The sequence below is a fragment of the Rhinolophus hipposideros genome, assembly GCF_964194185.1.
Source record: "Rhinolophus hipposideros genome assembly, contig: HAP1_SCAFFOLD_53, whole genome shotgun sequence".
Lineage (NCBI taxonomy): Eukaryota > Metazoa > Chordata > Mammalia > Chiroptera > Rhinolophidae > Rhinolophus > Rhinolophus hipposideros.
In genome coordinates this window covers 141560-213648 of record NW_027669057.1, presented here as the reverse complement: position 1 = coordinate 213648, position 72089 = coordinate 141560, and the positions used below count along the sequence as shown (strand labels likewise).

Sequence of the window (72089 nt, the reverse complement as noted above, 5' to 3'; positions counted from 1 at the left end):
TAGGGCAATTTCAGAACAAAGCCAATCACCAAGCACAACAGCAACAACAAAGTCAAAACCAAATACACTCACGTGTGAAAACAACCAGTAACCCACACTCAACACAGGCAAAAATATCAAAGATACAAAAACAAAACAAAACAAAAAACGCAGCGCCAGTCTTGGCTTAAGCCCACCAAGTAATCTCCAGGCCGTCCTCTGCTGTACCAGAGAGTCCTCTGTGTATTGTTCAGGCAGAGCCGGTCACCTGGTGCCCAGAGTGACCCTGGGACGGCAGATGTAGATGAGTGGGGCTATCGGGTCTGGATGGTAGTTTCTACAAAGTCAGTGCAGTTTCTGCTCTTGCCTGCACATATGCACACTGAGAGTAACACAACCAGCCCTGTGCCCAGGTCTCCTGAGTCTTAGGTCACTTCTTCCGTGTGTGTGTGCGTGCGTGCATGTGTACGTGTGTGGTGGGAGATTTCTGAGCTGCTGAAAGCCCAGAGCTGCGACTGCTGCCTACTGCTAACCCCTGGGCATGTCTCCACAGTTGTAATTGCCCTGCCCAGGGCAGGTCAGAGAAGGTGGGGACTGGGGATGGAGGAGTCTTCTCTCTCTCAGCCCAGCAGTGTCACACACTTCCCAGCTTCTTCCCTGGGTCGCAGTAGCTACAAACCGGGTCCTCCCAGATCCTGAGCACTATGGGTCCTCTGTAATCTGACACTACTCCTCAGATCAGGGATCAGCGTGAGTCTCTGGAAGGGTGGGGGTAGGATTGGGAGAGTCGGGTGAGGGGCCCAGGTATGGTGTTTATTTCCTTTGTCCCACCTAGGGCCCAGCTGGGGGTCTCAGCTGAGGTGACTGCCTCAAACTCTGCATATGCTGCTCTCTGGGCAGGGAGATGAGCTGTGGGACGCAGGGAAAGAGCCCACCTCCTGGCTCTTGTGGTCTCTGTTCTGTCCTGGGACCACCTGCACCTCCGCAGCCATGGATGCGGGCCACGTCTCCCTTCCCACTTCCCCTGCTCGCCCAGTTTGCCCACCTTCAAGTCATCCTCCTACAAGTCTCTTAGCTGTTCTGTGTGATGAGCAGAGAGCATGACTGCTGTTTTGAAATCTCGGTCACAGAGATCACAATCTTCCGTAACTTTGACTTGGTTTCTGGAGAAGTGTCATCTTCTCTCAGTGTTAACCATGTCACCTTGCTTCTTCATGCTGCTGAGTGGCTTGTTCCTCTACAGGCACATTTGAAGTAGTGAATACTTTCTTATGTAGGTACATTTCGATTTGAACAATTAAACAGATATATAATCAGAGGTCTTTCTTTTGTTTTCAGTAGATGGTACAAGAGTGTAGTTTCTGTTTTCTCCCACAGGTGCTCCTTGAGTATGGGGGGTCCAGGGGCGGGGGCTTAGCTGTGGGTGTGGGAGTCCAAGCCTGGGTGACCAGGGAGATGGGTGTTGCAACTGTATCCAGATCTCCAGGGTCTCTGGTCACCACCACCACACAGGTGGGGGAAGTGGGTGGTTGAGGGGGCCTGTTCTTGAGCCCGCTGAGCTGATACCTGGTTCCCTATGTCTACTGGTAGCACTGTGTGTGGTCGTGAGACTGGAGAATTGTTTCTGCTGCTGCTACTGGTCCCTGGTGGTGCCAGCACTGCTGCATCTGGAGAGGGGTGGGGGGATGCTGCTGCTGCCCCGCTTAGCCTCCCCTGGGCAGTGATGTGGGAGCTGCACCCCGTCCCCTCCACCGCCACTGCCTTTGCTGGGGCTTCAGGCTCAGCCTTGTCCCCCTGGAACTGCAGCTGTGGGCTGTCCCTGTGCTTTCCTCCATCCTGCCTCCCTTTCACATCCAGTGCACCCTCCTTCCCTTTTACAGATGCGTGGTCTTTTAAGGAATCGTAGTGTGTTGAGCAGAAGATCCTTTCTTGGGCTGTAGATGCCCGATGAGTTGTAGATATCGTGGAGATAGAAAGGGGTTGTCTCTCTTGACATGATGTTTACATCATTCCAAAGAATATCCATTTTGATCAATGCAGGGTGGTTTGTGGTTTTGATGGTGTTTTGTGGCCTCCTTTTTTTTTTTTAGTTTTATTTTATTTTTACATCCCTCACAACGTGAACCCCCCTTCCCCCATCCACCACCACCCCGACCTCACACCGAGCCATCACATTATACACATAAAATTATAGTTGGCATTCATTAATGTCCAGTCTCTGGTGTACAATGCCATGACCAAGCATCCACCGCATCCCTGAGGTGGTCTCCCAAACAGGACACATGTCCATTGGACACCCAACAAAATCCCCAAACACTATTGAGTAAGTTCCCCAAAGTAATTCTCAAAAGACCCTGAGGCCATCCTGTGGTCACCAACCGCCCCCCAATCCCTTCAAACTTCCCCCCATCTCCAACCCCCTCCCCCCCGCCCATCTAACAACTGTGGCCTTCTTAATGCAGAGAAACATAGCACAGGCCTGTGCTAAATGGGGCTCCAACCTTGTGTTTTCATTTAGCTTCCCCTTAATAAATCATAGGAGAACAAAGCCAAGGATTTTCGGACAGCCCTTCGGCTAAATGGAGTCCAAGTCCTTCAAAGAGGTGAACCTGGAGGAAGGACTGGGTACAAAAAGAAAGTGAATGGCCAACGCTTCTGTAAATTCTTAAGCATGATGCACAATTAAAATGTTCTCAGTGGTTTCACCACAGAAATCAGAAGATGAAAGAGTGTAAAGGCAGGAGCAATGAGAGAGAATATGCTTGTGGACATTTTTCCTTTAATTATTTTTTGGTAGGAAAGAGGTGTTTAGTTTTCAGTATTTCCTCATAAATTTTAAAATTGTTTATGTTAAAGTCAATGCCCTCATTCCAAGGCCAACGTTGTTCCCTTGTGAGGCGTTGTGTTACCCAATCATGCAAGGCTGAATAAGAGATGGAAAAGCCCCACTCTGTCAAGATCCAGAGATAAGTGTCCCAAATCACTAGGGAACACTGGAAAGACTGATGATGCAGTTGTGATGATGTGAGGTTGGACATAAGTGCACTAGATGGTAAAGAGAAATCTGTTTTGTGTTTCCCATTTCGCTATACTTAACCCCCACCATGAATATTACCTGTGTTGGTTTATATTGGTCAGCCAAATTTGATTCTGAGGAAAAGACAAGTCATTTTAAGGAAGAATTTCCTCAACTTGAGTTTGCTTTCTTTAACTCATGATTTTCTCCTTCAAGTTCCCTTTTCTGTGTTTAGAAATGTTTATGCTTTATAAATTGAGTGTGTTTGACTTCTGTTAATAGGACTTGTGATATTAATCTGTCTTTATTTTTATTAATGACTTTAAAGCTAATACTTGAGTTAGAAAGCTACTATTTTGTTTCTCATGCTTTAACATTATTGAGCTACATGACAAAGTTTTACATATTCATTTTCTTTGAGTTGTACTCAGAAATGGATGGAATTTTCCGGAATATGAGGTAGTAGCTGGCATAGCACGCTAGCCTCAATAGGGAGACTTATCCCATTCCTGGCCCGCAGCTCCTTGGTTTGGTGACCTCAGGTGACCTATATAATCTCTGTGAGTCTTGGTTGCCTCTTATGCAAAATTAGGGACTTTCACTAAATCAGTGACTTTCAGACCTGAAAAATATTCTTTTTATCAAAGAATAGTACCGTTCTTTGAGAAAATTTTTTTTGTTTAATGACTCTGTTTTCCCAAAAATAAGACCTAGCCGGACAATCAGCTCTAATGTGTCTTTTGGAACAAAAATCAATGTAAGATCCGGTCACATCACGTCACATCATATCATATATCATACGCGGTCTTATATCATAGTAAAATAAGACCGGGTCTTAATTAATTTTTGTTCCAAAATGCATTAGAGATGATTGTCTAGCTAGGTCTTATTTTCGGGGAAACTCGGTATATAAAAACAGAGACCAAGGGTGGCCAGTTGCCTCAGTTGGTTAGAGTCCAAGTTCTTAACAACAAGGTTGTGGGTTCGATTCCCACATGAGCCAGTGAACTGCGCCCTCCACCGCTAGATTGAAAACAATTGCTTGAACTTGGAGATGAACCATGGTGGGCAGCCGGTTGGCCCAGTGGTTGGAGCACTGTGCTCATAACACCAAGGTTGACAGTTCGATTCTCACATAGACCCGTGAGAAGCAATGGGTTGAGCTTGGAATTGGGCTGCTGGTGGGGAGCCTGTTGGCTCAGTGGTTGGAGTGAGGTGCCCATAACACCAAGGTAACCGGTTCAAGTCCCACATTGGCCAGTGAGATGTACAATCCACAACTAGATTGAAAAAAAGAACAATTTGACATCCGGGAAAAGCAAACTGTTCCTCAGTAGTCCCCAATTAACACAAAACAAACCAAAGCAGAGACGTGTAGAGCTACCTAGCTAAAGGAGGGATGCAGACTCCTAAGCTGTGCTATCCCGTGGGTGTCCCCAGTGGAACCTGAGCTTTCTCCGAGACGTAGTCTAGTGAGAACTGCCAGTAATGAGAAAATCCTTCTAGTTGAAATCCTTTGAATTAAAGTTTGCTGATACATTTTTTGTGTATAATTTTCTCACCTTTCTATATATTTGATAAATGGAAAGTATAAATAAGACTGCAGAAATGTTGTCCCTATTAATGTTGGACTTCAAGCTACTTCCACCATCTGAACACACTCCTCACCTAGAAATAAACATACTGTGTTTCCCCAAAAATAAGACATAGCTGGACCATCATCTCTAATGTGTCTTTTGGAGCAAAAATTAGTATAAGACCTGGTCTGATATTATTTTATATTACATAAGACCCGTTCTTATATTATGTTAAAATAAGACCGGGTCTTATATTAATTTTTGCTCCAAAGGTCGCATTAGAGCTGATGGTCCAGCTACATCTTATTTTCGGGGAAACACGATAGAAAGTGCTGAAGTAAATATTTAAGAAAAGAGCTGTTTTGGGGGAAAATAATAATAATGCTACGTTGGTAGTTCCTCAATTCAAGTCGTGTAAAAATGTGATTTACATTTTATATTGTTGATTAACAATAACTTAAAACTGTTTCATGAAAGTCCTCTCCCTTTCTATGGTATTTAGTTATTGATTTTACACGGCCTGTCTGGTGATGTTGTTGTCACATTATTCACGTTATAAGCCCTTTCTATCAGGCCATTCACAAAAAAAAGTGTTATGCAAATATTGGAAAACAAATTTGTCTTCCCCTGTCGGTGCCTGCAGACGAGACGAACAGTCCCTGAAGTGGGGAGTGAGGATTGAGAAAAAATAGAAGAGAGACAAAGATGGGATCGGGAGGGCAGGCAATTCTAAGTAGACTGCCGCAGTTCTAAGTAGACTGCTTCAGATCTAAGTAGAATGCCTCAGCCCAAGTTTATTTTTGCAGCTTATATACTCTGGGCATCAAAAAGTAACAGAACTCTCTGCAATCTAGTAGTTACAATAAAGGTAATACACAAGGGCCTGTTTTTTGGCCAGCTCCGCACTTCCTGACCTTGTCTAGTTCTGTGTTCTCAAAGTAGCAAGTTTTGCCTTGCTGGGAGCACAAACCACTCAAGGAAGTCAAAGGCTCAACATTTCACAAAACAACACCTGCTAGCACTTCAGCACGGTTTCCCACAGGTCCCCCTTTTTTATATAAAATTAACACAAGGGTCGTGCCTGGCGTAGGTGGTTGGTACAGATATGTCCATTTACCCATCATAGGAGACCATCCCTCTAGCGAACGGTTCCTGTCTTAGGTTATGTACATTCTTACCAAATCCTTACCCGTCTTTGGCTGCCGACCCATTGTAGGGGCTTTATACACGGGTGTCAGCGACACGGTGGACCTGGGCAGATAATCTCAACTCATGAACATTTGTTTGGAGATTGATGAAGCCCTTGAGTATTATCTTTCTGAGCAACGGAGTAAAACACATGAATAGAAGAACACCAACAAAGATTATTACAAAAGGCAGTAGCAAATGGAACAGAGCTAGAAAGGAGGGGAATTCTCCTCTGAGGTCCGAGTACCAAGGACCTGAAATGTTAACAGGTAGCATAATGAAAGATGATCGGTGGAGAACTATAGCTCTACTTTTGTCATTTGACCAATTGATGCTATTACTTAGGTTACACTGTATACAAGATACATTAAACTGGACCCTGTCAATAGGGGTGATGTTAGAATTACCAATCATAAGCACATACGGAGCCTTGACACAAGCAGTGGTATTGCCTTCTACCTTGCCTTGTCCCTCGTCCATACTCATAGTCACTGTATCCACTGCTCCCACTAGTTTCCAAATATGTCTTGGGGGCCGGGAGGTATACTGTCTCCAAAGGATGGATCTGTTGTTTTTTCTGTTCTCCTCACCGCAAGGACCATGGGCTTGTTGTGGAGGTGGGTTTTTATCCCTGATGTTTTTCCATCCTGCTGGCTGATGGAATGTGACACTCTGTCCTTGGTTGTCTCCGTGACTTGTCTGGTTGCCCACACGGAAACATCCGGTAACATTGACAGTCTTTGTGAAGCATATGAGGAGTCCTAAGCCCAAGCCGCTATGATTGAATCCAACAGCTTGTAGGATGGCAGGAGCGAATGGATGTCCTAATAGCCTAGTGTCATTTGTCCCACCAATGACTTCAGGCCCGTTCCACACAGTGGGGTGTAGCATGGGAGGGTCAGGAACATATGCCCAGTATGTCTCACCCTGAGGGATCTGTGCAACCAGCAGGATCTTGAAGACGCTCATCAGCAAGCCGCACCAACCTCTCAGGCAGCCACCGCGCACCTCCATTGTCCTGTGAATAAACACAAACATGCCCTCGTCCCCAAATTAGGACTGGGTCTGGCCCATGCCACTGGTTAATAACTGGATCCTGCCATCTCACTTGGGCATAATCTTGTTGAGTGTTAGGATGCCAGAAGCGATCTGCGGCAGATCTGCCACGCGCATCCAGGTTTAAAAAATTTAGAACAAAGAGTGTGATTAAGGATTGTATGTGGGGAGACGGGGTAGACTCTAACGCTGCTGGCACACATTCTTGACATAGAGTAGGGCTATTAGCCATACCTTGAGGCAGCACCAGCCATTGATATCTCTTCATAGGTTCTTGTAAGTTAGTTGAAGCAAACCTTTTACAGTCCTTGGGGCACAATGGTATGGTATAAAAACAATCCTTTAAAGCCAGGATTATCTTATATGTGTTTTGGGGTATAGCAGAAGGATTAGGCAATCCTGGTTGTAAAGCCCCCATGAGCTCCATAGTCTCATTTATTTTTCTCAAATCTTGTAACAACCTCCATTTACCTGATTTTTTCTTAATTACAAATATGGGAGAGTTCCATGGAGAGTTAGAAAGTGCTGTATGTCCCTTATCGAGTTGCTCCTGTTCCAGCAACCTTGCAGCCTGTATCTTTTCTGATGATAGGGGCCACTGTTCTACCCAAACAGGTGTGTCGCTTTTCCAAGTGATAGCATCTGCATGGGGTACAGGAGGAGTAGTGACCCCCGTTAAAAATATCCCAAGCCAGCTCTTTGTGGTAAGGGCGAGGGAAAGATAGGCTCTTTTCTCCCTTGTCCAGAGGGACCTGAGCCATCTCTAGGCAGAAGTCCCTGATTGAACATCATCATAGTGACCTGTTGATTAGGGCTGTACAGGTAACCTCCCATCTGACTCATGACATCTCTGCCCCATAGATTGACAGGCAATCCTGCCACTATGTATGGTTGAAAGGATCCTTCATGTCCCTCTTGATCTTTCCACAACAATATATCACTGCTCTGTTGTGGTGACTGAGATTGTCCTATGCCTTGTAACTGGGTTAGTGTTTGCTGCTTTGGCCAGTGGCTAGGCCACTGATCTGCAGTTAAAACAGAGACATCGGCCCCCGTGTCTAAAAGGCCCATGAAGGAACGGCCGTTAATGGATAGTGGTAATTCTGGCCTGGTGGTGAATGGCCTGGACCCAATAAGCATCTGATGAACCAAGGCCCGCGTCGCCTCGGGATTTACGGCCTGCTGTTTTACCCGGTTTGACATGTGGAATTAACAATGATTGTGCTATGCGTGGGCCCTTAGGGATCACTGAAGTGCCTCCAGGCGAATGTGTCGTAATCTTGATCTCTCCTGTATAATCCATATCCACAACTCCCGGAGCAACCAATATCCCTTTCATGGTAATACTACTCCTTCCTAGGATGAGTCCCACAGTCTGTGGAGGCAGAGGCCCAAAGACCCCTGTAGGAATAGCTCGCATTCCCATCTCAGGTGTTAGTACTGTGTAGGCGGCGCTACTGAGGTCCAATCCTGCGCTGCCTGGGGTTGCTGGGAAGAGTTCCTGAATGGATTTCCCTGGTGGGGGACCAACTGCGGCAGCGCCCCATAGCATTGTTGCGGGGCCTGGGGCTGGCCCCTCTTCCTGTTTCCTGGAAGAAGAGGATTACCGGAGGCATCCCTCTTAGATTTACATGCATTGGCCCAGTGTTTACCTCTCTTACATTTTGGGCATAATCCAGGTTGTTTTGGGCCCTCCTTCCTTTGAGGCTGACCTTGTTTATTAGGGAAGTTTTTGATCATATGGCCCGGCTGTCCACACCCAAAACAGTTGCCCTGTCCCTTTATTTTCTTTTGTTGTTGTTGTTGGAATAACATTTCTCTAACAGTCTTTCCTTGCAAAGCAGCGGCCATTGCAAGACCCTGTGTATAAGAAGGTCCTATTTTTGAGCACAACCAGACATAATCTGACAAGTCACTCTTATTTTTGTAAGGTCATAATGCAGCCTGGCATGCAGAATTAGCATTCTCAAAAGCGAGCTATTTAACTAACAGCATGCTGGCATCTGAGTCTCCCAGAATTCTTCCAGCCGCCTGCATTAATCGCGAAAGGAAGTCTTGGAAAGTCTCATCAGGCCCCTGGATAATTTTAGAGAGGTCCTCAGAACGTTTTCCAGGCATAGGAAAATTTTTGCATGCACGCCTGGCGGCAGCACTTGTTTGTGCATAAGCAGCCGGGTCAAAATTTAATTGTGTTTGCAAGTCTCTATAAGGTCCTTCACCTGCCAACATATCAAAGGAGATAGGAATGTTTTGTGTCTGATTTATCTCTGCAGTACTCTGACAGAATTCTGCAAAGTCAGACTGCCATAAGATATAGTCCCCTCCTGATAAGCAAGCCCTAGCAAGTTGCTTCCAATCACTAGGCGGCAGGGCTTCTGTAGCTAGTGATTCTAGCAGGGCCTGGGTGAACGGGGCATTAGGACCATATTGAGAACATGCCATTTTTAATTCTTTTAAACTTTTGAATGCAAAAGGCACATGGTCTCGGACAGGATTTCCTTGTGCGTCCTGTCTTTCTATCACTGGAAATGCCAACCCAGAATCTCCAGTATCTTCCCCTAACTTGCAGGCGGTTTGCAAAACCTTACGCAGAGGAGAATCACGAGGGCAAGTCTGTTCTGCCTGCCTCGATTGTACCATCTGCACCTGCACAGAGAGGGAGGCAATTGCTGACTGCAATCCATCAATCTCTGCCTGGAGAGGATTCAGATGTCCTGTCTTAGCACCTGTTTCTGTCTGAACCACCCCATTATAATCTTCAGGGTCATGATATCGAGGACCGGCTTCCTCTAGGCCTTCCTCATCTAGGCCCTCCTCATCTTGGGGGTCCAGTCCGTTTAGCACACTTTTTAACATTTGAGTAAAAGACATTCTGCTTTTACCCTGTCCCATGATTTTTTACTCCCGACTGTGGTATCTCACCGCACCCCTTACCTTATGTGACGCGTCTCAGCTCCTTGCGATGTCCTTCACTTTATCCCCAGTATTCAGGTCCCTGTTCGGGCGCCACTTGTCGGTGCCTGCCGACGAGACTAACAGTCCCTGAAGTAGGGAGTGAGGATTGAGAAAAAAGAAGAGAGACAAAGATGGGATGCGGGGGGAGGGGGGGAGGGGGGACAGGCAATTCTAAGTAGACTGATGCAGTTCTAAGTAGAATGCCTCAGTTCTAAGTAGAATGACTCACCCCAAGTTTATTTTTGCAGCTTATATACTCTGGGCCTCAAAAAAGTAACAGAACTGTCTGCAATCTAATAGTTACAATGTTGGAATACACAAGGGCTTGTTTTTTGGCCAGCTCCACACTTCCTGACCTTGTCTGGTTCTGTGTTCTCAGAGTAGCAAGTTTTGCCTTGCTGGGAGCACAAACCACTCAAGGAAGTCAAACGTTCAACATTTCACAAAATAACATCTGCTAGCAATTCAGCACGGTTTCCCACATTAGTGTATTCAAAGCTTTATGCAGTCATCATCACAATCAGTTTTACAACATTTTCATCACCCTGGAAAGTATCTGTGTGCTGTTAGCCTTCACTGTGTGCCCGTCTGCCCTTCCCACTCTTCCTAGCCCTAGGGAACCACTAGTGAACTCTCTGCTCCATATTGTGGTTTTGATGTATTTTCTGATGACTAATGATGCTGAGCTATCTTTTCACATGCTTATTGTCCATTTGTATAACTTCTTTGAAGAACTGATTATTCAATTCCATTGCCCATTAAAATTGGTTTGTCTTTGTCTTGTTGAATTGTAAGAATTCTTTACATATCCTAGATACAAATCGCTTATCAGATATAGGATTTTCAAATATTTCTCCCTTTCATTAGCTTGCCTTTTTAGTTTTTCAATGGTGTCCTTTAAAGCATAGAGTATTTTTTTTTATTTTAATGAAGTCCAGTTATCTACTTTTGTTTGGTACTGTCATATCTAAGACACAATTGCCAACTCCAGTCATGGAGACATGAAGCTTCTTCAAAGCTTTTATAGTTTTAGCTTTTACCTTTTGAAATAATTTTATATATGGTATGATGTAGAGGTTTAATTTTTCTTTTGCATGTGGATATCCAGTAGACCCAGTATCGTTAGTTCAAAAGACTGTTCATGCCCAACTGGATTTTTCGGCACCCTTGTCAAAATTCACTTGACTATATATATGAGGGTTAATTTTTGGATCATCTTTTCCAATTTATTGGTCTATAGATCTGTCCTTACGCCATTACCAAATCAAATGTTATGAGAACGCTTCCCCAGTCATCTTGCATATTACCAGATGCCTTATGGAATAATAAAATGTCAATGTAGGGGAATATCTTTAATTCCACTTCTGTGGAGATGTTTTGCTTCTGGATGGAGCCTGTGGCCCGCAGACCTTGGTGACCTTATGACATGATGGGATATTAGGCTTACAAAGTCGACTCATTCCTTTTGTTTTCTTCATTCAAACATTAATCTTTAACCCAGTGCCTCCCTTTCACTCCCATTTCCATCAAATGTCGGTAATAGGATCTGATACTTGGTGGACAACTTTCTTCATTTTGTCTATCTCCTAATCCATAGCCTCTTCCATAGATTTCACTGTCTAGGAAGGAGAAGATGAAACCTGGACCATCTGCTTTCCTCTTTAGAAATCTCTCTAATCCATCATCTTGCAATTGAAAAGTAGATTCTGTTTGACCTGGTTCTTTTCTGAAACACTGGTGCCAATCTTGTTCTTGGCATAGATCCTACATTCTCAGAAACACATTGAGATGCATAGTTGTACCTTTAGCTTCATATATAATTAATGGAATAAATATTTTATCCCATCCAAAGAAAACATTTCAAGAGTACAGTTGTTAAAATTCAGGAAGTAATTAATCAATCAGAAACAAGTAAAAGATTTGTTTGGGGCAGACAGCAGGAAGACCTACACCTGAACACCCGGCTCGCATTGTGGCCCGAGCCTCCCCACAACACGGGGCTGGATTCCAAGGTTCAGATCCTCAGAGACATAACCAACAGTTGTGTTGCCCTTTGTGAAGGAGTCTTGGAATTCACACGAAATGTCTTTCAACATATTCTGTTCATTAGGAGCCAGTCACTAATGTTGACCCATATTCTAGTGGTTTTATGCAATGAATATTTCAAAATTTACGGACACATTTAAAAACCACCTTGATCTGTCCACTGGCCACAATTCTTTACATTCCCCCCACATGGAAAATACACTCATCCCTACACAATACTCGCCACAAGTCTCAATTTAATGGCATCAGGCTCAGGTTCGAATCTAAGATTTTACCATCTTAGTCTGGTGCAAATGGGGATGAAAGGCCTGGGTTTTGGTTTCTAGGATAAAGCCCCTTGAGGACAATTCCTTTCAATATGAAAACATGAGAAAGGAAGAGACAAGTTATCTACCACCCACACACCCAACATTCTGCTCGACTGCTGAAGTTTCCCCTGCAGAAATAGAAAGTGGAAGGCACGTTAGTCCATAGCAATTCTGAAATACAGCCTGATGTGTGCTGTCCGTTCTTTGATTAGGACTTAGTCCTAATCATGCCAATGCTTCTCCATGGCCCTTTGCTGTCCCCTGTGAGCTCTTTGTTCTGTCCTTTTCATAAGAAATGACCTGTGCTTGCAGCTCTTCCCTCAGCGTCATTCCTCCACCCAAATGTCTAAGACCCACAGGCCTCCTCTATTTTTCACTCTCTTGGTTTTTATTAGTCCAAGGTAACAAGGTGGTTTTTTGCTACTTGATTATCCTAAAAACTTGGAGTTGCGTGAGAGTTTATTGGGGTTCGTGCCATTAGAAAAGCCACCGTCATACATCGTTTTGAGATAAGCTCTTGGGCTTCCTGTAGCTGTTGTAGGACCATGCCTTTAAAATTCTTTTCCTCTGAAAAGCCTTCCAGGAATTTAAGGCCCCACCTTAACTCTTTCGAAGTCTTGAGGAAGGCTTTACAGTCTTTTCCTCATCCGTAGATCATGTCTTCCTGGGAGCACAGCGAATTTGATCTTCACTCAGAAGCCATTTCTTCATTTTAGCATGATTTGACAACAGGGCATGTGGGAGACGCTGTAAATGGGAAACACATTTGAACACAATAAGTCCTGGTTCCTTTACAGTTCACAGTCTTTCGTTAGCTCATGTATCTCATGGATTTTACTTGGTTACTTCACAGCAAGGGTCCCCTTTTATCCGGATTTCAGACTCATTTTCTTCACTAGCTGAGAAGTCTTTGTGGCCAGCCTCTTTAGGGGCCCGCAAGCCCCCAATAACCGTCTCTTGGAGGCTCTTGTGGGTGTCGTTCTCATTCTTCTCCACATCCTTTCGGGTTCCACCTACCTCCTGGTGGAAAGGCACTCCTACAGGTTTTAGATTGCTTTTCTTTGTGGCCTCACACCATTTTGAATATCAGTATCAATGCAGTTGTTCATTGCTGCTCAAGAAACCAACTCAAAAGCTAGTGGCTCAAAACAGCATCTGTTTTGTTCACCAGTAATGCAGTTGAGTGAAGCTCAGTGAGACTAGCTCATTTCTGTTCCACTTGGCATCAGCTGCGTTGCCATGAAGCTGCGAATGAGAATCATCTAAAGGCTGTTACACACACGTGTAGCAGTTGAAGCGGGGTTTTGGCCGGGACGCCCACTGGGGCCGTCTCAGCGCGAACATCTGTAGGAGGCCTCGCTGTGTGTCCTGGGCTTCTTCATCTGCACAACATGCTGGCTGGGTTCTCAGGGCGAGCTTCCCGAGAGAAAGTCAGATGGAAGCTGTATCACATTTTCTGCCGCAGGCATAGCATTCTCACAGCAGTTCTGCCCTATTCCATGCACTAGAATCCAGTTACATCCTAAGGCCAGCACATATTAAAAGGGAGGGAATTTCATGGAGAAATGTCAAGAATTTGTAGCCATGTTTTAAAAACACTACATCCATCCACTCACCTCATCTTACCAAATAAGCATTGTATCTACAGGAAAGTAGTTCTACCCAACTCAGTATCACTGAAATTCCAGCAGATTTGTTGTTATTATTGCTGTTTAGGATGTTCTTGTATATTGTGGAAAGAGAGGATTACAAGATAGCATTATCGAATTAAGACACTTTTTTGTTGTTGAAAAAATGTAGCGATCATCTCACTAAACATTCACAGTGTGAGATGTGATTTCTCCTTAACCTTGGGAATCATTTCTTCTTGAAAGCAATTCAAATTACCATGAAACATTTGTAGCTGACGGAGGCCTAACTATCTCAAGATGAGTTACTCGTAACTCCCTACAACTTCGTAAGAAATTACGGAGAGTTAAAATGGGGAACAGGTGAGAGACTATCAACTCAGAGGTGACTTACAGTCATTTTATAGAAGAAAAACATGAACCAATCATTCAGGAAATCGTAGTAAATCAAGTACAGATGTTGTGTGGCAAAGTCGATGACAATAAAGGATACTTTTTTGAGTCTCCTGGTGCTTTTCTCTTTGTTCTTCATTCTGAGTAATTCAAGTTTCCACATTCTAAGACTCTACTACAGTATGGATGACATTTTATGGCAACTGAGTTTATTTCACAAGTTGATACTGGTTTGGGGTTAGACTATTCTCAGTCAACTTCCTTCGTAACCAAATCATACTATCTTACTCATTCAGAATGATGCTCTCAAAGCAAAACTGGAAACTGCATCTTCAGAATGTCTCCATCTGTGGGGTGGCCAGTTGGCTCCATGGTTAGAGCATCGTGCTGGTTCCAATCCTTGGTAACCAAGGTCGCTGGTTCGATTCCCACATGGACCAGTTAGCTACACCCTCCACAACTAGGTTGAAAACAATGGCTGGAGCTTGGAGCTGAGCCCCCAGTGGGCGGCCGGCCAGTTGGTTCAGTGGTTAGAGCGCAGTGCTCATAACACCAATGTTGCCGGTTCGATTCCCGCATGGGTCAGTGAGCTGTACCCTCCATAACTAGTAGATTGAAGAGAACAATTTGACTTGGAGCTGAGCTGCGCATCCCACAACTAGATTGGAAACTGTTACTTGACAGGGAGCTGATGGGTCCTGGAAAAAACACTGTTCCTTAATTATAAAAAAAAAATTTGTTTTAAAAAGTTTTTTTTTAAAAAAAATATCTATACCTTGTTGAAGAAAATCAATCTTAAACAGGAGTTATTATCTATGAAAGGAGTACAAATGTCATGTGAAAAAGTAGAGAATAAAAAGAGTGGAGATAAAAATTATTAAACCTCAAAATTCATTTAGTCACGAATGTGGTAAAAAAGAGTGAAGCAGAACACAGTAAATTCTGGGATATTGAAGACTGAGCAAGACAGGATGTAGTAGAAAAAGTTTTTAAATCTATTTTTACAGGTTAATTCATTGATTTTTAACACGCCTTAATTCATTTTGCTGCAAATTACGTTTTCGATATGCATAGTGTATGTGATTCTTCTACTCCCCTTAACGGCAGTTGTTTTTATTTTATTTTTTTTAGATTTCTGGAACTAAGGTGGTATTTGCTTCTCCTTCTTATTATTTCAGTTCCCATCATTATTGTCACTCAGTTGATCTTTGAGATTTGTTCTTTCTGAAAAATCATTTGATTTTTAAGACCAATTGATATAAAACGAGACTATTAGGAAATAAAGAAAATAAAATGCACCATATTCTTAGATTATTAAGTCATATTGTTCAATTTTTAAAATTGATTCTCTTATTGGAATAGTTAGATGAGATGATTCAAAATATTTTCATGATTCAGATCTATTTCATTCCGTATTGATGGTAAATATTTTAAACTTCAGCTTTTTTTTTCATTTAAATTGCCCTCCAAATCATTGACTTAAAACTAAAGAATACAAATAGACTGTAATTATTCAGTTTATATTTAATTTTAAAACGTATCCTTTCTGTTGGCTTTAGGAACAAGCAGCATCTCAAAAAAACGTACACCCGTTAAATGACCATGATGGCGCTTCCGTAAGTGACATGGACATACTCAGAATTAAGTATCTGGTATCTGAACTCTCCAAAGTGAAAACTTCTCATGAAATAGAATTGGAAGAATATGAACACCTCTACCTAGAGGCATTAAAACTTATCACATCATTGGAAAACAAACTAAACAAGTAAGTCCAAACAAAGTCAGAGAAAATCAATCGAGCTCATTAATTTGCCTCTGAAGTATAATTTTTATCCAGGCAGATTCCCGAGATTGATAGTAAATGAAAGCTTACTAAATAGTATAATTTTGGAAAATGATGTTAGTGAATAAATTACTTTTAAAATGTTAGTTAGTTCAGGACATTTGCATCTCTCCCCAGTTTTGGTTTTACATGATTGTATTTTTCCTTCTCGCGGTTTTCATAGAGTTAATCTGATCTACCAGTCTTTAAGCAAAGTGTTTTTGAAGCTTTATGATTTAGACAACGCTATTTTTTATAAAATTTCTTGTCAGAATTCCCCTAAATAGTTTTTAATGAGGTAACTATTTATTATAAGATAACAACTTAAACCCAAAGGGTTAAGTACTCTGCATATTCTGGCACTTGGTACATGTACTGTCTCCATTGTGCTCTGTGTTATTATCTCTAGAGGTCGCTTTCAGACAAGCTCTTCTTTCTAGTCTTTCTGATGTCCACAAAGGCATATATGTGAAATATAGCAGAGGGTTAACAACGTAGGGGTGAGGGTAGTATAACCCAAGAAGTGGCTAAAAAGATAAGGTGGTGAGCCTGAGGGGGTGTGTGGAAGACAGAAAGCGCAGAGCCCACGCCCAGCGCCTTGGTCACAGTGTTATATTATAAGCTACATGCCTGCGGAGCGGTTTCATTCAGTAGGATCACCAACCAGGCTCCCTCCTTCTCCCCCAGAGGCTGTTGTTCTACATGACACCTCAGTCCCAAATGGTTAATTTCCTCAGGGTAATGAGGGCGTTACCCAAGGGCGGTGACAGCAAAGGCTTGAAAATATCTTGGTGGGATTTTTAAAAAATTCTAAACTCGTTTGCTATGTATGTCTCATGGCAATCCTCAAGAATCTTATTGGTTCAGCCATTGCAGAAGGCAGCAAGTATTATCTGTGAAGCCGTGGATGTCACTGATAGCCCGTTTCCTCCCCTCCCTACTTTGAATTTCTTCTTAGTCTGGCATCCCCATAGAAACATATGTGCTTGTTTAGGATAATTTGAAACCTATCCTTGTGCATGGTAGGTCTGCCCTGACGCATTTTCAATGTTAAAATGCTGTTTAATGGGAAATTTCTTTTACTATTTATTATGGCAACTTGAAAAAAATGCAAGTCATTCAGGAAAAATAACATTCAAAGCTTTGTGTCTTACAATCTTCACAGTGCTAATGAAAGACTGGCAGAGGCTAGAACCCATCTTCGCGCAAAGGAACAGCCGAAGGAGTTTCTCAGCACTGCTCTTAGGAGGGGAGTCCTTGAGCCACCATGTGTTGGAAGTTTGAATACTGAGTTACTCCTCAGTGGAAATCCTGCTCCAAGAGAAAATTTGGTGATTCCTAAGTCAACCGCACGGGCTTCAAATGACATCATGGGGTATTACTGTCCCAAGGTTAGTTATATTAGCTTCTTTCCCTTGCATTTCAGATTTCTTTATTTTTTATTTCTTTGATATAATATTGTTTTGTTTTGTCTTATATATTCATTGGGGTGATATTGGTTAGTGAAATCATATGGGTTTCAAGTGTATATTTCCATAATACATCATGTATATATTTCACTGTGTGTTCACCATCCCGAGTCAGTTCTCCTTCCATCGCCATGTATTTGACCCCCTTTTCCCTCTTCTACCTCTCTCTCTCCCCCCTCACCCTCTAAGTGTTGTCTGTGTCTATGAGTTTTTGTTTCTTTGTTTGTCGTTGATGAAATTTTGAGTTGTTTCATTGACTAATGCACACGAAGTAAAAGGCATAATATGTGTGCTAATATGCATAGAAAGGAGATAGAAATTTTACAATCTTTTTTTAAGTCCCTAGAGCTCTCATGTGTTAAGAGTTATTTATTATTATTTGATAAATGTAACTAAAGTGATACATTTAAAATGCTTGAAAATTTGCCTTTAAATTTTATTACAGATGTTAAATATCATTGCCTAATAACCAATGGTATGCTTTGAGATGCTTTGGCTTCTTAATTGGTTTTAGTTGGAGATGATTCATAAAAATTTTAAAGTTTTGTGCATCCCAGTTTTTCTTCCCCTAAGTGTAAGTGAATGATGGCCGGCCAAACACCTAACCACAAATGGATGTTTATTATTAAATGAAACAGATATAATCCTTTTTATTAATTCGGCAAACTTATAATACTGCAGAAAGATTAGTCTCTGTTTTTATGGTTAATGTTATCTTCTAACAAGAGAGTATATCCTTAATTTTTATTTTATTCATAGCACTATCTATTTCAGTGTTTTAAAATGAGTTGCTTCACAGTTGTACATATTCTAAATAGGGACATTAAGCAAATAATTGAATTTTTAAAATGAAGTTCACTTATGTCTATATGTCTTGACAACATTTGGGTAATTGATGAGTAAGGTGGCAGTGCTAGGGAGTCTTTAAATCACAACTCGTTTTCTTCGTGTGACGTGGTTGTTAAAAATACTCATTCTTGAGTTCTTGACCAGCAGGAGTTCTGTTCGGTTCTGTTTCATAGTTTCCATCTCTTTGATAAAGTTCTCCTCCGGGTCATTAATTTTACTCCTGAACTCACTGAACTGCCTGTGAGTGTTGTTGTATCTCAGTGACATCCTTCATGCTGTTACTTTGTTTTGTTTTACCCTCCAAAATGTTTATTACATTTAAGCAAAGTGGAGCATACAGGAAGGAAAGCACAAATCATCTGCTCGGAACAATTGGTCTAATTTATATGCAGCATACAATATAGAAAATTAGTTTAAAACGGTTAGTGGAGGTCAAATTGAGGAGGGCTTTAAGTGAGTTTGATTTTTTTTTCTCTAGGCAGCAGTAGGCATAAAAAGGATATTGAAATAATAATTCTTTCATGGGGGAGTTTATAATATGTGGCAGAGAGTCTGTTATCTCCTTTGTATTTGAAAAATTAAGTGAAGTATAATGTATGTCGTTAGTTTCAGGTGAACAAGCTTTTCCTGGTTCGTGCTACTCTTTGGTCCTAGAAGTAAATACTGTATGTCTTTTGACTATTGACATATAGTATTTTATATAATATAGTATATAATATACTCAGCTTCTTGCTGGGGCTACAGCTGAAAATAGCTCAGCCCTGTTTCTCTTTGGCATGACTCGACTGTGTTGAACTGGGTTATTTTAAGCTGAGGGCCAGATTGCTGATTGACAGGTGTTATATATGTGCCTGAAAGTCATCAAGAAGTGCTATTTTTGTTTGTTTGTTTGTTTTACTGTGCAGAAACTAGTTCTGGGTGTCTTCTTTTTTTTCAGTGAATGAGTATTATTATTTTTAACTCTTTTTTATTATTAGTTTCAGGTGTACAAAACAATGTAATAGTTACACATTTATAATTTGTATGCCTCACATAATGATGACCCCTCTCCCCTCATCAACGACCCCTCTGACATCACATACAGCCATTACATTTCCACTGCCTCTATCCCTCAGGCTGTACTCTACTTCTTGTAAAAATATATATACATACATGTATATGTGTGTGTGTGTATAACAATTGTAGTTAACATTAACATTCATTATTGTTCAGCTTCAGCTTCCGGTGTACAGTGCAGTTGTCAGGCATCTACATCATCTCTGAGGTGCTCTCCCTAATGAGACAAGTGTAATCAGATACCCTACAAAATCTTTACATTATTGATTACATTCACCAAATTGACTTTCGTATCGCCATAGCAATCTTGGGGTTATCGATTGTGCTTTGTAATCCCCTCACCTTCCCCCTTATCCCCACCCCGCTCCCATCTAGCAACCTTCAGTTTTTCCTCTGTGTCTCTGAGACTGTTTCTGATTAGTTCACTCATTTATTGTTTTCTTTAGATTCCATATATAAGTGACATCATAAGGTATTTGTCTTTCTCTGTCTGACTTATTTCACTTAACATAATGTTCTCTAGGTCCATCCATATTGTTGCAAATGGTAAGATTTCCTTCTTCTTTATGGCTGCGTAATACTCCATTGTATAAATGTACCACAGTTTCTTAATCCAGTCCTCTACCGATGGGCATTTTGATTGTTTCCATGTCTTGGCTATTGTGTATAGAGCTGCAATAAACATAGGGGTGCATACATTTTTTTGAATTAGAGTTTTGGATTTCTCCGGATCGATGCCTAGGAGTGGAATTGCTGGCTCATAAGGTAGTTCCATTCTCAGATTTTTGAGATACCTCCATACTGTTTTCCATAGTGGCTGCACCAATCTGCAATCCCACCAACAGTGCACTAGCGTTCCCTTTTCTCCACATCCTCGCCAGCGCTTGTTGTTTGTTGATCTGTTGACGATAACCATTTTGACTGGGGTGAGGTGGTATCTCATTGTGGTTTTTATTTGCATTTCTCTGATGGTTAGTGAGGTTGAGCCTTTCTTCATATGTCTGTTTGCCATCTGTATGTCCTCTTTAGAAAAATGTCTCCTCATGTCCTCTGCCCATTTTTTAATTGGGTTGATTGTTTTTTGGAGCTGAGTTGCGTGAGTTTTTAAATAAAGTTTGGATATGTCAATGGCAGATATCTTCTCCCATTCAGTAGGACCCTTTTTTGTTGTAATGATGGTTTCTTTACTGTGAAAAAAATGTTTAGTTTGATGTAATCCCATATGTTTATTTTTTCTGTTACTTCCCTTGCCCAAGGGGATGTATCAGTAAAAATCTTACTCCGGGTAATATATGTAAAGTTGCTTCTTATATTTTCTTCTAGGAGTTTTATGGTATGAGATGTTACATTTAAGTTTTTAACCCATTTTCAATTTATTCTTGTATATGGTGTAAGGAGGTGGTCCAGCTTCATCTTTTTGCATGTGTCTGTCCAGGTTTCCCAGCACCATTTATTGAAAAGACTGTCTTTACCTCACCGTAAATTCTTGCTTCCATTGTCGTAGATTAAATGGCCATATAGGCGTGGATTTATTTTTGTTCCGCTTGTGTGTTCACTGTTAACTTGTCTTCTAAGTCGCTGATTCGATTCTCTGACTCATCTAACCCACTGGTAATTCCTTCAAGCGTGTGCTTTATTTCACTTGTTATATTCTTTCGTTCTAACTGGTTGTTCATTATGATTTCTCTATCCTTCTTTATGTCGTCACTAAGCTCTTTAAACATTCTTATCATCAGTGTTCTCAACTCTGTCTCTGATAGGTTGGTTACCTCTATTTCATTTGGTTCCAATTCTGGAGGTTTCTTCTGTTCTTTTATTTGGGACATGTTTCTTTGTTTCCCCATTCTGGTTGACTCTCCGTGTTTGCTTCGATGTATTAGGTAGATCCCCTAGGATTCTCGGTCTTTGCTGGGTTATCTTATGTAGTGTGTGTCCTTTATATCTGACTTGCACCACTTCCCTATTCTCCTGTGCGTATGCTCCAAAGGTGACCCTGGTGTTGTGCATATTGTCCCGTGGAAAGTTGAACTTTCATTGCTTTTGGCTGGTCAGTAGGTGGGGTTATTCCTAGGCTGCCTAGTTGTGAGACTTAGCTCTGCCCTCGGTGGATGATCTGCTGCGTGAGGGTTGACCACTCCGATTAGACTTGGCCTCTATGGGCTCTTGTGCCTGTAGAGAATTCCCTCTGGGTGTGTCACTTGTAGGTCAAACCCAATAATACTCTGGTTGGGTCTGGAGTTGGTGTCAGGAGGTGTTGAATCTTGTGACTCTTGGGCTGGGCCCTGGGGTAGGGCAATTTCAGAACAAAGCCAATCACCAAGCACAACAGCAACAACAAAGTCAAAACCAAATATACTCACGTGTGAAAACAACCAATAACCCACACTCAACACAGGCAAAAATATCAAAGATACAAAAAAAAACAAAACAAAACAAAAAACGCAGCGCCAGTCTTGGCTTAAGCCCACTAAGTAATCTCCAGGCCGTCCTCTGCTGTACCAGAGAGTCCTCTGTGTATTGTTCAGGCGGAGCCGGTCACCTGGTGCCCAGAGTGACCCTGGGACGGCAGTTGTAGATGAGTGGGGCTATCGGGTCTGGATGGTAGCTTCTACAAAGTCAGTGCAGTTTCTGCTCTTGCCTGCACATATGCGCACTGAGAATAACACAACCAGCCCTGTGCCCAGGTCTCCTGAGTCTTAGGTCACTTCTTCCGTGTGTGTGTGCGTGCGTGCATGTGTGCGTGTGTGGTGGGAGATTTCTGAGCTGCTGAAAGCCCAGAGCTGCGACTGCTGCCTACTGCTAACCCCTGGGCATGTCTCCAGAGTTGTAATTGCCCTGCCCTGGGCTGGTCAGAAAAGGTGGGGACTGGGGATGGAGGAGTCTTCTCTCTCTCAGCCCAGCAGTGTCACACACTTCCCAGCTTCTTCCCTGGGTCGCAGTAGCTACAAACCGGGTCCTCCCAGATCCTGAGCACTATGGGTCCTCTGTAATCTGACACTACTCCTCAGATCAGAGGCCAGCGTGAGTCTCTGGAAGGGTGGGGGTAGGATTGGGAGAGTCGGGGGAGGGGCCCAGGTAGGTGTTTACTTCCTTTGTCCCACCTAGGGCCCAGCTCGGGGTCTCAGCTGAGGTGACTGCCTCAAACTCTGCATATGCTGCTCTCTGGGCAGGGAGATGAGCTGTGGGACGCAGGGAAAGAGCCCACCTCCTGGCTCCTGTGGTCTCTGTTCTGTCCTGGCACCACCTGCACCTCCGCAGCCATGGATGCGGGCCACGTCTCCCTTCCCACTTCCCCTGCTCGCCCAGTTTGCCCACCTTCAAGTCATCCTCCTACAAGTCTCTTAGCTGTTCTGTGTGATGAGCAGAGAGCATGACTGCTGTTTTGAAATCTCGGTCACAGAGATCACAATCTTCCGTAACTTTGACTTGGTTTCTGGAGAAGTGTCATCTTCTCTCAGTGTTAACCATGTCACCTTGCTTCTTCATGCTGCTGAATGGCTTGTTCCTCTACAGGCACATTTGAAGTAGTGAATACTTTCTTATGTAGGTACATTTCGATTTGAACAATTAAACAGATATATAATCAGAGGTCTTTCTTTTGTTTTCAGTAGATGGTACAATAGTGTAGTTTCTGTTTTCTCCCAGAGGTGCTCCTTGAGTATGGGAGGTCCAGGGGCGGGGGCTTAGCTGTGGGTGTGGGAGTCCAAGCCTGGGTGACCAGGGAGATGGGTGTTGCAACTGTATCCAGGTCTCCAGGGTCTCTGGTCACCACCACCACTCAGGTGGGGGAAGTGGGTGGTTGAGGGGAGCCTGTTCTAGCGCCCGCTGAGCTGCTACCTGGTTCCCTATGTCTACTGGTAGCACTGTGTGTGGTCGTGAGACTGGAGAATTGTTTCTGCTGCTGCTACTGGTCCCTGGTGGTGCCAGCACTGCTGCATCTGGAGAGGGGTGGGGGGATGCTGCTGCTGCCCCGCTTAGCCTCCCCTGGTCAGTGATGTGGGAGCTGCACCCCGTCCCCTCCACCGCCACTGCCTTTGCTGGGGCTTCAGGCTCAGCCTTGTCCCCCTGGAACTGCAGCTGTGGGCTGTCCCTGTGCTTTCCTCCATCCTGCCTCCCTTTCACATCCAGTGCACCCTCCTTCCCTTTTACAGATGCGTGGTCTTTTAAGGAATCGTAGTGTGCTGAGCAGAAGATCCTTTCTTGGGCTATAGATGCCCGATGAGTTGTAGATATCGTGGAGATAGAAAGGGGTCTCTCTTGACATGATGTTTACATCATTCCAAAGAATATCCATTTTGATCAATGCAGGGTGGTTTGTGGTTTTGATGGTGTTTTGTGGCCTTCTTAATGCAGAGAAACATAGCACAGGCCTGTGCTAAATGGGACTCCAACCTTGTGTTTTCATTTAGCTTCCCCTTAATAAATCATAGGAGAACAAAGCCAAGGATTTTCGGACAGCCCTTCGGCTAAATGGAGTCCAAGTCCTTCAAAGAGGTGAACCTGGAGGAAGGACTGGGTACAAAAAGAAAGTGAATGGCCAACGCTTCTGTAAATTCTTAAGCATGATGCACAATTAAAATGTTCTCAGTGGTTTCACCACAGAAATCAGAAGATGAAAGAGTGTAAAGGCAGAAGCAATGAGAGAGAATATGCTTGTGGACATTTTTCCTTTAATTATTTTTTGGTAGGAAAGAGGTGTTTAGTTTTCAGTATTTCCTCATAAATTGGAAAATTGTTTATGTTAAAGTCAATGCCCTCATTCCAAGGCCAACGTTGTTCCCTTGTGAGGCGTTGGGTTGCCCAATCATGCAAGGCTGAATAAGAGATGGAAAAGCCCCACTCTGTCAAGATCCAGAGATAAGTGTCCCAAATCACTAGGGAACACTGGAAAGACTGATGATGCAATTGTGATGATGTGAGGTTGGACACAAGTGCACTAGATGGTAAAGAGAAATCTGTTTTGTTTTTCCCATTTCGCTATACTTAACCCCCACCATGAATATTACCTGTGTTGGTTTATATTGGTCAGCCAAATTTGATTCTGAGGAAAAGACAAGTCATTTTAAGGAAGAATTTCCTCAACTTGAGTTTGCTTTCTTTAACTCATGATTTTCTCCTTCAAGTTCCCTTTTCTGTGTTTAGAAATGTTTATGCTTTATAAATTGAGTGTGTTTGACTACTGTTAATAGGACTTGTGATATTAATCTGTCTTTATTTTTAATTATGACTTAAAGATAATACTTGAGTTAGAAAGCTACTATTTTGTTTCTCATGCTTTAACATTATTGAGCTACATGACAAAGTTTTGCATATTCATTTTCTTTGAGTTGTACTCAGAAATTGATGGAATTTTCCGGAATATGAGGTAGTAGCTGGCATAGCAGGCTAGCCTCAATAGGGAGACTTATCCCATTCCTGGCCCGCAGCTCCTTGGTTTGGTGACCTCAGGTGACCTATATAATCTCTGTGAGTCTTGGTTGCCTCTTATGCAAAATTAGGGACTTTCACTAAATCAGTGACTTTCAGACCTGAAAAATATTCTTTTTATCAAAGAATAGTACCGTTCTTTGAGAAAATTTTTTTTGTTTAATGACTCTGTTTACCCAAAAATAAGACCTAGCCGGACAATCAGCTCTAATGTGTCTTTTGGAACAAAAATCAATGTAAGATCCAGTCACGTCACGTCACATCATATCATATATCATACGCGGTCTTATATCATAGTAAAATAAGACCGGGTCTTAATTAATTTTTGTTCCAAAATGCATTAGAGCTGATTGTCTAGCTAGGTCTTATTTTCGGGGAAACACGGTATATAAAAACAGAGACCAAGGGTGGCCACATGCCTCAGTTGGTTAGAGTGCATGTTCTTAACAACAAGGTTGTGGGTTCGATTCCCACATGAGCCAGTGAACTGCGCCCTCCGCCGCTAGATTGAAAACAATGGCTTGAACTTGGAGATGAACCATGGTGGGCAGCCGGTTGGCCCAGTGGTTGGAGCACTGTGCTCATAACACCAAGGTTGACAGTTCGATTCCCACATAGACCCGTGAGAAGCAATGGGTTGAGCTTGGAATTGGGCTGCTGGTGGGGAGCCTGTTGGCTCAGTGGTTGGAGCGAGGTGCCCATAACACCAAGGTAACCGGTTCAAGTCCCACATTGGCCAGTGAGATGCACCATCCACAACTAGATTGAAAAAAAGAACAATTTGACATCCGGGAAAAGCAAACTGTTCCTCAGTAGTCCCCAATTAACACAAAACAAACCAAAGCAGAGACGTGTAGAGCTACCTAGCTAAAGGAGGGATGCAGACTCCTAAGCTGTGCTATCCCGTGGGTGTCCCCAGTGGAACCTGAGCTTTCTCCGAGACGTAGTCTAGTGAGAACTGCCAGTAATGAGAAAATCCTTCTAGTTGAAATCCTTTGAATTAAAGTTTGCTGATACATTTTTTTGTGTATAATTTTCTCACCTTTCTATATATTTGATAAATGGAAAAGTATAATAAGACTGCAGATATGTTGTCCTTATTAATGTTGGACTTCAAGCTACTTCCACCATCTGAACACACTCCTCACCTAGAAATAAACATACCGTGTTTCCCCGAAAATAAGACATAGCTGGACCATCATCTCTAATGTGTCTTTTGGAGCAAAAATTAGTATAAGACCTGGTCTGATATTATTTTATATTACATAAGACCCATTCTTATATTATGTTAAAATAAGACCGGGTCTTATATTAATTTTTGCTCCAAAAGTCGCATTAGAGCTGATGGTCCAGCTAAATCTTATTTTCGGGGAAACACGACAGAAAGTGCTGAAGTAAATATTTAAGAAAAGAGCTGTTTTGGGGGAAAATAATAATAACGGTACATTGGTAGTTCCTTAATTCAAGTCGTGTAAAAATGTGATTTACATTTTATATTGTTGATTAACAATAACTTAAAACTGTTTCATGAAAGTCCTCTCCCTTTCTATGGTATTTAGTTATTGATTTTACACGGCCTGTCTGGTGATGTTGTTGTCACATTATTCACGTTATAAGCCCTTTCTATCAAGCCATTCACAAAAAAAAGTGTTATGCAAATATTGGAAAACAAATTTGTCTTCCCCTGTCGGTGCCTGCCGACGAGACGAACAGTCCCTGAAGTGGGGAGTGAGGATTGAGAAAAAATAGAAGAGAGACAAAGATGGGATCGGGAGGGCAGGCAATTCTAAGTAGACTGCCGCAGTTCTAAGTAGAACGCCTCAGATCTAAGTAGAATGCCTCAGCCCAAGTTTATTTTTGCAGCTTATATACTCTGGGCATCAAAAAGTAACAGAACTGTCTGCCATCTAGTAGTTACAATAAAGGTAATACACAAGGGCCTGTTTTTTGGCCAGCTCCACACTTCCTGACCTTGTCTGGTTCTGTGTTCTCAGAGTAGGAACTTCTGCCTTGCTGGGAGCACAAACCACTCAAGGAAGTCAAAGGTTCAACATTTCACAAAACAATACCTGCTAGCACTTTAGCACGGTTTCCCACATTCCCCCTTAATTTGTACAAGGATTGGCTGTCACATTGTTGTCACCATAGTGTCTATTAGTTTCTGGATATTATTTTAAGCACTACTTTGGACATTTTGTGAGAGGATAGCTTTCAGAAGAAAGGTTTCAGTAAGACCACTCTAGACTGGGACACTTGTAATATAGTTTGAAATACTCCCACACATTTCATAATTAAATAGACTATAACTACAGCTATTTTAGTGTTTCAAAAATTGGACCTGATCTCTAAGGAACAAAGTCACATTTAAAAATTATATATTATTTTTTGTTTCTAACTCTACAAAGTCATAAATGAGAAAGTAAATTTGAAAACTGGCTCTAGGTCTTACTTTATTCAAGCAGCTTTTCGGAAATCTTTCTGTGCATTCGAATACGGTAATGTTTCAGTCATAGACTGCAAAATCGTTTTGGTTATTGTTTCTGTCAGTAGAATTTTCACATGACGGCACAGTACCACTTTCATCATTTTATGTCTTTAAGGTTCTATGCTGAAAAATGAAGAGCCTAGAATACACCTTAAGATTACTTTTCTAGAAGTGCAAGAATGGAAAGCTCATTTTAAGGAAAAGTCCATTAAAGTAAAAACAAAGAACAAGAAACATTTATAAAGGACAATTTTTCTAAAAATTGCAAAGTAATGCATTCAGTGTAAAATATGACTTGACTTGTTTAAACTTCATTGTACCAATCAAATCAAACGTCACTCTTTTGAAATTATGTATCTTAGGTAGACCAATATCAATTGCACTGTTGGTCAGATTAATCTAAATAGCATCTCATATAGATGGTCTCTATTATGTACAATCAAAATAAGCAGTAATTTATGTTATTCATTTTTAAACTTTTTTTGTATTTATATAAATCATACGTTAAGTCTATTCTCTAAAGGCATTATTTAAAGAGCACATTTCATAAGATATATCATTTCTACAATAAAGTCTCTTGTTTACCTTAAATGCTATAATAAGATTTGATTTATTTCAGTCGCTGCTGGAGTACCAGGAAAAAAAAACTAAAGAACTATACAAAGACGGTATGTTGCCAAAATGTATTAATTCAAGTTAGATATCATTGATTTCTGGAATAAAATGTAAATATTAAATGGCATCCCTTTCCATGTTCTGATAATAGATACTACATTAAATATTTTCTTGGCCTTAGCAAATAAAAAAGGTGAAAGCATAAACATTCATAGTGAAGACAAGGTCATATGAGTAATATCTCAAGAGTCTATGTATCTCTTTTTATTTATGGCCTGTCCCCTTCCTTTCTTCTGCCATCCCTATGGAACTTTCCACCTGCACGTTGAAAACGGGGCTTCATCAACTTTTATGTTTTTGCCAGTGTAATGAGGCCCAATAACAAGACTTATCTAGTGATACTTAAGCAATTACTGTTCATATATGGTGTTTCCCCGAAAATAAGACCTAACCGGAAAATAATACCTAATGTGTCTTTGGGAGCAAAAATGAATATAAGTCCCGGTCTTATTTTTGGGGAAATACGGTACCTCCTAGAAGGGCCAAGCTACCATATTTCCCCGAAAATAAGACCAGGTCTTATATTAATTATAGCTCCAAAAGACGCATTAGGGCTTAATTTCTGGTTAGTCTTATTTTTGGAGGAAACACTGTAGCTGTCACCTGATGGGTGACATTTAAATCTCCAGTCATTTACTTTGTCATTAGTTTACCATGTACCCTCAGGAGAAACTCCACATTGCTTTGCATGGAATGAAAACACCCAAATCAATGTAGTTCTCACCAAACATCTCAGCCTATATCTTGCTACCAACCCTCGTTTGCCCCTTTGCTCTAGCATCTAGCTAAACCAGACTACTTCTCGTTCCGTAGTGTTCTCCCCCACACTAGTCTTCGCATCTGCGTCTTCCCTCTCTCTGGCATCCTCTGTCCTTGTCCTTCAGGCATCAACATCCATGTCACCTCCACCAGAGAGCAGACAATCAATACTGGGATGTCCCTTTTGTGGGTCCCACTCGCGTCCTGTTGTGCATTTGTATGGTATAGGGGCCTCTGAATGGAAATTGCCTGTTCATCTGTTCCTTCAGCTTATAGTAGATGATGGGTCAGGGCTGGACCGTGTCATCTTCGTCTTGTAACTTCAGTGCTTGTCGTACGACCTTGTTTATAAATGAATGAAGGATGAGACAACCAGAAGCTCTGATACTTGGCCACAATAGCAGTCAAGTCAGTGTGCAGCCGTGGGCAAACTGTATTGAATATGATCTCCTGTTGTGAGCTGTGGCCTCATCTAGAGGTTTTCTCATTCTTCTTAACACTTATACTTAGTTATATTTTAAAGAACATAATTCTGTCTTTTTCTTTCCAGCTCCTGCTGAATTTGAATCTAAATTCAATCGAAAAGTTCCTCTATCACCTATTGATAATCTACTTGAGAATATAAAACTAGAAATCGTCTACGATTTGAAAAAAAAGTATAAGCTCTAAAATATAAATAGTACAAGTGTATTTACTGGGCTGTTTAAACAACATGTTAATTGTATCCCAAAATATATGGCATGTGAAATCCTTATTACAGGAAAATATTTTTGTATCATATGTTGTGGGGACAGAGCCTGTGGGGACAAAACCCCAAAAAACAGTTTCCAGGCTCTCGGCCTCACATAGAAAGGTGCTGGCTCGGGTAGTAAATGGCCATAAACTGTGATCAGATGCCAGCAGCTGTGGCTAGTTGGCCGTCAGCTGTAACCCGTAAGCCATTGGCCACTAATATAACGGCTGTGGCTATGCTAGCAAAAAGGAATGGGGGCTAGCAAGAAGATGGTGGCTGGCAAGCGCGGACTGCTGTTAGGCAGATTATGTAGATCCTACTTCCTGTGTCTCCAGCCCAGCCGCCAGCGAGAATATATTGGTTTGACTCCCCTATCTATGGCTCCGTGGGTGTTCCTTTTTGGCCTTACCGTGTCCTGCGTTCTTGGGCGGGGAGCGGGAGCTGAGACCCTGCACGACAAATGGCGCAGCGAGCAGGGTCCACCGCGTGACACATGGCGTAGTCGGCAGGATACGGTGCTGGCCAAAGCTCTCCGAAGGGCAGTGGAGCAGTTTGTGCGTATGAAAGCTCAGTCTGAGGAAGACCAGGAGGAGCAGCTGCCGGAGAGCTCGATTTCCGTGGAGCGGTGGGAAGATGTGGATGGTTCCCCAACCAGCAGAGGCCGGAGAAAGCGGAGAAAGCGAAGGTTGTTGCGGCCCTGTGGGCTGGGAACTGCTTGCTGACGCAGCCTGGATGCGGGACTTGTCCCAGGAGGAAACGCTTGCTGAGTCCTCATTGTGAGATGAGGGTGAGGTCAAGGTCATCCCTCACCCCCAGGACAGCCCTGGCGAATGACTATGGACTATGAGGAATTGCCTTCTATCCCTGATTTAATGGACGCTTGACTGTTTGGGAACATACCATCATGTAGTGGGACTGGCGGATGTTTGCTTTTGTGTCTTGACTGGCCACCATTGATAATATGTAAGCACCTTGATGTGAGCCACTGTTGTTCCAGCACGGTACCCCGAGAGGCCCAGAGAGAGAGTGGCAGTGCCCTGAGAGCCCTGGCTGTGTCCAGGAAGTCTGGCTGTGCCCAGAGAGAGTGGCAGTGCCCTGAGGCCCTGGCTGTGTCCAGGAAGTCTGGCTGTGTCCAGGAAGTCTGGCTGTGTCCAGAGAGTGGCAGTGTCCTGAGAGGCCCTGGCTGAGTCCAGGAAGTCTGGCTGTGCCCAGAGAGAGTGGCAGTGCCCTGTGAGCCCTGGCTGTGTCCAGGAAGTCTGGCTGTGCCCAGAGAGAGTGGCAGTGCCCTGAGAGGCCCTGGCTGTGTCCAGGAAGTCTGGCTGTGCCCAGAGAGAGTGGCAGTGCCCTGAGAAAAGCTGGCTGTGCCCGGGGAAACAGGTGGTACCCTAAGAAGCCCAGGATGTCTGGCTGTGCCCAGAAGTACTGGGGTGGTGCCCTGAGAAACCCTGGCTGTGCCCGGGGAGACTGGTGGTACCTTAAGAAGCCCAGGAAGTCTGGCTGTGCCCAGAAGTACTGGTGGTGCCCTGAGAAACCCTGGCTGTGCTCAGAGAGCCTGGCTGTGTCCAGGATATTGCATTCACCTCCAGGCTCCTCGCACAGGGACCCTCGCGGAAGACACTTGTCGCGTAGATTGTGAGGCGAGAACCTGTAGGGGTGGAGTGTGGGGACAAAACCCCAAAAAACAGTTTCCAGGCTCTCGGCCTCACATAGAAAGGTGCTGGCTCGGGTAGTAAATGGCCATAAACTGTGATCAGATGCCAGCAGCTGTGGCTAGTTGGCCGTCAGCTGTAACCCGTAAGCCATTGGCCACTAATATAACGGCTGTGGCTATGCTAGCAAAAAGGAATGGGGGCTAGCAAGAAGATGGTGGCTGGCAAGCGCGGACTGCTGTTAGGCAGATTATGTAGATCCTACTTCCTGTGTCTCCAGCCCAGCCGCCAGCGAGAATATATTGGTTTGACTCCCCTATCTATGGCTCCGTGGGTGTTCCTTTTTGGCCTTACCGTGTCCTGCGTTCTTGGGCGGGGAGCGGGAGCTGAGACCCTGCACGACAAATGGCGCAGCGAGCAGGGTACCCCGCACGACAGAGCCCCAGAGAGCAGTTTCCAGGCTCTCGGCCTCACGTGGAGGGGTGCTGGCTCAGGTAGTAGATGGCCATCAACTGTGGTTGGATGGCCGTCAGCTGTAACCAGTGAGCCACTGGCCACTAATATAACTGCTGTGGCTACACTAACTGTCGGTGCCTGCCGACGAGACGAACAGTCCCTGAAGTGGGGAGTGAGGATTGAGAAAAAAGAAGAGAGACAAAGATGGGATCGGGAGGGCAGGCAATTCTAAGTAGACTGCCGCAGTTCTAAGTAGAATGCCTCAGCCCAAGTTTATTTTTGCAGCTTATAAACTCTGGGCATCAAAAAGTAACAGAACTGTCTGCAATCTAGTAGTTACAATAAAGGTAATACACAAGGGCCTGTTTTTTGGCCAGCTCCACACTTCCTGACCTAGTCTGGTTCTGTGTTCTCAGAGTAGCAAGTTTTGCCTTGCTGGGAGCACAAACCACTCAAGGAAGTCAAAGGTTCAACATTTCACAAAACAACACCTGCTAGCACTTCAGCACGGTTTCCCACAGGTCCCCCTTTTTTATATAAAATTAACACAAGGGTTGCGCCTGGCTTAGGTGGTTGGTACAGATATGTCCATTTACCCGTCATAGGAGACCATCCCTCTAGCGAACGGTTCCTGTCTTAGGTTATGTACATTCTTACCAAATCCTTACCCATCTTTGGCTGCCGACCCATTGTAGGGGCTTTATACACGGGTGTCAGCGACACGGTGGACCTGGGCAGATAATCTCAACTCATGAACCTTTGTTTGGAGATCGATGAAGCCCTTGAGTATTACCTTTGTGAGCAACGGAGTAAACCACATGAATAGAGGAACACCAACAAAGATTATTACAAAAGGCAGTAGCAAATGGAACAGAGCTAGAAAGGAGGGGAATTCTCCTCTGAGGTCCGAGTACCAAGGACCTGAAATGTTAACAGGTACCATAATGAAAGAGGGTCGGTGGAGAACTACAGCTCTACTTTTGTCATTTGACCAATTGATGCTATTACTTAGGTTACACTGTATACAAGATACATTAAACTGGACCCTGTCAATATGGGTGATGTTAAAATTTCCAATCATAAGCACATATGGAGCCTTGACACAAGCAGTGGTATTGCCTTCTACCTTGCCTCGTCCCTCGTCCATACTCATAGTCACTGTATCCATTGCTCCCACTAGTTTCCAAATATGTCTTTGGGGCCGGGAGGTATACCATAATCCCACAACCACTCCAGTCTTAGTCCCATGTTGGACATCAGCACCTGTGTCATGGCCTCCGGACCATCTATAACAGCTTGATTAAACCCAGGGACACTATATTCCCCGGGTTCTTTATAACATTGTCTCCAAAGGATGGATCTGCTATTTTTTCTGTTCTCCTCACTGCAAGGATCATGGGCTTGTGGTGGAGGTGGGTTTTTATCCCTGATGTTTTTCCATCCTGCTGGCTGATGGAATGTGACACTCTGTCCTAGGTTGTCTCCGTGAATTGTCTGGCTGCCCACACGGAAACATCCGGTAACGTTGACAGTCTTTGCGAAGCATATGAGGAGTCCTATGCCTAAGCCGGTATGATTGAATCCAACAGCTTGTAGGACGGCAGGAGCAAATGGATGTCCTAATAGCCTAGTGTCATTTGTCCCACCAATGACTTCAGGCCCGTTCCACACAGTGGGGTGTAGCATGGGAGGGTCAGGAACATATGCCCAGTATGTCTCACCCTGAGGCATCTGCGCAACCAACAGGATCTCGAAGAGGCTCATCAGCAAGCCGCACCAACCTCTCAGGCAGCCACCGCGCACCTCCATTGTCCTGTGAATAAACACAAACATGCCCTCGTCCCCAAATTAGGACTGGGTCTGGCCCATGCCACTGGTTAGTAACTGGATCCTGCCATCTCACTTGGGCATAATCTTGTTGAGTGTTAGGATGCCAGAAGCGATCTGCGGCAGATCTGCCACGCGCATCCAGGTTTAAAAAATTTAGAACAAAGAGTGTGATTAAGGATTGTATGTGGGGAGACGGGGTAGACTCTAACGCTGCTGCCACACATTCTTGACATAGAGTAGGGCTATTAGCCATACCTTGAGGCAGCACCAGCCATTGATATCTCTTCATAGGTTCTTGTAAGTTACTTAAAGCAAACCTTTTACAATCCTTGGGGCACAATGGTATGGTATAAAAACAATCCTTTAAAGCCAGGATTATCTTATATGTGTTTTGGGGTATAGCAGAAAGATTAGGCAATCCCGGTTGTAAAGCCCCCATGAGCTCCATAGTCTCATTTATTTTTCTCAAATCTTGTAACAACCTCCATTTACCTGATTTTTTCTTAATTACAAATATGGGAGAGTTCCATGGAGAGTTAGAAAGTGCTGTATGTCCCTTATCGAGTTGCTCCTGTTCCAGCAACCTTGCAGCCTGTATCTTTTCTGATGCTAGGGGCTACTGTTCTACCCAAACAGGTGTGTCGCTTTTCCAAGTGATAGCATCTGCATGGGGTACAGGAGGAGTAGTGACCCCCGTTAAAAATATCCCAAGCCAGCTCTTTGTGGTAAGGGCGAGGGAAAGATAGGCTCTTTTCTCCCTTGTCCAGAAGGACCTCAGCCATCTCTAGGCAGAAGTCCCTGATCGAACATCATCATAGTGACCTGTTGATTAGGGCTGTACAGGTAACCTCCCATCTGACTCATGACATCTCTGCCCCATAGATTGACAGGCAATCCTGCCACTATGTATGGTTGAAAGGATCCTTCATGTCCCTCTTGATCTTTCCACAACAATATATCACTGCTCTGTTGTGGTGACTGAGATTGTCCTATGCCTTGTAACTGGGTTAGTGTTTGCTGCTTTGGCCAGTGGCTAGGCCACTGATCTGCAGTTAAAACAGAGACATCGGCCCCCGTGTCTAAAAGGCCCATGAAGGAACGGCCATTAATGGATAGTGGTAATTCTGGCCTGGTGGTGAATGGCCTGGACCCAATAAGCATCTGATGAACCAAGGCCCGCGTCGCCTCGGGATTTATGGCCTGCTGTTTTACCCGGTTTGACATGTGGAATTAACAATGACTGTGCTATGCGTGGGCCCTTATCGATCACTGAAGTGCCTCCAGGCGAATGTGTCGTAATCTTGATCTCTCCTGTATAATCCATATCCACAACTCCCGGAGCAACCAATATCCCTTTCATGGTAATACTACTCCTTCCTAGGATGAGTCCCACAGTCTGTGGAGGCAGAGGCCCAAAGACCCCTGTAGGAATAGCTCGCATTCCCATCTCAGGTGTTAGTACTGTGTAGGCGGCGCTACTGAGGTCCAATCCTGCGCTGCCCGGGGTTGCTGGGAAGAGTTCCTGAATGGATTTCTCTGGTGGGGGACCAACTGCGGCAGCGCCCCATAGCATTGTTGCGGGGCCACAGTAAGCTGGGAAGGCGGCCAGGCCGCTGTGCCAGGTGAGGTAGCCGCAATAAGACTGCCACAACCACGCGTGCACCTGCCGGGAGTCCTCGCGGGCGCTCAGCTGCGCGGGTTTCTCCCGCGGCGCCGTGGCCTCTGGCCTCCAGCGTCTCGCAGCCCGCAGGCTGGGGCAGCCCTGCCCCGGAGCTGGATATCGCATCCCCGCGCTTCACAGGCTCGCACTGTGGCTCCCACTCCTCGGCGGTGGCCGTAGTGGAGGCGAGGCCCGCGGCTCGTCCCAGGGATGCGGGGTGGCGGCAGGAGGGCCCGTCAGAGAAGTGACGGGCTCTTGGTCTCCTCCACCTTCGCCCCGCCCGGGACGGTGGCCTTGGGCCTCGTCCGGCCCCTCTGCCATGTCTCAGCCCCACTCTGCTGTCTTGTCACTGCACCGTCTACCACCCTCACTGGCCCCTCCCCATCTAGGCCCTCCTCATCCTGGGGGTCCAGTCCGTTTAGCACACTTTTTAACATTTGAGTAAAAGACATTCTGCTGCTACCCTGTCCCATGATTTTTTACTCCTGACCGTGGTGTCTCACCGCACCCCTTACCTTATGCGACGCGTCTCAGCTCCGTGCGGTGTCCTTCACTTTATCCCCAGTATTCAGGTCCCTGTTCGGGCGCCACTTGTCGGTGCCTGCCCACGAGAGGAACAGTCCCTGAAGTGGGGAGTGAGGATTGAGAGAAAAGAAGAGAGACAAAGATGGGATCGGGAGGGCAGGCAATTCTAAGTAGACTGCCGCAGTTCTAAGTAGACTGCTGGAGTTCTAAGTAGAATGCCTCAGCCCAAGTTTATTTTTGCAGCTTGTATCCTCTGGGCATCAAAAAGTAACAGAACTGTCTGCAATCTAGTAGTTACAATGTTTGGATACACAAGGGCTTGTTTTTTGTCCAGCTCCACACTTCCTGACCTTGTCTGGTTCTGTGTTCTCAGAGTAGCAAGTTTTGCCTTGCTGGGGGCACAAACCACTCAAGGAAGTCAAAGGTTCAACATTTCACAAAGCAACACCTGCTAGCACTTCAGCACGGTTTCCTACAGGTTCGGATTGTCCGCGTTTGAGTTCGAGTTCGGGTTCGAGTTCAGAGATCAAAAATTCACGACCAAAACCATTGTCATCCTATGGTGACTGTAGTTACATGCAAAGCTGCACCTCCTTGGGGAGTAACAATAGAGGCTTAACAGTGGGGGAGGAAAAATAGGCTTCAGGAAAGTAATGCAAACATGTACTGAACACGCAAATAAGCCAATAACCATAACAATACATCAATAGCAGGTTAGACATTCATTTCAGGTACCCAAGGAACATTCTCTAGGATAGACATTGTGCTAGGCCATAAAAAAATTAAATTTAAAAGAAAAGAAATAACACAAATTATGTTTTCTGACAATATGGAATAAAAGCAGAACTAGCAGCAGAACAACACACTAATATATACTAATCGGTCAAAATATAAATCACAAAGGAAATCCTAAAAATAAAAAATATTTTGAAATGAATAAAAATAAAGACAAAATAAATAAAGTTTTCTGATGCATCTAAAACAGTACTTAGAGGAAAATATACAGCTATAAAATATGTATATTAAGAAAAAGAAATATCTCAAGTCAATAATCTAACCTTTCATCCTCAAATGCTGAAAAGAGAGGAACAAACTAAACCTAAAGAAATTGTGAAGGAAATAATATATATTAGGGCAGAAATTAGTGTAAGAGAGAAGAGAAAAATAATAGAGAAAAATCAATAAAAATGTCAGCAAAATTGATAAACATTTAGCTATATTGATCAAGAGAAAAAGAGAGAAGACTCAATTCTAGAATCATAATCAAAAAAGGGGGCATTACCTTACAGAAATAAAAAGATAATAAAGGAATACTATGAAAAACTGTACACCAACAAATAAGATAACTTGATGAAATAATAATTCCTAGACAGACACAAACTAACAAAGTTGACTCAAGAAGAAATAAACCGATTAAGTAAAGATATGAATAGGTAACGAAAAATGAGTCATAAAGAAATGCCCAGAAGTTCTCACTGAATTCTACCAAAGGTTAAAGAATTAATGCCAATTCTTTCCAAACTATTCCAAAAGGTAGACGAGGGAACGTATCTCAACTCATTTTATGAGACCAGTGTTACACTGATTCCAAACCAAACACATCAAAAGAAAATATACCTAAAGGCTAATATTTCTTATGAAAGTGGATGTAAAAATCCTCAGCAAAATACTAGCAAATCATATTCAGCAAAATACAGAAAAAAAGCATATTCCATGATCATGTGAGATATCCCTGAAATACAAAGTTGATTTAAAACTCAAACATCACTTAATGTAACACATCATATTAATTAAACAAAAAACACTATCATGATCATTGCTACAACTTCAGTAAAAGCATTTAACAAAATTCAATGCCTTTTCATGAAAAACAAAACAAACAAAAAACAAAAACAATCAACAACAACAACAAAAAAAATACCTCAACCAACTAAGCATGTGAGATAATTCTCTAAACCTGAAAAGAGCATCTATAGAACAGCTATAACTTGCATAATATTTAAGAGTGAAAGCCTGGATGCTTTCTTCCTAAGACAGTGAACTCGAAAGGATGACAACTGTGGCCAGTTCTATTCAATATTGTACTGAATATTTTATCCAGAGCAATTAGGTAAGACATGGAAATAAAAGCCATTCATATTGGAAAGACAAAAGCAATATGCCCTCTATTCACAGATTACATAACCTTGCAGTATACGACATTATGAGAATTCCGCTTAAGAACTACAGTAAGTCCTCACTTAACATCATGGGTAAGTTTTACGCTTTAAGTGAAACCACATATAAGGAAACCAATTTTACCACAGGCTGACTGCTATAAACAAGAGGTGCATTCCTGCCACAACTCATGCAAGTTATAAGGAAACAACTCTGACCAAGGCCCAGCTGTATTTGCATGTATAAGTCAGCAGATTTGCAGTATTCAAGATCAATATATAAAAATCAATTGCATTTCTGCATACTTCAACTCAATTTGCAACAGCATCAAAAATAATAGAATACTTAGGAATATATTTAACAAAATAAGAGCCAAACTTATTCTCTAAAAACTGCAAAACTGATGGAAATAAATTAAAGACAACCTACTTGGGAAAATATTCCACGATTTTGGTCTGAACACTGTTAACATGGCCATATTCCTCAACCTATTAGGTCAGATACGGGCATGGTCAAAGAGGCCGGGAGCAAAGTCATACCCCTCTGCCAAGTCAGACCCCTCCTCGCATGATGGAAACTGGGGCCCCTGGCATTTCCCAGAAGAGGCAGCAGACCTTGGTGCAATAAACAACTCCAGACATAGCCGCTGCGGCCCTATCTGCGCTGGGGGTGCGGGCTTGCTCATCTGCCACCTCACTCAGCCAACCCCCTCCCCCAAATCGCATATCTGCCTCCCTCCTCTGCCCTGGGAGCCACTTCACCAGCCCCATCTGCGGACCACTGAACCTTGCCTGGGAGCGCAGAATAAAGCCCTCACTTTTCTCAACCTGCCTGACTCTCTTAGCTTCACTATCTCGCCTCAAGCCTTACACAACCTAATCAACAAATTCAACAGGAATCTTTCAAAGAATCCCAGCTAATTGTTTGTGCAGCAATTGACAAGCTGTGTGGGGCCGGGGCAGCGAGATTGTAGTGCTGTGTGGCGCCACCCATTCCTCTCCCCCTGCCCTCCAGCCCCCACAGCACCACCCCTGGTGTGGGTTTATTAGGCGGGCTGGGCCACTCCCTAAGGACGAGGGCCGGGGCGGCCGCAAAAGGAGTGGTGGGCCGAAGCTGAGGGCACCCTGTATTCCTGGGCGGTCCCCCATCCAAGTACTGACCAGGCTCGACCCTGCTTAGCTTCCCAGATCAGACGAGATCGGGCGCGTTCTAGCTGCTGTGGCCATAGACGCTAGGAGCAGGCCCCCGGCGCCACGAGAGCAGCGGACCGGCCTGCTTGGTGAGCGCGAACCAGGCTGCCGGGCTCCTCCCGTCCGGAGCATCTCCCCGCAGGCCGGCTCCGCCAGGGCCCCGCCTCCCGCCTGCTCCCCGCCTCCTCAAGAAGCCACCTGGTGGACTGCCTTTTACTCCTTGCCCGCAGCGAGGCCCCTTCGCGCCATCCGAGGCTCCACGGGGCCTCTACCACTTCCCTGGAGGTGGCAGAAGACAGACAGACAGGGGTTGGGAGTTGGGGATGAGGGAGACTGACGCACAGGATGGGACACTGACTGGGACAGAGGCACTGAGGCTGAGTTGAAGTGGCAGCTTCCCCACCGGAGTGCGGTGGTGCCCGGGGCTGGGCTCCGTTACGGAGGCAGTGCCCGGGCGCTGGCAGTCACCGTGGGACCCCGGGGCAGGCCTCCAGGGTCCGAGGATTGCCGCCGAACTCCGAGCCCCGCCCGGGGTCCCGCATGCGGGAGGAGAGCAGCAGCCCCAGGCACCCTCCTAGTGTGGGTTGTGTGCATGCCCTCCTGCCTGCTTTTCCCCTGTGCTGGTCTCTCCTGGAGCCGGAGGGCATGTGCACTCCCAACTCCTGCCCTTTTGTCCCTGCTCTTTTGGTGCTGTGGGCGGGGCCACCGAGGCAGGGGGGAACAGAGGGCGCCCGGCGCTCCTGGGAGATGGAAGGGGGGCAGGGAGGGGTCGCGGTGTCCGCCATCAGAGACGGAGCTATCCGGTGGGGTGGGGCGGGTGGCCTTCCCCTTCGTCCGGTGTCGGGCGACACCCAGAGTCTCTGTCTCGGGGCCCAGGTGCAGGCAGAGCGATGGTGGTCCCCTGGGCTCGGTCCCGAGGTGCAAAGCACCAGCACGTTTTTGGCTGGAGAAAGCCGCCCAAGGCAGGTGCAGGTCTCCGCCTGCAGGCAGACCCGGGCTTGGGCGTTGGGGGCGGGGCGAAAGGCTGCTGGCAGAAGGCTTGCGGGGGAAAAGGGGACTAAGAAGGGGGTCCGTGGGGGGGGATCCCGGGCCTAAGGGCCTGCGTGGGGCCGGGGCACCGAGATTGTAGTGCCGTGTGGCGCCACCCATTCCTCTCCCCCTGCCCTCCAGACCCCACAGCACCACCCCTGGCCTGGGTTTATTAGGCTGGCTGGGTCACTCCCGAAGGACAAAAGCTGGGGTGGCCGCAAAAGGAGTGGCGGGCCGAAGCCTAGGTCACCCGGTATTCACGGGCGGTCCCCCATCCAAGTACTAACCAGGCACGACCCTGCTTAGATTCCCAGATCAAAGGAGATCAGGCGCGTTCAAGCTGCTGTGGCCATAGACGCTGGGAGCAGGCCCACAGCGCCACAAGAGCAGCGGACAGTCCTGCCTGGTGAGCGCGAACCGGGCTGCTCCTGTCCGGAGCATCTCCCTGCTGGCCGGCTCCGCCAGGGCCCGACCTCCCGCCTGCTTCCCGCCTCCTCAAAACGCCGCCTGGGTGGACTGCCTTTGGCTCCTTGCCCGCAGCGAGGCCCCTTCGCGCCATCCGAGGCTCCACGGGGCCTCTACCACTTCCCTGGAGGTGGAAGAAGACAGACAAACAAGGGTTGGGAGTTGGGGAGGAGGGGGGACTGACGCACAGCATGGGACACCGACTGGGACAGAGGCACTGAGGTTGAGTTGAAATGGCAGCTTCCCAACCGGAGTGCGGTGGTGCCCGGGGCTGGGCTCCGTTATGGAGGCAGTGCCCTGGCGCTGGCAGTCACCGTGGGACCCCGGGGCAGGCCTCCAGGGTCCGCAGATTGCCGCAGGGCTCCGAGCCCCGTCTGGGGTCCCACTAGCGGGAGGAGAGGAGCGGCTCCAGGCACCCTCCTAGTGTTTGTGGTGTGCATGCCTGCGTGCTTTTCCCCTGTGGTGGTCTCTCCTGGAGCCCGAGGGCAGGTGTGCTCCCTACTCCTGCCATTGTGTCCTGGCTCTTTTGGTGTTGTGGGCGGGGCCACCGAGGCAGGCGGGAACAGAGGGCCCCTGGCGCTCCAGGGAGATGAAAGGGGGGCAGGGAGGGGTCGCGGTGCCGGCCACCAGAGATGGACCTATCCGGTGGGGTGGGGCGGGTGGCCTTCCCCTTGGTCCGGTGTCCGGGGACACCTGGAGTCTCTGTCTCGGGGCCCAGGTGCAGGCAGAGCCATGGTCTTCCCCTGGGCTGGGTCCCGAGGTGCCAAGCACCAGCACGTCCTTGGCTGGAGAAAGCCGCCCAAGGCCCAGGCAGGCCTGCGCCTGCAGGCAGACCTGGGTTTGGGCCTTGGGGGCGGGGCGAACGGCTGCTGGCAGAAGGCTTGTGAAAGGGAAGGGTACTAAGAAGGGGGTGCGTGGGGGGGGAGCCCGGGCCTAAGGGCCTGCGTGTGGGGTCAGGGCAGCGAGATTGTAGTGCTGTGTGGCGCCACCAATTCCTCTCCCCCTGCCCTCCAGCCCCCACAGCACCACCCCTGGTGTGGGTTTATTAGGTGGGCTGGGCCACTCCCGAAGGACAAGGGCAGGGGAGGCCGCAAAAGGAGTGGCGGGTCAAAGCCTAGGGCCCTGAAAGGAAAACAACTTGAAGCTGAACGGCAAACTCCACAAATAAAGATTGAAAGGACAACAACTCGACTTGGAAAAAAGTCCTGCAAGTACACACTGTTCCCCAATCAAGTCCTGTTCCCCTTCCCCAATAAAACACTTTTTAAAAAAATTCGTCTTTTTTTTTAAAAAAAAGAAATGAAATAGGAGAAGTTATCATGGACACCACAGAAATACAAAGCATCATCCAAGAATACTATGAAGGAGTATATGCCACCAAATTCAATAACCTACAAGAAATGGACAAGTTCTTAGAAAAATATAGCCTTCCAAGCCTGAACCATGAAGAACTGGAAAATCTAAACAGACCGATCACCAGTAACAAAATTGAATCAGTCATCTAAAACCTTCCGGGACCAGATGGCTTCACTAGTGAATTCTACCAAACCTTCAAAGAGGATCTAATACCAATCCTACTCAAACTCTTCCAAAAGATTGAAGAAGAGACAGTACTCCCTATCTCATTTTATGAGGCCAACATTACCCTGATGCCAAAACCTGGAAGGACAGCACAAAGAAAGAAAACTACAGACCAATATCTCTGATGAATACTGATGCAAAAATCCTAAACAAAATTCTAACAAGTTGAATACAACAATGCATTTAAAAGATTATTCATCACGACCAAGTGGGGTTCATCCCCGGGGCACAAGGATGGTTCAACACCTGCAAATCCATCAACGTGATACATCACATAAACAAAATAAAGGACACAAATCATACGATTCTATCAATTGATGCAGAAAAAGCATTTGACAAGATACAACATCCATTTATGATTAAAACACTTAATAAAATAGGTATAGAAGGAAAATACCTTAACGTAATAAAGGCCATCTATGACAAGCCCTCAGCTAATCTAATAATTAATGGTGAAAAACTGAAGCCCTTTGCTCTACGTTCAGGAACACTACAGGGCTGTCCCCTATCACCTCTGCTTTTCAACATAGTGTTGGAAGTCCTTGCCAGAGCCAACAGGCAAGAGAAAGAAATAAAAGGCATCCAAATTGGGAATGAAGAAGTTAAACTGTCACTCTTTGCAGATGACATGATGCTATATATAGAAAACCCTAAAGACTCCACCAAAAAGCCATTAGAAACAATCAACGAATACAGTAAAGTTGCTGGCTACAAACAACGTACAAAAGTCCATTGCATTCCTATATACTAACAATGAAATCTCAGAAAAAGAAATACAAAAACAATTCTGTTTGCAATTGCAGCAAAAAGAATAAAATACCTAGGAATAAACTTAACCAAGGATGTGAAGGATTTATATGCTGAAAATTATAAGACATTTATGAAAGAAATTGAAGAAGACACAAAGAAATGGAAAGACATTTCGTGCTCATGGATTGGAAGAATCAACATACTTAAAATGACCATATTACCTAAAGCAATATACAGATTTAATGCAATCCCCATCAAAATCCCAATGGCATTTTTTAAAGAAATAGAACAAAAAATCATCAGATTTGTTTGGATCCCCAAAAGACCCCGAATAGCCAAAGCAATCTTAAGAAAATAGAACAATGCTGGAGGTATCACACTCCCTGACTTTAGCTTGTACTACAGGGCTACAATAATCAAAACAGCATGGCATTGGCAGAAAAACAGACATATAGACCAATGGAATAGAATTGAGAACCCAGAAATAAAACCACATAAATATGGACAGGTAATTTTTGACAAAGAAGCTAAAAACATACAATGGAGGAAAGACAGCCTCTTCAATAAATGGTGCTGGGAGAACTGGATAGCCACGTGCAAAAGAATGAAACTGGACTGCTATCTGTCACCATGTACCAAAATCAATTCAAAATGGATCAAAGACTTAAGCATAAGACCTGACACAATGAACTTCATAGAAGAAAACATAGGTACTAATCTTATGGACCTTGGGTTCAAAGAGCATTTTATGAATTTGAATCCAAAGGCAAGGGAAGTAAAAGCTAAAATAAATGAATGGGACTATGCCAAACTAAAGAGCCTCTGCACAGCAAAAGAAACCATTGGCAAAATAAAGAGGCAACCAACCAAATGGGAGAAGACTTTTGCAAACAACACCTCTGAAAAGGGACTAATACCCAAAATACGTAAGGAACTCATACAACTCAACAACAAAAAAACAAACAATCCAATTAAAAAACGGGCGGAGGACCTGAATAGACATTTCTCCAAAAAGGACATACAGATGGCTAATAGACATATGAAAAAATACTCAGCATCACTAATTATCACAGAAATGAAAATGAAAATCACAGTGAGATGTCACGTCATGGCTTTTTTGCCTCGCCTCGCCTCGCCTCACCAACAGAGGGCTATGAAAAGATTTTTTTAGTAGGAGTGGAATAGAGCAAAACTTATAGTGTAAAAACTTAATTTCTGATATTGTGGAAGGCAAAGTAAAGGAAAAAAAGGGTCTGAAGGAATTTTTGTCTTATGTCTTAAATGCTCATTCTGAGGTGGGGCCTGTCATGCACAAGCCCCTTCTCCACAGATAGAGCTTGCAATAAATATTTTTGTTTCTTTGTTCTTAACTGTGTACAATCAGATATTTGTATATAAGTGAAAGAATATGAGTGAGCCTGAAAATAATGAGAGAGATATCAGAACTTGGGAACAAATCACAGGGAAATGAAATCTGCATCCTTTCGCATGGTTTTTTCTCCATGAACCCTGGGAGGCACTCACACAAGAGCTGGAGAATCCTAAGAAATGCTTCTCCTGGTGAAAAACGTGATGGGGAAGAGCGCCGCTGTAGAAGGAGCATTGAACTCCACTGGAACACTTTCTCTCTACCTCCTCTTTTGAATAGGAGCCTTGATCTGTGGGGCAGGGGAACCAAACACTTTGCTCTTAGAATACTAGTGAAAAGAGATTGCAGCTGGAGAAGAGAACAAGACAATCTATCCTTAGTTGAGGGGCAGGGAAGTACTTGAATTACTAAGAGGATCAGCATGCTGCCTTGAAGGATATGATATCTGGATAAGATTTAACAAAAAAATCAGCCGGTCAAAAATTTAAGGAAAAATAGTATCTTTCAGTCGTAAAGTATCTCCATTAAATATTATTTATCGAGGGGGAAAAAGGAACTTCTCAATGAAAAAACATGGTAGACATTACGTTAATAAAATGACCAAGTTTAACATAACCAGTAATAATACAGATTTACATCATGCCCTCCCTGAAATTGTGCAGTGAGAAGGGCGTGTCACCTCTCTGATAGTCATCTCAAAAACCCATAAGTGTATTGTACTTATAAGGATATATCAGACAAAATCAAAATTGAGGAGCTTCCTATAAAATAGCTGAGAATTACGCTTAACATGTGTCAAAGTCATGAAGGTCAAGGAAAATCTGAGGAACTATTACAGATTAGAGGAGAACTATGGCAATCAAAGATTGGATTGGACTGGATCTTGAAACAGAAAGACAACACTTTAGGGGAAACTGGTGAAATCCAAATAAAGTCTCGAGTTTAGAAAACAGTATTGTACCGATGTTTATTTCTTTTTTTTAATTGAAGTTTGTTTGGGTGACAATTGTTAGTAAAGTTACATGGATTTCAGGTGTACAATTCTGTATTACATCATCTATAAATTCCATTGTGTGTTCACCTTCCATCACCATATATCTGATCCCTTTTACCCTTATCTACCACTCCCCTCCCCCCTTACCCTCTGGTAAAATGTTTACTTCTTAATTTTGATCATGCTAACATTAGGAAATTCTAGCTAATGGAAATAAGGGCACTGTGTACTATTTTTGTAGCTCTTCTCTAAATCTAAAATATTAAAATATTAGAAGCTATTTACATGTATAAATGTATGTCAAAATGTATGAATTTGAGGACACTAAGGAATCCAGGAAATACTGAAATGAGTTAGTATAAGTACCAAGAAAACCAGTAAAAGATCAGATTTTTGGAAAATGTGGTCCAGAGATAAAAATCAGATTCAATAGAATATATAATTATTGAGAGCTTAGAAAAATATTACAGATGTAATAAATTCATGAAAGACAGATAATTCATTTAAATTTCATGACAGAACTTCCTTTTTGTGGGGCAGAGGTGTCATAGAAATGGACCTACAGAGTAGGGAATGGAATTCTAGCACCCTTCTTGGGTAGGGAGAGAACTCATGTACTTACCGACCGTCAGCCTCCTCCTGAGCCTTACAGGTGTCCTCATCTTAACGAAATGTGAAGTCAAGAGATTTTGGCTCTGGTTTGTGGGATAGGAAATGCAGGTGTACGTATCTTGTTTGAATTTGCATAGTTGACAAATCAGAATAGTGATTCAATAAATTACCAAAAAGAGTAGATAGGGGATGTAAGGGAGATCATCCTCATCTATCATATGAGGAAGGCAATAGTTAAAATATAACATCAATTGCAGAATAACGTTTAGATATAGAAGCAGTATTTGGAGAATAAACATTAATCACCCAAAGAACTCAAAAAGAAAAACTGATGGAGGGCATGTGTTGGACTTGTACAGGAAGGGCAAGATTGAGACAGACACGTATAGTTAGTTCTTTATTGTAAACCTATGATCTTTTACCACATATTTGGAGATATTTTGTTTGCAATATATAGCAAGTAATCTGTTAGAACCATAAAATGATGGGTAAGACAAATAAGTGTGAATATGTTTTTCTTTACATTCTTTTGTGTGTTTATGAGTATATACACATGCATGTGTGGGTATCTATTTAAATGTCAGATACACACACATAGATAGATACATACGTACATAGATACGTAGATATAGATAGGAAAGAATCATATGCATTCCATATTATAGGTTACCAAATGTAATGCTCAATCACCAAGAAAGATTTTTAGCAATAGAGGCAGACAGTGAAATAGCTCATTTCATAAGCTCTTATCTAAGAAAAGACTGCTTTTCTAAGTTGAAGGCAAACATTGCGGGGCATATTCCTTTACATTGAAAAATCCTCAGCTCTCAAATCTAGAGCATATTTCAACCAAACTTTCCAAACCAATGTTATTACAACATGATTTATATAAAAGTCACTTGAGAATCACTTGTATTCTTTGATAGGTTGGCTGGAAATGGAATGCACACAGTCAGGCAAGTTAAGGAAGCTTTATTGTAAGAGAGCAACAGTATATTGGCTGTGCAAAAGATGGCTACAATCCGGACTGCATGTCTAAAGGAGACTTCCAGTCCTGAAGAGGGGATGAGGAGGTTTTTATAGGGGCTGTGCAGACAGGATAGCATTGTTTGAACATGAAATGTTGAATGACAGCAAGCTAGTAGCTCTTTTGTGGTATTTTTTGTTGTTACAAGCATGGCTCTGTTTGTGTAGGTCAGCCAACATGGCTCTGTCTGTAAGTCAAGGTCTCTGAGACCTAACATTAAATGAAGGTCTCTAACATTCAGAGACCTACCCTTCCAGACTTCTTTGTTATTAAAATGTAGAAAGGCCATCGTGTCTCTCGTCTGTAGTTTCTTCAGGCTGAATGAAGGTGGAGAGAGGAGGGAGACATTGTGGAAGGGGCTGGTAATGTTGTTGTAGGTGAAGCATTTTATGGACAGCTCCATTTGTGCACACCTGGAGTAGGCTCTGCAGGAATTGGGTGAAAAGGTGGAAGAGGCAAAGACCAAAGGCTAGGACCATAAAAGATAATAGTTAAAGGCCCTATGAGGAGAACAAATCAAGAGCCACTCTTAGCTGTAAACTCGGATCGCCACTTGGTTCCTGAGGTGGTGTCTGTGATTCTGGGCCTGGCTGAGATCCTGTGGCAGGGTTTGAAATTCATGTAAGGAGACTCCTAGCCCTGCGTTACTCCCTGCGTAACGTTCCTTTCGTTACTCCCACAGAGATGTTCAGTGACACTAAAAGTGGATTAGGAGAACGACCATCTTTGGTGCATGAGAGTATATGTGGGGAGAGGTAGAAATTGACTATTGGGGGTGATCCCAATATCTGGAGAAAGGAAACCTAGGATGTAAGTCCCTGTACAATTGGTGAGCAGGCAAGCATATGTGGAAGATGAAGAATTAGCTTGTGAGCCGGGTAGAGATAAGGGGTAATGGTAGGCAAAGTGTTATGAGAGGGAAGAGTCATATAATAAAGACAATAATGGGACTCAAGTCTTCTTGGGTTGAAAATCAGGTGATGGAATCAAAGAAAAGGAGCTCTAAAATGGACAAGTAGAGATAAGGAGAAAGGTAGAGATAACGGAGAGGATTTGGAGGGAGAGAGAAGGGGCTGGAGTGAGGTTGGAGTTGTGTGGTTCACGCAATGAGGAAAAGAGGAGAGGGTAGGGATCACAGTTCGTTAGTCTCTGAGTTTTTCCTGCAGGATGTTACAAAGTCAAAACGAGGTGGAGTGGAAATCAGGTGCCATATCACGGAGCCTGGGTGGAGTGGCAGGACAGGGGGTTCAGCAGTTTTTGCAGCTGAGACAAATGAAAGCAGGAGGGGTGATCCAGCAATTGCTGCTGTGGATGTGGTGAGAAGATGGTGGCAAGGCTCTTTCCCAGTTTGTCAACGTCTGACAGGTTCAGGTGTTTGAGATGGACCAAGTTTCCTGGAGCTTAGGGAATGTGAGAAAAACCGAGGAAGTGTCTTGGGGTCGGGGAAAAATGCAGTGTGCATACTCCCCATGGATCTGCGGAATGAGGCTGATGGCTAGGAGGTAGTCGACCATTGGTGAGCTATTAGCTGTGAGGTTGTCTGGAAGGAAGGATCTGACATGAGGGAGCTTCTCCCCATCTTCCCTTCCTCTGAGGTCACAACTGACAAGAGCTTCCTGGCTGCTCAGAATGGAGTCTGGGGTGACACCTTCCCTATGGAGGGGTGCGTGAGCCTCAGACAGGCGCAGAGCTGGCTTCTGTCTCCTCCAAGCACTAGCTGTGTGACTTCAGACAAAGACATGGGAAGTCAGTGTCCTCACCTGTCAGGTGGGGATAACGGCTCCCTCTCAGGGTGGCTGTGAGATCAGTGAGGTGATGCAGGTCAGCTCCTGCCCCACAGAGATGGGCCCTCACTCCCCCTCCCTCTTACCTTCTCAGTCCTTTCTCTACCTCCATGGGCTGGAAGGATCTATGAGCAAATAGAAGGACTATTAGCAGATAGTCTCCTGGTGGCAGAATGCGCTCTCCTGTTGGTGTCCACACAGCCAGTCCCCTGAGTGCTGACTCTGGCATCTGTGCCAGCTTTGTCCACAGGGCAGCGCTCACCACAGCCCCTTCCTGGTCTTCAAACCCTGCTCATCTCCAAATTCAAGGCCCTTGTCTCAGCTCAGGCCAGAGCGCCTCTCACCGCTCTTCTCACGGGTCTCCCTGCTGCCGTCCTTCCCTCGTCCAGGGCAACCTGCACACTGGGACCAGCTCCATCTTTCTAACTAAGGTGGGGTCTAACCCCGTCACTTCCTGTGCCTACAACCACCAGCAGCTTCACTGGGGCTGGAGAGGAAAGTCTCTGTCATCAGCACAGTGTTGCGACTTTATCAGGCCTCATGTTCTTCTCCTGGACTCATTTCCTATCATAACACCCCAGTTCACTCACCAGGTACCCCCAGCTGTCACCACTAACCTGTCTGGTGCGGGCTTTGACAGACAGAGGTGTCAGCACTGAGACTGGGCCTGAAAGCAGGAATCTGAATAAAATACAGACTTCAGTGAACCGTCATGCATCAACATGTGTACGTTGATTGTAACAATTCTGGAAAGAGAGGAGAAAGTAAAACTAAAGTTAAGATACACCTATTGCGTCAAAATGGGTGATTTCCATGAACAAAATGGACCCTAAAATAAGGAAAATACTAAGCAATGATCCATCCAGGACCTCATCTTCCCACTTATTCTCGTCACATTGCTCTGGAGTTCCCTCTCCTGGGACAGGGAAGGAAAGGGGACAAAGCAGTTTGGAAGTTCCCCTGAGATCGATCCCTACCCAGTGTCCTCATATCCTGCACCCAGGAAGTCTTGATTTTGATATGTCAGGTAGGACTGGAAGCCACTGAGTTCCCTGGAAGCTGAGGTGCTGGACTGGGGCCAGAGAACAGATGCTGGGTCAGGAAAGCAACAGATTCCACATCACTGAGCCCTAACCCTAACCCCAAACCAAACACCTAACCTGTAAAACCTAAACACTAAACCCTTAGCCCTAAGCCTAAATCTAAACCTTAACATAAACGTAAAACCTTACAACCATAAACCATAACCAACAGCATAAACCGTAACCTAAACCCTCAACGTAATACTAAACTATCTCCAGAAACCACAAACTATGAACCATATCCATAAACCGTGACTATAAACTATAACCAAAAACACATAGCCATAAACCATACATGTAATCCATAATCAATCTCATAAACCATATAACATACATGTAGCCATAAACACTACACATAAACCATAACCAAACTGTAACCCACAATCTTCACTTTAACCCCTGACTCAGCACCACACTGCCCCTCAGCCCCAACCCTAGCCCTGTGAGGACACTAATAGCCCCTAACCAGTCAAATCAGAAGTAGGTCACAAAAACAGAAGATACAGATCTATGTCCCTTATAAAGTTGTAGTAATGTTCTTTATGTGAAAGGAAAAACTGAAACTGTCTATTCACAGATGACAAGTCACATCTTAAATACATAACTTCCAAAAGAATCAACAAAAAAATTATTATTACTAGTAAAGTAATTCAACGTTGAATGACAAAAATATCAATACACAGGAATCTGTTTTATTTGTATACGCTAGCAAGGAGTAATCTAAAAAAGAATTTAAGAACACAATTCCATTTTAAATAACATCAACGTTGATAAAATACTTAGGAATAGTGCAAGGCTTCTACACTGAAAATTACAAAACATAATGTCTTTGTTTGCTGAAAGAAATTAAAGGAAACTACCTACATAAACGTGAGGCCATCTCATGGTGATGGAAATTGTTAGGATGGCAACAGAACAGATGCGATGTAAGGATTCAGTGTCATTCCTGTGAAAAGGCCCCAAGGCCTTTGTGGAAAAACGTGCAAGCTGATCCTAATATTCACAGCAAATTTCCAGGGAAGAAAAGAGCCATAAGGATCTTCAAAAACAAAATCAGGTTGGAGGCTCACCCTTCCCAAACGTAATTCGTAATTAGTACAAAGCCACAGTAAGGAAAACATGGTGACACTGGCATAGAGATATACAGAGATCAATGGAATTGTATTGAGGACCCAGAAATAAACCCGTCGGTCTAAATCAGTAGATTATTTTTTAACATACACATTAAATTTATCATTGTCATTTACAGCTTTAATTTATGAAACACAGAAATATGCTTTTTTTCTATTTTTTCTGTTCCTTTTTTTTTTTTGGTAAGGAGGGCGCAGCTCACAGTGGCCCATGTGGGGATTTAACCAGCAACCTCGGTGTTAGCAGCACCATGCTCTAACCAAGTGAGCTAACAGGCCACCCTCAGAAAGACATTTTTAAAAGTGCTCTATGACCGGAATTTAAACGCTACAAATATTAGTTTTGTGAGTGTAATTTGTATAAATTACAATCCGATAGTTGGAGATTTCTTTTCAGTATGGTTACTATACAAATGAAATAAATGGCAAAAGGACTTAATGGCAATATTTTGTTATCTATGTATTATCAGATACTTTAGGACCTAAACCAAGATTCTGAGTGTTCAGAGTTCATTTACTGTGTTTCATCTTTAAATACTTCCCTACCTGTATTCTGAGTCAAGTCACTTGATGAAAGGGTGTGACTTGGGATAGCATTTTGTTTCATACCAAAACTTTTCCTATCTACAGTCACCACCTTCAAGGAATTAACATTACAAGGCCAAAGTAATCTGCTGGGTCCCTTTTTCGAACAGTTTGCAAAAAATTGTGGCAACACCCTCGAAAGCCAAACAGATACCCCCAAAATGGGACAATCATGCACAGTCCTGTAAAGTATGTTAAGTTTTCCCCCATCTAAAAGTTAAGCTATAAAATATATGAACTACAGTTGACTTGGTTTCAGGAGAAGCACATCTGAGGATTTACGTTAGTGTTCTCATCTTCAGGCATTACCAGGGAGTCTGTAGGCCACCATGCGATTTACTCTGGATGATGGCAGTGAGGCAGGAAGGCAGACTTGCTCACAATTGGTGATCAACTATAGTCCTGACTCTTCCCATTTTTCAGGCACAACCTAATATTTGTATAAATCAGTAGATCAAATGAACAAGAAACTTCCAATAGTGGCAGGAATGCCACTGTAGCTGTGATCTGTCTGAACACAGAACGAGTTTCATTTTGGAGACCTTTCTGAGCCTTTTCTCTGAGTGGACTGTCATTTTTGGCAGTCTTGTCACAATCAATATCAATTATCATCTTTTAAGGACCTCACCCCTTTCAATATTTGAGAGGACTGCCACCAGTTTCTGAACTGAAACTTTCTGTAATGAAATGTCCAGTTGTCCCACCACATGATTTAGGTATTTCATGCGTTCAGGATGAGTAGTTACAGGCGAGGTGAGGCCACGTTTCGGCGTTCGGCGTCGGAGTCAAGGTTTCAGGTGGATGTATGCACGCATGTTATATCCTACCATGCTGTTGGCGTCAAATAGAAACTCAGCCGCAGTTGTACTGCTCCCATGCAGGAAGGTGGTCGCAGGGCCATGTCCAGACCCACAAAGGCCAGACACCCTGACATTGGGGAAAGAAGGGTTTTCCAACAAATGGTACTGGGCAAATGACCATCCAAATGAAGAGAAATGAAATTGGACCCCAACCTCACACCACACACAAAACTTAAAATACATGAAGGGCTTAAATACAGGCAGCAAAAGTATAAACTCTCAAACAAAACGTGGAGATACATTTTCATGACCTTGGATTAGCGATGGTTTCTTAGATATGACAGCACATACAACAAAAAAAAAAGATAAATTAGACTTCCTCAAAATTAAAAACATACATGCATCAAAATAAGCAATCCAGAAAGCGAAAAGACACGCCATAAAATGGAACCAAATACGTACGCATTATATATCTAATAATAGTCTGCTATCCAGGAGACAAAGAACTTTTACAACTCAAGAACAAAAAAAGAAAATGACTAACATTTTAAAATAGAATTGAATAGAACCTTCTCCAGATGAGACCTGCAAAGTGTCAACAAGCACAGTAAGATGTTCCACATCCTCAGTCCTGATGCAAATGCAAATGAAAACCACATGTGATACCCCCTCACATAGTACCAGAAGGGCTATAATCCAGAAACTAAAACTAACAAACAGCAGCAACAATGTAGAAAAATTAGAACCCTTAAACATTGAACGTGAAAAATTACAATGGTGTGGCTTCTGCATACAACACTTGGAAATTTCCACCCCACAAAAAAATGCCCATGTGGCTCCACAGACCCACTTCTAGAAATATACCCCCCAAAATTGAAAACAGTTGTTAAAGGTGGATACATGAATCCACAGAAGCGCTCTTCACAATAGCAGAGACTTAAACAATTCAAATGTCCATCTTAATCAGCAGTGGAAACTAAGTGACCAATCCTGCAGCTACACCAGGATTCTTTAGCTTGATGCAATTATGAACATATTTCATAACTTCTAGAAATATGTTTCCTCTTAGCACAAAAATTCTAACGTGGCAGAAGACATGTTTACTAATACACCCAAAAATATTTAGTTCATCTACAATAAATAGCAAAAAAGTTGATAAATCAATGTTCAGTACTTAGTGTTTCATTATTCTGCTACTTGGAAATGCTCTAGACATTCAATAATGATGCATCATTTAATTTATAGGATAAAACTTTATCATTTCCAATTACCAAAGACACCTGGAAAATCTTTTCCATGTATATATACAATGTAATTATCACTTAAAAGTTTACCTTTTATTTTAATTGTACCTATTTGATATAGTAGTTAAAACTTTGAGATTTCAAAGTCTGTAATGACCAAAGCTATTTTCTTGACATATTTTTAACAGATAACTAATTTTTATAAACCCAGTTAGAAAAAATTGTATTTTGTGCTGATAATTTTCAAACGCATGACTGTGTAATCAAACCAAACTAAAACCAGCTTTAACATCAACTATTTCACCAGATCATAAAGTATTTCTGTTTGTTTGTATTTTGTTTCTTACTTTATATAATCATTTAACTTGTTCAAGCCAATCAAATATCACAAACTGGTAACACCGTACGGAGCTACAAAACGTCTTACCACACACAAACACAAACTGGTTTCACACAGAGATCACAAATTCACAGAGTTAGTAACAACTATAGAGAACACACACGATGTTTTACCAAGAAAACAGCTGGTTGTCACAAGAGTTCTATAACACAATGTAAATTTATAAGTTTTCCCCATTCCAAGGACCCATCGTCTTGATGTGGACAGTGAGGTCTAAATAGTGAGACACCAAGCAGCCTCTTTACAGCTCAGGCCAGGAAGCCAGAGGCCCCTCCACACCGAGTGCAGAGGAAGCAGCCCTCCCAGAGCCAAAGGGTCACCCCCAAAGACAGTCAGACAAAGCACAGACCTTCATCACATAGGCAGTAGGGATGGTGGGGTGGACAGAGTGTCTCAGGTCTCCCACAAAATGTGAGGCACCTCCAGCCCCAAACCCACTAATCTGTGGCCCCGAGCAGGTGCTACTAGACCGGGATCTGACCAGCACTAAAGGGTAAGGAAGGCTGGGGGGGGGACAGATGCCCCTTATGGGCAGAGGCCCCTCAGAACACAGTCCCCTGGGAGCTGGCACAGCCAGGCAGAGGTGCACTGGGAACCCCAGCTTATCTCACTGGCCACCAGGTGCAATGGAGTAAGTGCACCTGGCCGAAGGCGGGGACCAAAGAGGATTAGCTTCCTTGGTCACAAAGCCAAGCTCCCAGGACTCAGAACAAGAAGGAAAGAAAAACCTAAAGAGACTTTTAGAGAGGGACCCACAGCAAAGTTTGTCTCTGCAGACACGGGTCTGGAGAGAAACACTTAACTCCCCAGCCAGTGGGGCCGGCTCCAATGACAGTCTTACTGGAGCCTGTGCCTGTGTTCTGTCCCCATGGTAGTTCCTTCTTAGGGCAAAGGATACGCAAGACACAGACACAAGAAACAAAGAACATCTCTGGGAGGAAAGAATAAAGAACATCTCAGGGAGGAAAGAATACAGAAAACCCTCGAGTCTCTAGGTGCAGGAAGTAGCTGCACAGATACTTTTTCTGCCTACCTAAATTCAGAAAGCAGACAAAGGCCTCGCACCCCTGCTATCTTCTGTCCAACTGCTGACAGAGACCAGGAATTGTAATCTATGAGCACCTAGAATTCACACACACACACACAAATTCCAAAGACAGTGAGGAGAAATCAGGTAAATATAACATTTTAGACAAAGGTGGCAGTTGGCTCTTAGGCTTTAGACGTAAAAATGGGAGATTTACACATAATTCGGGAAAAGCTAAACACACATGGCAGGTAAAGTTTTGTGAGGCTCCTGCATGGAGTCTTCCTGTCTACTGCTAAGGGGATTGTGCTCAGGGTTTTATTTGTGCTTCATAGTCTTTCAGGAGGCTGGGAAAGGGGAGCCAGGCTGGAAAGGGGAGGCTTGTATTGTTAAAACTGCCCCTTTGAAATTTTTATTTTATTTACCTCAGCGGGCCTGGGACAGTTGTGGGCTCTGTTTCCATTTCAGATCTACTCAGCAGAGGGTCCAGGGTGATGCTGAGACTTTCTCACGTCTATCGGACTGAAAAATCAGCTTCCATTTTTCTCAGGTTTCTGATTGGTTATTAAATCCTTTCAAGCCAGTTTCAACATACCAGTTCTCAAAATCTTAAATCTCCGTAAAGATTTTTAACACTTACACATCTCTTGATTTTCTCTTCTGCGTATTTTAAATCTAATGTTGACATTAGCATCTATTAAGACCCAAGAAGCTGAAGAACTAATTCAAAATCTTAAGAATAGTTAAATTTCCTTGTATCCGTTAGTATTAAACATGTGGTCTATCTCTAGGGTCCAAAAAAACAGCTTTGTTATGAGAGTTCTCTAACACATTTTCCAATTTAGAAGTTTTTCCAATTCAAAAGATCCATACTCTGGCCACTGATGGTAGGATTTTAATAGCTACTCAAACCAAAAAGCCTTTTGACAGCTTGACCAAGGAAGCCAAAGGCTTTCTGTCACTGTGGTATTTCCTTGTCAGGACCAACGACACAAGAGACATAGAGACACAAAAAATGACCATCTCTGGAAGGGAAGGCGGGAAGGGAGGGTCAGGGTTGGAGATTAGGGTCCAGGGTCCCTGGTAAGGTGTCCTACTCAGGCCCTGGTGTCTGGCTATGTGGGACAATGGTCCATTTAGAGGTCTGGATCTGGGGTCCATGGTCCAGCTCTGGTGTGTTCTCTTATCTGAACACACAGGTGAGTACACATGTGAGTACTTTCACCAAACTGGTTTCCCACGCACATTTCCTCCAGGCCCTATTGAAGTGATCACTTCATTAAAGAAAACCTGTGGACATATCCCCTCATGAGAGGGAAGAAAAAAAATAAACATGTGGGATTACATCAAACTAAAGAGTGTTTTCCCAGCAAAGGAAACCATCAATAAAACAAAAAGGGATCCCAATGAATGGGAAAAGGTATTTGCCAATGATATATCTGATAAGGGGTTAATGTCGCAAATTTATAAAAAAAACACTCAACTCAACTCCAAAAAAACAAACTACCCAATTAAAAATGGGCAGAGGACTTGAAGAGATATTTTTCTAAAAAGGGCATACAGATGGCAAACAGACATATGAAGAAATGCTCAACCTCACTAACCATCAGAGAAATGCAAATAAAAACCACAATGAGATACCACCTCACCCCAGTCAAAATGGCTATCATCAATAAATCAACAAACAACAAGTGCTGGCGCGGATGTGGAGAAAAGGGAACGCTTGTGCACTGTTGGTGGGATTGCAGATTGCTGCAGCCACTATGGAAAACAGTATGGAGGTATCTCAAAAATCTGAAAATGGAACTACCCTATGATCCAGTAATTCCACTCTTAGGTATCTATCCGGAGAAATCCAAAACTCCAATTCAAAAATCTTTATGCACTCCTATGCTTATTGCAGCACTATACACAATAGCCAAGACATGGAAACATCTGAAATGCCCATCGGTAGACGACTGGATTAAGAAACTGTGGTACATTTATACAATGGAGTATTGCGCAGCCATAAAGAAGAAAGAAATCTTACCATTTGCAACAACAGGAATGGACCTAGAGAACATTATGTTAAGTGAAATAAGTCAGACAGAGAAAGACAAGTACCATATGATCTCACTTATATATGGAATCTAAAGAAAAGAATAAGTGAATGAACTAATCAGAAACAGTTTTGGGGACAAAGAGGAAAAACTGAGGGTTGCTAGATGGGTGGGGTGGGGATAAGGGGGAAGGTGAGGGGATTAGAAAACAGTCGGTAACCACAAGATGGCCACGGGGTTTTGAAAATTGATTTGGGGAATGTAATCAATAATGTTGTAAAGATTTTGTAGGGTATCCGATGGACACGTGTCCCATTTGGGAGACCACCTCAGGGATGATGTGGATGCCTGATCACGGCACTGTACACCTGAAGCTGAACAATAATGAATGCCAACTCTAATTTTATATATATAGATATGTGTATATATATGTATGTATATACTTACAAGTGGAGTACAGCATTAGGAATCGAGACAGTGGAAATGTAATGGCTGTGTGCGATGTCAGAGGGGTAGTGGATGGGGGGAGAAGGGTTCACACAGTGTGAGGGATATAAATGATAAATGTCTAAGTATTACTTTGTCTTGTGCACCTGAAACTAATAAAAATATATTTGATAACTAGGATACTTCACTAATTTTGGCAAACCTACATGACCTAGTTCTTCAAAATCAACAAGATTCTTCTCTCCTGAAAGAACTCTCCCTCACAGTCTCAAATAGATAGGCAGTCCTTAAGACAAATAACTAATTTATAACTGTTTCTAAAACCACATAGTGAGTCCATTTCCGTCACTATTCATTGCCATTGGTACAGCAAGAAGAGAGGGGCTCATATACACTATGTTTTCTTTGATAGTGAAAAGGGGAAAAAATTCCTGAGTCTTCAAGAGGGGAAAGATCAATTCTTAGCCTCCCAAATGCACAAAGATGATGGGAACTTTGGTGCCATTATAATTTTGATTGAGCAATGTTGAACGAGGTTTTAACTGTTTTTTGAAATAGGGAGATTTTCTAAACTAACCGAAAATGAACGTCTTGCACACTACATATTTTTATTTCTGAACTGTAAGCTGCAAGCCCGATGGAATCAATATACCCTAATTTCCTACATCCTCATACAAATTAATATTTTACTAATATTTATCAATAATAGAACCATATATTTTATTTTAGGTTTTAGTAAAAATAACTTGTATTTTCACAAGAAATATATTTTAATTTCATTTTAAAAAAAAAGAAAACCTGTGAGTCTCTACTCTCGAGAAGCTAGGTTCACAAATATATTTTCCTGCCAGTCTACTTGTAGAGGAGGGGAAAAGGACGTGCAGCACTTCTAAATTCTCTCAAACCCTGCATAAATACATACACCAGAAAGGCTCACAGCGTGAACAAAAACACCGCTTACCTCTGGCGGCAGACGTCCTTGCCAGCTGCGGTGGTTGCCAGGAGCCAGCAGTGCCCTGGCCATTAATTCTCCTTGCAGGCTTCCCCAATACTGTGGGGGCTTCACAATTATTTGTTTTGTTCTGACCCAGTAAGTGTGTTATTGGAGAGCAGGTCAGTCATCACAGGAAGGCATTCCAGGATGTAGGAACAACTCGTGAGCAAAGGCAAGCAGGAGGAGGATTTGTTTTTAAAAAGAAAATATATCCCCAAAATGCAGGAGTGCACAGGCACAGGAGGAGAGCGACTGTGCTGAAACAAACAAAATTTAGGATTATATTTTAATGAGGGTGGGAAACAATCAGGAGTGGAGTCACAGGTGGAGCCTAGGGCGTTTCCAGGGCGTTCCCAGGGTGTGTCTCTGCTGATCACTCCCTCCCATCAGGAAGAGGGATTTCCTTGTGGGAACTGTCCTGAGGACACAGGGGTGGAGATTTTTCCCAGCCTGCAATGCTAATAGTGTTATAACCCTTTACAATTAGCTGTAGCTGTAGCATTTCTGAGGAGTGATCTCATCTCCCTTTTCTTTGTTTCACAAATCATCTTCCTTCCTTTCCTTCTGTCTGTCCCTGAGGCACTGTTCTCTCTGTCCAGAACAACTTCTTCTAGCTGAGCTAATCATCAAATTAAGAATCGGGTTAATAAGATAAAATTGAATTTTAACCTACGTGCATGGGGAATTCACATATGCCAGTCGTCTAAAAGTACAACAGCTGCAATTACGTACAGTTCATAATACTTGATAGTAATAAATGATCATGTCCATGGTTAGTGTATTGATTTCAACTTTATCCTTATTTTTATGCTAGTTGGGCCTTTATGCACCTTACTTTAGTAAACGTGTACTTGTTTGAAAGGTCTTATAAACTGAATGAACGCCCACTAATGTGAGATATAAGTCATTCCACTCAGCAAGGTAATTTTTTCAGGGGATATTGTTACGGAAATCTTTTTCATCGCACTGTAGTTACATGAATATCAGATGTAATGACACGTACAACCTAAATAAGACAGGATAACCGAGAATGTACACGTTGTAAGAATACACATATTTCCAAAGTTAGCCCTGTGGACAGATAGGTGTGGTGGCGTGGAATTTACAAAAGGTGAAAGCATTCACAGACTCTACAAAGGAAGCTTTTATGATAGTTAGGGCAGAGAGAGAATGCCCATGGCAGTGTCCAACAATGACGGCTGCCTCTGGTAGGAAGGAGAGAAACATGGGGGGTTGGGGGTGAGGGGGAGTCGCTGGCGCAGAGTCCAGTGTCTGAGGGTGGACAGCTGCACCTAACTTCGGGTTAGCTTTTTCTTACGTAGGAAAGGAGGAGTCGGTCAGGCTGGTTTGAGGGCTGACATCCTTCCTGGGGTCTGGTCTGTTTGAAGACAAAGTTATGTCCGGACTCCAAACTAGGAGTTAGCCATAGCGGCCTGGGACTCGAATGCATCACCAGTAAAAAAGTGCAAGAAGTTGTAAATTGGATTCCAGTGTCCAGGTGCCTGGGGATTACGAAATTGCTCTTTCCCAGGTTAGGATGTTAGTTCACGAGGTATGGGTTTACTTGAGAAACGGAACAAACAGTTAATCATTGAGGAGAGAAACAAAGAGAAACAGCTGAATATCAGGGTGGATCAATAACTGGGTTTAATTACAGGTGGCTAGATAGCGAGCTCTGCGGTGAGTCACACTGCAAACTAGCTAAGTCTAAGTGTGTTATTCATTCCCCGAATCTCACCGTTACAATAGAGGCATGCGGTGGGAGGAGTGGGCGATGCGATGTTTGCAGACCCAGGCCCCATATGCAGTAACACTGCCTCGTCCTCTCATTATAGTAAATAAGGTCCAGGCACTGCTGCCAGTGTCCCACACACAGCTCAGTGCACAGGGGGCAAACAGGACCCAATGCATGTGCGTTGTAAAACGCTCTGTGGTCTTTCTGGGACTCCCATGGAAACTGTCACTGAGGAACCCCATGCAGGGAGCAGCAAGCATGGGTCGTTTATTCTTTTTGGACTTGGAAAATGTTAAACTTTTAATATTAATATCTGTGAACAGAATGTCTGCTTTTACTATGTTTTCTTGGCAACTGATGTGTACTTAGTGTGGGCATTGAAACGGTGGTTTGACCTCTCAGTGGTAACTGAGATACTCTTAAGAAAGGGGAAAGCTTTTCATAACATTTCGGTTACACACTTAACATAAAACGTGGCTCATCTGCAGCTTTAAGTCAAAAGGTAGAGAAAGGGCATCTGAATTTTAATGCTTTTAGTTTCAGGATTTTGCAGTTTCGACCGCAGTCCTACAGCATGAAACTGACATGACCGCCTGTGTATTTCACAGAGCAGACACCAGTGTGAGCTCTCAGCTCAGAGAGTATCCAGACCGGAAGAAACGTCACTCTTTTCCTCTGGGCCTTTGGAGAACCCAGACCAAAACGACAACTCATTCAAGGTTCCTGCTGAGCAGCGGGGTTTTCTGTCACTGCCTAGAGAACAGCACTGTAAGGACTCCCTGACCCTGTAACACACGGGCTGGCACCAGCAGCAGCCTCATGCATCTAACATCTGCTCTGTCTCTTGGTGGCGTCCTCTTCTCTTCCGAAGCATGTGATCTCATGGTGTTTTTCATAGTAATAGTTCATGTTCAGGGATGTTAAATGTTTAAGGGTTCAGGGGTTTACAGCTGCAGGGTTGGAGGCAGGGGGTGAGAAGTCAGGGTCAAGGTTGGAGATTAGGGTCCAGGGTCCCTGGTAAGGGGTCCTGCTCAGGCCCTGGTGTCTGGCTATGTGGGGCAATGGTCCATTTAGAGGTCTGGATCTGAGGTCCATGGTCCAGCTCTGGTGTCTCCTCTCATCTGAACACAGGTGAGTACACATGTGGGTACTTTCTCCAAACCGGTTTCCCACGCACGTTTCCTCCAGGCCCAATTGAAGTGATCACTTCCTGTGGTACCACTTTTTCAGAGAACTAAGTGAGCACGGGGTAGGACTCTGGCATGAGAGCCAGGGGCCAGCCTCTCGAGACAGAGGGCAGCCCTTCTTCATGAGAGCCAGGGTCCCGAGTCTCATGCGACAGCTGGAGCGAGAGCCACCATGATGTCTCTCGCATGCTGTGGTGGCATCTGTTGTGAGGGAACTTGGTGTATCCTGGAGGAGCCGCTGCTTCGGGGACAACAAGGGACGTCCTTCTGCGCATGCTTCGCCTCAGTATCTCCCCGGGAGGCGTGGACACAGGAGGAGAGGTAGGGAGAATCCTCCTGTGCGTGAACTCTGCTGACAGGTGGGGGCGGGGAGGCGTGTCGGCCACAAGAGGACCCGCAGAGGAAGGACATAGTGGGGAAATCGCTGGTTTTCCTTTGTGGTGTCAGATCGTGTTCAGTGCTGCTGTTTTGCGTACAGCTGGCCAGTGTTCCCAGCGTCATTTATGTGGATTCAATCTTAAGCTCCATTCTGCTCGTTGATCTATGTGTTTGGTTTTATGCCAATACCACCCTGCTTTGGTCACTACAGACTTTTGGGGTGATGTGGAAAACCGAAATTAAAAAGGCCGCTGTGTCTTCCACATCCCAGGTCACGTACCCAAGGCACAGTGGGTACTAATATATTCTCCCTCGTCGCCTCTAGTTAACAAGGGCGATCAGCTCCACCCCCTTGGGTGAACAGGGTCTGCATGGGTCTTGGCGTCTGTCATGAGCTCGGATGCGTTCTGTTTTTCTGGTGTGGTCCTGACATGGTTGTTTCCAGTAGTTTACTCTCCAGTAATTTCAAAAGTCTGGAAAACTTTCCGTAGCACTACGGGTACTCTTTCTCTGCACTCACATTCTGCCGCGGTCATCGCTTTCCGACATTTCACACCCAGTTCTCCAGTGAGTTTCATCCCAAACAGGTGTGCTTTCCCCGGGAATCACCACATGACCCCACGTGTGGATATGATTGTGGCTTCCACATTACAATCCACTCCATGGCCCCACTTCAGCTTTCACCACCTGTCCCAGCTGTGTGAAAATGTCTCTCACCATTCTGATGTGACTCTTTTTCTGGAACTGTCACTGAGGCTTTCCCTGGTTTTCATAAATTTGTATTTAACCTTCAGAAGTGAATCCTATCTTGGATGCCCTTCATGCCAGGCTTCTTTCACTTAAGATGTTTTCATTGCTCATCCGTGTTCTCACAGGTATCAGTACTTCACTAATTTTTTTTTATTGTGATTAATTATATGCAGCACAACATTTACTGTTTAAACCATTTGAAGTACATGTTTCTATGGTATTAACTGCGTTTACGTCGTTGTACAAATACCACCAACACCATCCAACTTCAGAATTTCATTTTCCTCAATTAAAACTGTATCCATAAAGCAATAAGTCCACATTACCATTTCCCCACAACCCCTGGCAACCACATTCTACGTTCTGTCTCTGAATTAGCTTTTGGTACATGGCTGATATAAGTGGAATCAAATAATGTTTGTCCTTCTGTAGCTGTCTTTTCTCCCTTAGCGTAATGACTTCCACATTCAGCCGTGTGGTAACCCACGCCAGAATTTCCTTAGATGTTAAGGCTGAATACTAGTCCCCTCGTATATACCACTTTTTGTCCATTCGTTCATCTGTAAACACTTGGGTGGCTTCCACCTTTTGGCTACTGTGAATCCACTATGAATACGGGTGTACACATGATCTGTTTGTGTCCCTAATTTCAAATCTTTTGGGTATATACCCGGAAGTGGACTTGCTGGATCATTCATTAATTCTATCTTTAAGTTTTAAGGAACAGCCATACCATTTTCCACAGTGGCTGTACCATTTAATTTATTCCTTTATCTGGCCAAATAATATTGCAACTTATGGATTTACCACATTTTCTTTCTCCTTTCATCGATGCACTTTTGAATCGTTTCTACCTTTTGGCTATTGTGAAGATGCTGCTATGAATATTTGTGTAAAAGTTTCCATTTGAATACCTATTTTCAGTTCCTTGGAATATATATCTAGGAGTAGTTGTTTAGCCATGTGGTAATTTTTTTTTTTTTGAAGAAATCCTGAGCGGTTATATAGATAGGCTGCATCATTTGACATTTCCACAAGCGATGTTTAAGTGTTCCAGTTTCTCTACATTGACGCCGATGTTTGTTATTTTTATTTATTTATTTATTTATTTATTTATTTATTTATATATGCTCTGGGCAGTGCACGTTCTCCTGGGTGCCCCCCCACAGTGACGTCTCGTGCACATTGGCACAGCTTGGCCATTCACTGTGAAGAGGCTATTTTTCTCCAGGGAAGGCCGCGTGGAGACCCCAAGTTCAAGCACTGCAATTCTGATTGGGTGCAGAGGGGGCAGCCGGAGCGAGCGCTGTCTCCCCACTGTGGGCCCTTGGGCTGAGCGCTAACCAAGCAAACGGGTGCCCACAGCAATACCACTCTTTAAAGGCCATGCTCATCGCTTGGCTCAAAGTTGGAGTCCACGTGAGAGCGGGTACAATTCTAATGGCCCCGGATTTCTCAGGGAGGGAGTGATGGCAGCACCTTCCTCATCAGGGGAGAGCCAGACTTTTCTGGTGGGTTCTGCCCAGGTTTGGGGGGCAGGCCCTCCTGGAGCTGCATCTCTGAGTTTAAGACGACTCTTGCACAGGAGAAAGAAGGCTTTCACCTGGGTGTCGTGTTTCGGGTAGCACCACAGGGCCCCCACCAAGGCGCGGAAAGGTCCCCTGCAGGCACCTGATCCCACACCACAGAGGACAGAGCTGACACTAGATGTGCAGGGACAGGCTGGCCAGGGGTGTTCCTGAGGATGACACAGTCGTGATGAGAAGATAATAACAGTTTGTTCCTTCATTCAGCCGGCGCAGCACTGGTTTACTGAGCACCTGCCGTGTTCTTGGGGTGCTCCAGCAAGAGAGACTCAGTGGTGGCCTTCCTGCCATGTTAGATGGGGGGCACACGTGTTATAGGGGGGCAGAGGTGATATAGTGTGGGCAGAGGTGTTATAGTGGGGGGCACACGTGTTATAGGGGAGCAGAGGTGTTATAATAAGGAGCAGCGTGTGTTGTAGTGGGGGCAGATGTGTTATAATAAGGAGCAGCGTGTGTTGTAGTGGGGAGCAGAGGTGTTATAAAAGGAGCAGCATGTGTTGTAATGGAAGCAGAGGTGTTATAATAAGGAGCAGCGTGTGTTGCAGTGGGGAGCAGAGGTGTTATAATAAGGAGCAACGTGTGTTGTAGTGGGGGCAAGGTGTTATAATAAGGAGCAGCTGTGTGTTGCAGTGGGGAGCAGATGTGTAATAATAAGGAGCAACGTGTGTTGTAGTGGGGGCAAGGTGTTATAATAAGGAGCAGCGTGTGTTGCAGTGGGGAGCAGACGTGTAATAATAAGTAGCAGCGTGTGTTGTAGTGGGGAGCAGAGGTGTTATAATAAGGAGCAGCATGTGTTGCAGTGGGGAGCAGAGGTGTTATAATAAGGAGCAACGTGTGTTGTAGTGGGGGCAAGGTGTTATAATAAGGAGCAGCGTGTGTTGCAGTGGGGAGCAGACGTGTAATAATAAGTAGCAGCGTGTGTTGTAGTGGGGAGCAGAGGTGTTATAATAAGGAGCAGCGTGTGTTGTAGTGGGGAGCAGAGGTGTTATAATAAGGAGCAGCCTGTGTCATAGTGGGGAGCAGAGGTGTTATAATAAGTAGCAGCGTGTGTTGTAGTGGGGAGCAGAGGTGTTATAATAAGGAGCAGCGTGTGTTGTAGTGGGGAGCAGAAGTGTTATAATAAGGAGCAGCGTGTGTTCTAGTGGGGAGCAGAGGTGTTATAATAAGTAGCAGCGTGTGTTCTAGTGGGGAGCAGAGGTGTTATAATAAGGAGCAGCGTGTGTTGTAGTGGGGAGCAGATGTGTAATAATAAGGAGCAGCGTGTGTCGTAGTGGGGAGCAGAGGTGTTATAATAAGGAGCAGCGTGTGTTGTAGTGGGGAGCAGAGGTGTTATAATAAGGAGCAGCGTGTGTTGTAGTGGGGAGCAGAGTTGTTATAATAAGGAGCAGCGTGTGTTTTAGTGGGGAGCAGAGGTGTTATAATAAGGAGCAGCGTGTGTTGTAGTGGGGAGCAGAGGTGTTATAATAAGGAGCAGCGTGTGTTTTAGTGGGGAGCAGAGGTGTTATAATAAGGAGCAGCGTGTGTTGTAGTGGGGAGCAGAGGTGTTATAATAAGGAGCAGCCTGTGTTATAGTGGGGAGCAGACGTGTAATAATAAGTAGCAGCGTGTGTTGTAGTGGGGAGCGGATGTGTAATAATAAGGAGCAGCGTGGGTTGTAGTGGGGAGCAGAGGTGTTATAATTAGGAGCAGCGTGTGTTGTAGTGGGGAGCAGAGGTGTTATAATAAGGAGCAGCGTGTGTTGTAGTGGGGAGCAGAGGTGTTATAATAAGGAGCAGCGTGTGTTGTAGTGGGGAGCAGAGGTGTTATAATAAGGAGCAGCATGTGTTGCAGTGGGGAGCAGATGTATAATAATAAGTAGCAGCGTGTGTTGTAGTGGGGAGTAGATGTGTTATAATAAGGAGCAGCGTGTGTTGTAGTGGGGAGCAGAGGTGTTATAATAAGGAGCAGCGTGTGTTGTAGTGGGGAGCAGAGGTGTAATAATAAGTAGCAGCGTGTGTTGCAGTGGGGAGCAGAGGTGTAATAATAAGTAGCAGCGTGTGTTGCAGTGGGGAGCACAGGTGTTATATAAGGAGCAGCGTGTGTTGTAGTCGGGAGCAGATGTGTTATAATAAGGAGCAGCGTGTGTTGTAGTGGGGAGCAGATGTGTAATAATAAGGAGCAGCGTGTGTTGCAGTGGGGAGCAGATGTGTAATAATAAGTAGCAGCGTGTGTTGTAGTGGGGAGTAGAGGTGTTATGACAAGGAGCAGCGTGTGTTGTAGTGGGGAGCAGAGGTGTTATGACAAGGAGCAGCGTGTGTTGTAGTGGGGAGCAGAGGTGTTATAATAAGGAGCAGCGTGTGTTGTAGTGGGGAGCAGAGGTGTTATAATAAGGAGCAGCGTGTGTTGTAGTGGGGAGCAGATGTGTTATAATAAGGAGCAGCGTGTGTTGTAGTGGGGAGCAGATGTGTTATAATAAGGAGCAGCGTGTGTTGTAGTGGGGAGCAGATGTGTTATAATAAGGAGCAGCGTGGGTTGTAGTGGGGAGCAGAGGTGTTATAATAAGGAGCAGCGTGTGTTGTAGTGGGAGCAGAGGTGTTATAATAAGGAGCAGCGTGTGTTGTAGTGGGGAGCAGAGGTGTTATAATAAGGAGCAGCGTGTGTTGTAGTGGGGAGCAGAGGTGTTATAATAAGGAGCAGCGTGTGTTGTAGTGGGGAGCAGAGGTGTTATAATAAGGAGCAGCGTGTGTTGTAGTGGGGAGCAGATGTGTTATAATAAGGAGCAGCGTGGGTTGTAGTGGGGAGCAGAGGTGTTATAATAAGGAGCAGCGTGTGTTGTAGTGGGGAGCAGAGGTGTTATAATAAGGAGCAGCGTGTGTTGTAGTGGGGAGCAGATGTGTTATAATAAGGAGCAGCGTGTGTTGTAGTGGGGAGCAGAGGTGTTATAATAAGGAGCAGCGTGTGTTGTAGTGGGGAGCAGAGGTGTTATAATAAGGAGCAGCGTGTGTTTTAGTGGGGAGCAGAGGTGTTATAATAAGGAGCAGCGTGTGTTGTAATGGGGAGCAGAGGTTTTATAATAAGTAGCAGCGTGTGTTGTAGTGTGGAGCAGATGTGTAGTAATAAGGAGCAGCGTGTGTTGCAGTGGGGAGCAGATGTGTAGTAATAAGTAGCAGCGTGTGTTTTAGTGGGGAGCAGAGGTTTTATAATAAGGAGCAGCGTGTGTTGCAGTGGGGAGCAGATGTGTAATAATAAGTAGCAGCGTGTGTTGCAGTGGGGAGCAGAGGTGTTATAATAAGGAGCAGCGTGTGTTGCAGTGGGGAGCAGATGTGTAATAATAAGTAGCAGCGTGTGTTGTAGTGGGGAGCAGAGGTGTAATAATAAGGAGCAGCGTGTGTTGTAGTGGGGAGCAGATTTGTAATAATAAGTAGCAGCGTGTGTTGTAGTGGGGAGCAGATGTGTAATAATAAGTAGCAGCGTGTGTTGTAGTGTGGAGCAGATGTGTAGTAATAAGTAGCAGCGTGTGTTTTAATGGGGAGCAGAGGTGTTATAATAAGGAGCAGCCTGTGTTATAGTGGGGAGCAGATGTGTTATAATAAGGAGCAGCGTGGGTTGTAGTGGTATCTGCTCATTTGTGGATATGTCTCTAGTCAGAATTAAGATACTTGAAAACTGAGGTACAACTGATGGATATACCTCCACACAGGAGTAAGGCTCTCCAATGGCTGGCAGTTAGGGTGGTGTAGAAATAATAGCACTGCTTGCAAACTGAACTCACATTGAAACCACAGCGCATAGAATGTGTGTTGGATCTATGGCCTGAAACAAATAAGGGCAAGTGACTGATAACTTATACTTATCAACATTCTTCATAGAAATTAAAACAGACCTAGCCTTATGAAATAATATTCAAAATGCTAGAATACAATTAAAATGTTTAAGACCATATACATTTCAATTCGTAAGCTCAGATAATGGCATCATCTAACAAATATTTGGAAGAAGCTTCTATAAAAAATGTTCAATAAAGGAATTGTGAAAACAAATGTTAAAATGTAAAATATAACTATAAAATAAAGTATATAAAGATTACATAGATGGAAATTTTAAAGCTTAAAAAATACAATAACGAAACAGAAAAAGAAAACTTACCGGATGATCTCATAACAGAACGGAGATAGCAGAGAAAAGAGTCAGTGAACTTGAAGTTAAATCAATAGGAACCATTCAATTTAACAATACAGAGAAAATATATTGAATAAAAATGAGCTATGGAACAATAACAAATATTGTAAAATTTGTATCATAAGAGTTCCAGTAAGAGAAATAAAAAATTTATAAGACTGTAAAACAGTTTAAATATGATGAAATATTTCCAAGTTTGGTGAAAGACATCATCCTACTGCTGAAGAAGCTGAGTGAATCCAGAATGGGGTAAATACCCAAAATGTGAACACTGATCATCAAACTAAAATTGGTGAACATTTCAGGGGAAAAGAAATCTCGCATACAGCCAGAAGAAAAGGGAATATTAGCTGTGGGGAAAAGTGATGAATTGTGTGGACTGGTCACTAGAAATCATGACAGCCGGAAGGAATTGGCGTAACATTTTAAAGCCCTAAAAGGACAGAATTATGAACCCATAATTATTTATCCAGCAAAAATATTCTTCAGGGGTAAAGATTAGTTAAAACATTCACAGCTGAAAGAAAACTCAGAGAATCTTTAGTAAGAGGAGCTACTCTAAAGAATTGGCAAGATAAGTTCTTCAAATAGAAGTTACATGCTTTCACAAGTAATCTTGACAATTAGGAATAAAGGAAGAATAACAGCAACAAAAAGTCAAAATCTTGGTGACTATGGTAGACTATTATTCTTATTTTGAGTATTTTAAGAATGTTTTACAGTTAATAGCAAAAAGTATAACATTACCTGAGAAAGTTCTCAATGTGCATGGATGTGTTATGTGATGTGATTTTATGTAATACATATCAAAGAGTTTGGAGACTTAGGGAACCAATATGGTAGTAAGCCTTCTCCATTGCTACTGAAGTGAAAAATATTGGTTCTAGATAGATTGTAGCAAAGCACGGATATGTTTTGTAATGCTTTAGAGCAGCCTTGAAAATTATGTAAGCGATATAGTCAAAATCATACTAAATTAATGTGAAATGCTAAAATATATCAAAATGAACCAAAAGAAGACAGGAAAAAAATAGGAAAAGAAAATACAAAGGGAACATACAGAGAACAATAACACTTATATCAATGTCACATAAAGTAGATTTCAGACAAAAGAAAATTACCAGGAGCACAGATGAATATTGCATGTTGCTAGAGCAACTCACCAAGAGGACCTGGAAATCCTGATGCACTAAACTACATAACTTTAAAATACAATAAATAACCCGATAGAACTGAAAGAGAAAATAAAAAATAAAATAAAATTACTGATAGATATTTCAATCGTTTCTTAGTAATAGGTAGAACTCGTTAACAGAATATTAGCAAATATATAGAAGAACTGAACATCATAAACCAAGTGGATCTAATTGACATTGAGAGAACTCTTCACCTAACAAGAAAAAAACCATTTGTTTCAAGTGCACATGAAATATTTACTAAGATAGGCCATATTCTAGGTCTTACATCAAAACATAACTAAATTAAAAATATATATAATCATAGAAAATGTGTTCTCAGACCATATAGACTTAAACTAGGAACCAAAATAAAAGGGTAAGAGAAAAGTCACCAGATATGTGAAATTAAACAATATACCTCTAAGCAATCTGTGTGTCAGTGTAAAAGTCTCAAAGGAATTTAGGAAATACCTTGAATTGAACAAAAATCTAAATACAGTATATACAAGGTGTGATAGAAAAATACAGTGAATGTTTAAATTAAAAAAAACATATGTATATTACAGTAAAAGGCACATTGCCATTAATGTGTCATTAATCCCCCTCAACATACTCCCCCTCGCTTCAAACACACCTATCCCATCGTTCTTGCCACTTCCTGAAGCAGCTCTGGAGGTCCTCTTTCGTGAGTGTCTTTACTTCATCTTCCATCACGACAATGCTCCATGTCATACAGCACTTCTGGTTTACAGCAATTTGTGTCAAATAAGAACATTACAGTGTGTCCTCATCCACCTTATTCACCAGATCTGGCATTGTGCGACTTCTAGCTCTTCCCCAAAGTCAAAATGACCATCAAAGGAGAATGTTTTGAATCGATTCAGGTCACTGAGGCAGCCAACACAGCGCAACTAAAGACACTGATGAAAGAGGACGTCCAGAACTGCTTCAGAGAGTGGCAAGAACGATGGGATACGTGTGTTCAAAGCGAGGGGGATTAATGATAATGTATCTTTTACTATAATATATATTTTTAAATTTAAACATTCACCATATTTTAACCACACTTCATAAATATTAGAAGAATATAGCTAAATGGAATTCTTAGAAGGAAATACATAGTTTTATGTTTATATTAGAAAACAAAGATCTCAAAATAATCCACTTTCCTCTTTAATAAACTAGAAAAAAGAGCAGTTACTCCAATACAGCCAAATAATTTAATAAAGTGAAAAAGCAGAAATCAATAATATTGATAAGAGAAAAACAATGGAAAAGTCAATGAGCTCAAAATCTGTTTCTTTAAAAAATCAATAAAATTTATAAACATCTTAGCAAGACAGATAAAGGAAAAAATAGAAAGGAGAAATTATGAAAACCAGGGGAAGAGAAGCAATATTATTAGAAGCCCTGCAGCTATTAGATAGTAATGTAATGCTAATGCTAATATTAGAGTTGCTATACAGAACTCTATATTATATCAAAACAGCCTAAATGAAACAGATAGTCTCAATATAACTAATAGGTATTCAAATTTATAGTTTAAAAATGTGCAAAAGAATATCTTGACAATATTTGGATTGGAAGACTCATTAACTATTTTAAGAAGAAGTAATTCAGATTCCACATAGTCTCTTCTAGAAAGCAGAAGAGAATAGAACACCTGTAAGTCAGTCACTACTAAAACCAGGTAAAGATGGAACAAAAAGGGGGGGGAACTACATGACAATATCCCTCATGAATTTAGACACCAAAAAAATTCTTGACAAATGTTAAAAAATCAAATTCAGAAATATACAAAAGGACGAGTATACTCTAACCAAGTGGGATTTATTCTAGGAGAACAAGACCTGTTCAATATTTGCAAATTAATCAGCATAACCCACTATATTTCTCTGAAGGAGAAAAACCCCCAAAACTGTCATATGCACATGTAACATTACATTGAATGGGGAAGTGAATTCACGATTTTCTGTTAAGATGAAGAAAAAGACAAGAAATTCTCTTAACACTCTTATTCAACATGGTGATGAAAATCCTAGCAAGTGCAATACGGCAATAAAAAGGAATAAAAAAGCATTCAGATTGTAAAGGAAAAAATAAAACAGCTTCTATTATAGACATGATTGCCTTTGTAGAAAATCCAAAGAAATCTACAGAAAAGCTCCCAGAACTAATAAGTGAGCTTAGCAAGGTTGCAAGATACACAGTTAACAACAATTTTTAAAAATTTCTATGTACAAGCAATGTACAATTGGAATTGTAAACTTAAAAAAAGCACTTATATTAGCCCTAGCAAAAATTAAATACTTAGGTATAAATTTATAAAAAAATAACGTGGAACAGCTGTATCCTGATAAAGAGTATCAAAAAAGATCTAAATAAAGTACGAGACATACCCTGTTCCTAGATTGGAAAACTCCTCATCAAAGAGATGTTAATTTTCCCCAAACAGATCTATAGATTTAACACAATATAAAAATCTGGTCAAATGCCAAGCTTTTGTTTTGTTTTGTTTTTTGTTTTGTTTTTTCTTTTAGCTAGATGAATTTCTTTCAAGGCATATATGGAGGGGCAAGAAATAAAATAGTGAAAACATCTTTCAAAAAAAAAGTGAAGTTAGACATTAAGCCTTAAAATAGAGCTACAATGATCAAGACACTGTGGTCTTGGGGAAAAGTTAGACACATGGATCAATGAAACAGAAAGGAGAGTTTATAAAAAGATCCACACAAATGTGGCATTTGGTTTTTAATGAAGCTAGCACAGGGATTTAATGGATGGATAGTCGTTTTATTAAGTGGTACTGGAAGAATTGGTTAAAACAAATCAACATAAGCCTCATGCCTTATCGATATATATTAATTCCA

General features: G+C 43.3%; 1 long non-coding RNA gene across 1 annotated transcript; it reads right to left on the bottom strand.

Annotated features, from left to right (window-relative positions):
• Nucleotides 1–35149: 35149 nt before the first annotated feature.
• On the bottom strand, nucleotides 35150–58321 carry LOC308495706. The gene is made up of 3 exons (XR_013993032.1): nucleotides 58215–58321; nucleotides 49117–49245; nucleotides 35150–35639 (listed from the first exon to the last, which is right to left on the bottom strand). It is a non-coding gene; the product is annotated as an uncharacterized lncRNA (long non-coding RNA).
• Between the last annotated feature and the right edge of the window lie 13768 nt (nucleotides 58322–72089).